The following is a 72,089-nucleotide window of genomic DNA, read 5'->3' as shown; positions in this document are numbered from 1 at the left end:
TGAATTTAGGTCCGTGGAAGAAATTCTCAATGTTTCACTCTTTTGAAACCTGTTTACGACCTATAAGAATTGATCACATAGATTCAATTTGGTGTAGTATTTCTGGTCTATATCTTACCTGAAAGTGAATATCTACTGTATAATCAGATTTACACGTGTTTCACAAGTTCAATTTGACCCTATGTATGTAATTAGTCAAATGTCATCATGACCTGCACCTACACCCGTAGGTGTTTGGAACAACCCAGTGTTGAGTAACTACGTTACAGTGCACGGCAAAGTGCACTACAAGGGTTGGGGTTGAGGTTGGGGTTGGGGTGGGGTAGGGTTAGGGTTGGGGTTTCACTACAAGGCTAAAAAGGTAAGACTGACTAGAAAGCCCAACCTATATTCACAGTGGTTATGTTTACTTTACAACACGTTATATGCGTAAAATAGTTCAATAAGGATTTAAAAAGGCTGTCTTTTACTTTGAAATTAGTTTTGTACCAGCTACAATGAGCCTGCAGAACTGTGAACAAAGAGCTTCTTGCTGGAGAAAGAGTATTCAGGCTGAAAGATATTCAACTCAGTAACAAGTCATTTGATTCTGTGGTTAAATCCCTAATGCCTCATACAGATAGCTAGTTGTGTTTCCCTGGTTTTGTGTGCAGGTGTGTGTGAGCTTGTGTGCATATTAGATGGAAAGCATCTGAGACAGAGACAGACAGACAGACAGACAGACAGACAGACAGACAGACAGACAGACAGACAGACAGACAGACAGACAGACAGACAGACAGACAGACAGACAGACAGACAGACAGACAGACAGACAGACAGACAGACACACACACACACACACACACACACACACACACACACACACACACACACACACACACACACACACACACACACACACACACACACACAAAGACAGTGCCTGTGTTCGAATACCCATACTAACATACTGTATACAACATACTTAAGGAGTATGTACTACATACTAAAAAAGTCCCTTTTTCAGGACCCTGTCTTTCAAAGACAATTAGTAAAAATCCAAATAACTTCACAGATCTTCATTGTAAAGGGTTTAACGTGTCCCATGCTTGTTCAATGAACCATAAACAATTAATGAACATTCCACTGTGGAACGGTCGTTAAGACACTGACAGCTTACAGACAGTAGGCAATTAAGGTCACAGTTATGAAAACTTAGGAGACCAAAGAGGCCTTTCTAATGACTCTGAAAACCACCAAAAGAAAGATGTCCAGTGTGAACGTGCCTTAGGCATGCTGCAAGGAGGCATGAGGACTGCAGATGTGGCCTGGGCAATAAATTGCAATGTCCGTACTGTGAGACGCCTAAAACGGAGCTACAGGGAGACAGAACGGACAGCTGATCGTCCTCGCAGTGGCAGACCATGTGTAACAACACCTGCACAGGATCGGTAAATCACACCTGCGGGACAGGTACAGGATGGCAACAACAACTGCCCGAGTTACACCAGGAATGCACAATCCCTCCATCAGTGCTCAGACTGTCTGCAATAGCCTGAGAGAGGCTGGACTGAGGGCTTGTAGGCCTGTTGTAAGGCAGGTCCTCATCAGACATCACCGGCAACAACGTCGCCTATGGGCACAAACCCACCGTCGCTGGACCAGACAGGACTGGCAAAAAGTGCTCTTCACTGACGAGTCCCGGTTTTGTCTCACCAGGGGTGATGGTCGGATTCACGTTTATCGCCGAAGGAATGAGCGTTACACCGAGGCCTGTACTCTGGAGCGGGATCGATTTGGAGGTGGAGGGTCCATCACGGTCTGGGGCGGTGTGTCACAGCATCATCGGACTGAGCTCGTTGTCATTGTAGGCAATCTCAACGCTGTGCATTACAGGGAAGACATCCTCCTCCCTCATGTGGTACCCTTCCTGCAGGCTCATCCTGACATGACCCTCCAGCATGACATGCCACCAGCCATACTGCTCGTTCTGTGCGTGATTTCCTGCAAGACAGGAATGTCAGTGCTCTGCCATGGCCAGCGAAGAGCCCAGATCTCAATCCCATTGAGCACGTCTGGGACCTGTTGGATCGGAGGGTGAGGGCTAGGGCCATTCCCCCCAGAAATGTCTGGGAACTTGCAGGTGCCTTGGCGGAAGAGTGGGGTAACATCTCACAGCAAGAACTGGCAAATCTGGTGCAGTCCATGAGGAGGAGATGCACTGCAGTACTTAATGCAGCTGGTGGCCACACCATATACTGACTGTGACTTTTGATTTGACCCCCCCTTTGTTCAGGCACACATTATTCAATTTCTGTTAGTCACATGTCCGTGGAACTTGTTCAGTTTATGTCTCAGTTGTTGAGTCTTGTTATGTTCATACAAATATTTACACATGTTAAGTTTGCTGACAATAAACGCAGTTGACAGTGAAAGGCTGTTTCTTTTTTACGATTTTGGGTGTGTTCGTAAATTCACTCTGCAGTGCCAGAGTGCACTCTGGGCATTTGTAAATCCAGAGCGTTGTCAGATTGTAAATTCAGAGTGCACTCTGGACGCTCTGGCCAAGGAGTAGGGTTGACCATTTTATTTGCCCTTAAAAAATGATGAAATGGCAGCAGTTTTACGGGCGCCCAACCAATTGAGCTATAATGTGTTTTTATTCGCGTTATTTGTAACTTATTTTGTACATAATGTTTCTGCAACCGCAAAAAAGAGCTTCTGGATATCAGGACAGCGATCATTCACCTCGGATTAGACAAAGATTTTTTCTTCAACTAGCAAGACGCACAGGACATTCTCCAAACACCCGACAGGGCCAACATCCCTGTTATTTGCAAGAGGAAGCGATGCAGGTACAGAGGACAAAGAGCCGGATGCCTAGTCAGGACCCGGAAAAGGCGAGTGGGAAAGCTGCCATTACCGTCAATACTACTTGCCAACGTGGAGTCATTGGACAATAAACTAGACGAGGTACGATCACGAACATCCTACCAACAGGACATCAAAAACTGTAATATCCTATGTTTCACGGAATCGTGGCGGAATGACGACATGGATATTCAGCTAGCGGGATATACGCTGCACCGGCAAGATAGAACAGCACACTCCGGTAAGACGAGGGGGGGTGGTCTGTGCATATTTGTAAACAACAGCTGGTGCACGAAATCTAAGGAAGTCTCTAGATTTTGCTTGCCTGAAGTAGAGGATATTGTGATAAATTGCAGGCCACACTACTTGCCTGAGAGTTTTCAGCTATACTTTTTGTGGCTGTTTATTTACCACCATAGACAGATGCTGGCATTAAGACCGCACTCAGTCAGCTGTATAAGGAAATAAGCAAACAGGAAACAACTCACCCAGAGGCGGCGCTCTTAGTGGCCGGAGACATTAACGCAGGGAAACTTAAATCAGTTCAACCAAATTTCCATCAATATGTTAAATGTGCAACCAGAGGGAAACAAATTCTAGATCACCTGTACTCCACACAGAGATGCGTACAAAGCTCTCCCTCGCCCTCCATTTGGACAAATCTGACCACAACTCTATCCTCCTGGTTCCTGCTTACAAGCAAAAACTAAAGCAGGAAGTATAAAAAAAGTGGTCAGATGAAGCAGATGCTAAACTACAGGACTGTTTTGCTATCACAGACTGGAACATGTTCCGGGATTCTTCCGATGGCATTGAGTACACCACATCAGTCACTGGCTTTATCAATAAGTGCATCGAGGACGTCGTCCCCACAGTGACAGTAGGTACATACCCCAACCAGAAGCCATGGATTACAGGCAACATCCGCACTGAGCTAAAGGGTAGAGCTGCCGCTTTCAAGGTGCGGGACTCTAACCCGGAGTCTTACAAGAAATCCTGCTGTTCCCTGCGACGAACCATCAAACAGGCAAAGTGTCAATACACGGCTAAGATTGAATCATACTACACCGGCTACGACGCTCGTCTTCAGTGGCAGGGCTTGCAAACTATTACAGACTACAAAGGGAAGCACAGCCGCGAGCTGCCCAGTGACACAAGCCTTCCAGACAAGCTAAATCACTTCTATGCTCACTTTGAGGAAAGCAGCACTGAGGCATGCATGAGAGCATCAGCTGTTCCGGATGACTGTGAGATCACGCTCTCTGTAATCGACGTGAGTAAGACCTTTAAACAGGTCAACATACACAAGGCTGCGGGGCCAGATGGATTACCAGAACGTGTGCTCCGGGCATGTGCTGACCTACTGGCAGGTGTCTTCACTGACATTTTCAACATGTCCCTGATTGAGTCTGTAATACCAACATGTTTCAATGGCTCACATCAACACCATTATCCTAGAAACACTAGACCCACTCCAATTTGCATACCGCCCAAACAGATCCACAGATGATGCAATCTCTATTGCACTCCACACTGCCCTTTCCCACCTGGACAAAAGGAACACACAGCGTTCAACACCATAGTTCCCTCAAAGCTCATCACTAAGCTAAGGATCCTGGGACTAAACACCTCCCTCTGCAACTGGATCCTGGACTTCCTGATGGGCCGCCCCCAGGTGGTGAGGGTAGGTAGCAACACTGGCACCACTCGGCCAGGTCTCTGACCTCCTCCCTATAGGCTGTCTCATCGTTGTCGGTGATCAGGCCTACCACTGTTGTCTTAACCGTCTTTTAGACACACGATGGAGTGCGTGTATTGCTGCGGTCCGACCAGTGGCAACTCACATCTTCAACGCTGATCCTGAACACTGGGATCAGGGGTGCGTGCTCAGTCCCCTCCTGTACTCCCTGTTCACCCACGACTGCATGGCCAGGCACGACTCCAACACCATCATTAAGTTTGCAGACGACACAACAGTGGTAGGCCTGATCACCGACAATGACGAGACAGCCTATAGAGAGGAGGTCAGAGACCTGGCCCGGTGGTGCCAGAATAACAACCTATCCCTCAACGTAACCAAGACTAAGGAGATGATTGTGGACTACAGGAAAAGGAGGACCGAGCACGCCCCCATTCTCATCGGCGGGGCTGTAGTGGAGCAGGTTGAGATTTTCAAGTTCATTGGTGTCCACATCAACAACAAACTAGAATGGTCCAAACACACCAAGACAGTCGTGAAGAGGGCACGACAAAACCTATTCCCCCTCAGGAAACTAAAAAGATTTGGCATGGGTCAAAAGGTTCTACAGCTGCAACATCGAGAGCAGGCCCTAAAAATTGTCAAAGACCCCAGCCACCCCAGTCATAGACTGTTTTCTCTACTACCGCATGGCAAGCAGTACCGGAGTGCCAAGACTAGAACACAATGGCTTCTCAACAGGTCACCAAATGGATACCCGGACTATTTGCATTGTGTGCCCCCGCCAACCCCTCTTTTTACGCTGCTGCTACTCTCTGTTTATCATATATGCATAGTCACTTTAACTACATTCATGTACATACTACCTCAATTGGGCCGACCAACCAGTGCTCCCGCACATTGGGTAACCGGGCTATCTGCATTGTGTCCCACCACCCGCCAACCCCTCTTTTACGCTACTGCTACTCTCTATTCATCATATATGCCTAGTCACTTTAACCATATCTACATGTACATACTACCTCAATCAGCCTGACTAACCGGTGTCTGTATGCGGCCTTGCTACTTTTATAGCCTTGCTACTGTATATAGCCTGTCTTTTTACTGTTGTTTTATTTCTTTACTTACCTCTTGTTCACCTAATACCTTTTTTGCACTTTTGGTTAGAGCCTGTAAGTAAGCATTTCACTGTAAGGTCTACATCTGTTGTATTCGGCGCACGTGACAAATACACTTTGATTTGATTTGAGTTAGTGTTGAAGGCCTGCCGAACTGAGTAGACTAGCTAGCCAATATAGCTAGCTTTATAGCTTGCTAGCTACAGGTAGCTGCCTACCGTGGACTCACTCATTATTAACATGATGATGATGAGCTACCACTACCAGCTATGGCTAGCTAATTAGCTATTATTTAGATATTATTATAACTGTATTCCCCAATTTTTGTGTGATATTTGTTAGCTAGCTAGACTAAAATTAAATCTTAACATGTTGTCTACCTATCCATACTGTAGATGCTACTACTACTACCACTGCTGTAGACAAAGATCCCAACGTGTGCCTACTACATGAAGTTGAAACAGCGGACCTTGGAGGTGAGGCAGTTGCTTTGTAGCAGCAGCAACATAACCATTTTTAAATTGTAAAGTTAGGCACATAATGACTTACACACACTTGAATACGTATTCTATTTAATATGTATACTTTTAAAACGTTGTTTTTTTCAGTAGTCGATTTTTAGTATGGTAACCTTTGTAGGAGCAAACATTAAACCGAAAATAAATTCCCTTTGTTTATTAACTTCCTAGTGCCTAGAGAGCCCCAGGTAGGCAGAATCTCAGCAAAAGGCTGTCAGACAGACTGATGCAGAGGAGAGCAGGGAGGAGGAAGAGGAGTTAAGGAGTAGCAGCAGTGCCAGTGAAGGAGTGACAGAAGAGATTGAACAAGCAAGTAATAAGGGAAAGGAAGAGTATGGACAGATTTGAAGTGAGGAAGATGAGCTTTTAGATGATCCAGCACTGTGGCCAGAGAAAGTACAAGACCATGAAGGAGAAGCTATTGTTCGCAGACTAGCCAACAGGTGTGGTGAGGAGACAGAACTGTATAAAATCATGCTCCCAGACCCAGAAGGCAAGCCATTCCCCAACTATTTACAGTTCAGTAAGTCAGCAGACGGAAGAGAAAAGGTGCAGAGAGACTGGCTTCTTTATAGTAAGAGTGTAAAGGCATTATATTCCATTCCATGTGCTTTTTTTCTCATGAGCAAAGTAAACCTTCACCCAGTTCTCTGAATAGTAAGGATGGCTATAAGATATCATCAGTGAAATGGTGGAGGATGGTGTGTCTCACAAGAACTGTTACTGGAAATGCATCTAGGAATCTGCCATTCTGGGGGAAATCACTCAATCTTGATGATGTGCATAATGTACATTACCTAGGCTTACTGGAACTGTTGTCAAATTATGACCCGCTATTACGTGAGCACTTACAGAAAGTCAGGGACAAACAGAAAAGAGCACGGCTGACTCATTTCCTCAGCCCTGAGAGCCAAAACGAGTTCTTAGGAATATGTGGTCAAAGGGTTTTGAAAACAATACTTTATGAAAGGTTTTGCAGATGCATTCTATTACTTGGTTATATGTGATTCAACTCCAGACATTTCCCATGCTGAGCAAAATGTATTTTTGGTGAGATATGTACACAAAGACAAAGTTCAGGGAACAGGTGAACGGGAAATAATTGAACGTTTTCTTGAATGTAAAGACTTTGCTAGAAAGACAGGCAGTGACATTTCTGAAATGATTTTGAGTGCATTGGAAGGGCATGGTATTGACATAGCAGATTGCCGTGGTCAAGGCTATGATAACGGTGCAAATATGTCAGGGAAAGTGAAGGGAGTTCAAGCACACATACTGCAAAAGAATCCACTGGCCACATACTCACCTTGTGGGTGTACATGCAGCTCAGTCGTGCCCAGAAGTATCAACCTTTTTTGGCTGTGTGAATCATCTTTACAATCTGTTTAGTTGACTGGCTGCTGTCTTAACCGCCTTTCAGACACGCGATGGAGTGCACGTATTGCTGTGGTTTGACCAGTGGCAACTCATTTACCGTCTATCATCAAGGCCCTAGACATGCTTCTTGCTACCTGCAGCCTGACAAACGAAGCCAAATCTGAGGCAAAAGCTCTGAAAAGCTACTTCATGTCTTTCAAGGCAATCTTCCTGCTCACTTTCTGGATAAAAGTTTTGCAGCGTATTGAGAATAGAAGCCTAATTCTTCAGACAGGAAATATTTCTCTGGACACTGAAGCAGCTCACATTAAGGCACTACAGGAATAAATACAGGCTCTGTGTAATCAATGGGACGCTCTTCTGGCAGAAGCCTCCATGGTGGCAAATGAAATGGGTGGTACTACTCAGTTTCACAGTGAACAGAGGAGCCGCCAGAAAAAAAGAAAACGTTTCCCTGATGAGACTGAAGATGACATAGCAGATGAACAGAAGTCAGACACTGGCTTTCGCAACACAGTGTTTTATGTGGCTCTGGATAGTGTAATCAGTCATTTGGACATGCGGTTCCACACGATTGCAGCTATATGCGAGGAGTTTTCACCAATACTTACATTTAGGAAATGACTGAAAACCAAATTTGTGTATCTTGCCACAAATTGAGAAACAAGTACCGTAATTTCTGGACTATTAAGCGCACCTGTATATAAGCCGCACCCACTGAATTAAAAAAATATATGTATTTTGTGCATAAATAAGCCGCACATGTCTATAAGCCGCAGGTGCCTACCGGTACATTGAAACAAATGAACTTTACACAGCCTTTAAACGAAACACGGCTTGTGTTTCGCCATCTTCTTTTCTTCCCTCTGAAAGCTTTTGTTGTCTTTTTGCACTGAGTCAGTTCCTCACGCTGCTGTTTCCAATATCTTATCATCGACTCATTAAGGCCAAGCTCCCGTGCAGCAGCTCTATTTCCTTTTCCAACAGCCAGATCGATCGCCTTCAACTTGAAAGCTGCATCATATGCATTTCTCCGTGTCTTTGCCATGATGAGGGTGACAAAATGACTACCGTAATCAGAATGATGGGAAGTTTGAGCGCGCTCGATTTACGTCACATTATGTGACGGTGCTCAGTTTTTTGGCGGCATAAATCTTGTGAAAGCGGGAAAAATCCATAAATTAGCCGCGTCATTGTATAAGCCGCGAGGTTCAAAGCGTGGGAAAAAGTAGCGGCTTATAGTCCGGAAATTACGGTACTCCAAAGAACTCACAGATGGATTTGAAAAGGAAGTGCGACATCTAAAGATGATAAATGGTGCCACTTTTTCAGATGGTCTTTCACCTGTAGAGCTCCTAAATGCCATCCACAAGATGCAGCCACAGAGCATTTTTGGATAGATGTGCATTGCACTGTGAATCTTCTGTACAATGCCTGTAACAGTTGCTGGAGGTGAACATGCCTTCAGTAAATGGAAACTTATAAAGAACTATCTAAGATCTACAATGTGCCAAGACAGTTTGAACAGCCTTGCCATCCTTTCAAATGAAAACCAGTTAGCTAGAAAATGTAACTTTAAAGACATTATAAACAAGAAGGCTCGAAGATGGGCTCTTGGTGCAGTGTAACCTCTGAGTATTGTTTACAGGGAACAAACACAAGGACACATGCCTTAACCTGTTCTACCAAAGCCTGCCCAGGGATGAGGAAAATACTGTTTCAGAGTATTTTCTGCTATAGTTTATCTCCTGTTGAACTTACTCAGGAATGCCCACATAATGTCTTGACACTACAGTACAGTTGCAGTTTCACAGATGCTTGTTCTCTGTAGGTATCACATTTATGCCTGCAGTCCACATAGTTCAGGATTTTTTTTGGGGGGGGGGGTATGTCATTTAGCCATATATTTAGGAATTCTGCATTGGGCAGAAGAGGGTTAGCCTTGTTTATAAGAATTGGTACTAAATTATTTAATCTGAAACATGTATCATTGGTCATTTCTTCATTAAAACTGACAACAATAGCATATATAAAAAATAATTCACCAATTGTGTAGTTATTTATAATAAAGAATCATAAAAATCTCATGACACAGACAGTTTTTGTTCGGAACCAAAAATGTTTGCAATAATGTTAACTTCTTTCAGCACGGATCCCTTTAGCGGGATCATTTTCGTAAACAACCGCTGAATTGCAGAGCGCCAAATTAAAAAAATATATAAAAATATTTATTTTCATGAAATCACAAGTGAAATATACCAAAACACAGCTTAGCTTGTTGTTAATCCACCTATCATGTCAGATTTGGAAAATATGCCTGTATACTCTCTGTGCCTGTCTGTGCCTGGTAAAAAATCTCTGGCACAGACATGCACAGAGAGTATACAGGCTGTGAGAAAGCAGGGATTAGGGACTACTTGTGTGGTAAAACCAAAGTATTTATTGTAACAGGGATTATCTTGTGCTTTTGGGACAATCCAGTTAATTTGACGACTTCTATGTTACCTTTGATAACATGCCAATGAATTACCAAAATTGTCAGTTGGTTGTGTATCTCCAAATGTAAAAATTCTCATGAATTCCCATCCACGTTGTGTTGCTATGGGCTGTGATTTGTACACGCTGCGATAGGAGATTGCAGCCCTCCTCTACCTGTCCGCCTGGATTTGAGAGGAAGAAAAAGGAAAAGAGGGGAAAATAGGATTGAAACTTTGAGCATGTTGAGCCCAGGGAGAGACGCTGAGGCTGAGGCTGAGGGGAGGTCACTCCATGCTGCGCGTAGTCTGGGGAACATCTGGTGCCCATCATGTGTTGGGCTCCATTTAGAGCCCAGAGTAGACTAAGAGCCCAAGGACCCTCGCCCACCACTCCCTGAATCCCCGCTCCCTGGCTTTTAGCAGGCCCTCTCCAAATGGTCCCTGCCACACAGACGTACAGAGAGTAGAAAGGGAAAAACAGAAAGGATGAACAGAGGGCAATGGGAGAGCAGAGAGAGAAGCTGACATGCACATATCAGCACTTAGCACATTAGGGTCATTTTTACTTTTCACATACAAACGCTGTGGCAGAGAGAGAGCAAGGGGGGGTGTGTGTGTGTGTGTGTGTGTGTGTGTGTGTGTGTGTGTGTGTGTGTGTGTGTGTGTGTGTGTGTGTGTGTGTGTGTGTGTGTGTGTGTGTGTGTGTGTGTGTGTGTGTGTGTGTGTGTGTGTGTGTGTGTGTGTGTGTGTGTGTGTGTGTGTGTGCGTGTGTGTGTGTGTGTGTGCGTGCGTGCGTGCGTGTGTTGGTTGCCTGTGTTTGCGTGTGTGTCTGTATGACCATGTGTGGGTGTTTATAGTGATCCACCAAAACAATACAGTAAGCCCCTGATTGTGCTTTTCAGCCCTCAGAATCCCAGGTTTTATTTTTAGCCGTAGTAACTATCATTATCTAATTAGAAACACACTGGCCAAGATACAATTCCTTCCCTAAAATAGATGTAAATGAGTGTCCTCTAGCTCTGAGGCAATATTTAGAGAGACACTTTAAATATTAGAGACGGTATTTAAAGACAATCCATAATATTGACAACAACAAAAGCCGTCAACAGCTGCTCTTTAGGATATTGTGAGGGTGGGAGTCACATATTGTCAGGGTTACCAGGACATTTACTCAGGGTCCCCATATTTCAGATTGACAATGTCTGGATTGTGAGATAAACCTTTTCCTGGAGGGATTAGGGGATGTTATTATTCATAAACGTTTCTCCTGTTTTAGCGGTATTTACTGAGGATACGGCGAGATAACAACAAGAGAAGGAGAGGGAGAACTCTTTCTGTTCTCCTCCTTCTGTTCCCTCTCTGTTGTACACTATACAGTCTTGACTGTGCATTTCAGTTAGGCTGTTAGTGGTGTGGACATGCAGCAATAAAGAACATGAACATCCTGGAGTAAACAAAGGCTAGAACTACTGCATTATTCATCTGCAGAAATACACAGGACCATATGCATAGAATATATTATATTGTCATCCTGACGTTACAGTTGCTTGTTTATTTGTTTGATTATTTCAGTTGTGCATACATTATGAGTTCATGTACTGTATGTCAGGGATGGGGGTGGAGGCCACAAAAAATCTGAACTCATCATGAGAAGCCACCGTTTTAGAGTTAATTTTGTGCAATTCTACACATTTTGCCATGGGGCAGAGAGGAACATGTGCAGTTTTACAGCTGAACCCTGCAATTCTACACATTTTGCCATGGGGCAGAGAGGAACATGTGCAGTTTTACAGCTGAACCCTGCAATTCTACACATTTTGCCATAGGATGAAGAGAAATGTTTACAGTTTTAAATATCATATCTGAGTGAGAGTGACTAACAAACTCACTGGGGGCACCCTGGATGGTAATTCGACCTTGATTACTTCAAGTGTAGATACAGTAGCTGGCTGCTAGACTAACTTAACATTCAGCAAAAAAATGTTAGCTGACATGGGCTAATTGAGTAACTATCAGTGACTGACATATCAAAACTGTTGATGCACAACCAAATTTCGATACTACACCTTGTGTATTCTACTATTCTACCTCGCAACAGTAAGCTGGACTGAGCCCCCCCCCCCCCCCCACCCCCCCACCCCGCTACCCCCACCACCCCCAAATAAAAAATAATAATAATTGGAAATTGTCCATCCCTGGTCATACTTTTAGCTTTTACTCAATATGAGCAGATGAGAAAACACATATAGTAAATTCACCTAGCTTCTCCATTGTTGCCACAGTCAATTATGTCAAGTGATTCATATAAAGACTGTATTCCTCAATAATTTGCTACCCACAGCAGTATCAAAGTGGTGAACACTGCTTTGAAATGATTCACTTCTATCCTAAGCATCCAAAGGTTTCAGTGACAAGAAGGAAAATATGGACATAGTCTCAATATATTATTCTGCTTTCCTTTTATCCAGATTCTTTCACTTCTTTTTTATTTTTAAAATTAAACCTCACTATTACTGTAACAAAACAAAAAAATACATATCACATTCCCAGAGGCGGCAAAATGAAAACTGAACCCATTTTTTAAATCCTATTCACACTATCTGATTCCATTTTAAAGTAATTATATTAGTGCCAGAGATATTATTTATGGGTCCTTGTCCATTAACATAGTCTATAATTAGAGGAAACGCAGCCTGGTCTCCCAGTGGTGGAGGGAGGCGGTCCCCACTGATCGAAGAAGGGAGCCATTAAAGCTGGGGCACGGAACACCTCTGGCCATCGATCGCAGCGTCCAAAATCGCAACCTATTTCCTACATAGTGCACTAGTTTTGACCAGAGCCCATTGTTGTGATCACGGCTCTGGTCAAAAGTAGTGCACTATATATGGAATAGGGTGCTAGGGTGCCACTTGGGACGTAGCCCTAGTCATGCAAATGCACTCTGTGCAAATGAGGCCCCAGCCAGACAGGAAACATCCCACAGTGTAAATCAATAGCCAGTGTTGGATAATGGTGGGCCTGTTCCCACAGCTGTGTCCTGTCTATCTGTACCATAGCCTGTACAGCCCATCCCTGCCTAGCCCTGCCCAGCCCAACCCAACCCAACCCAGCCCAGCCCAGCCCAGCATCTCAGCATCCCATACCTGCCAGAGCGTGGCCATCCGACACTGGTCAGTGGGCAGCTCCCCTTACAGCTCAATTCACACAATTATCATGGCACACAAGCATACGTGTGTGGGCAATCACACAATAACACACACATACGCATACAGGCACAGCCGCTGTGCCGGTGGTGCTAGGCGATGCCAAATGGATGGAGGCCCACGCTCTTCCATCCTAAACTCGCATATGCACGCACACACACACACACATAAACATGCATGAGCACACACACAGTTTCACAGTCCCTGATGTACCAACACTGCAACATTGTGAAATAAAATATAAACTACTTCCACGCATTTATCATAATTTTCTCTGTACACTTTTCCACAGTTTCAACTCTGTCATTTCACATGGAACATGGTACGAGTAGTAGTGTTATTTAACAATATGATCTTTTGTCCTTGTCATGGTTAGTTCTTGTGGATGGTGTGATCAGAGCGAGTTTCCTAGAACTCAGGGCTCGCATGATTGGAAAGGAAACAGGAATTACTTTTTACATTGGCTCACAAAGCACTGTGACAGCATCGGAAGATGTGGGCCTATAAAACCCTTATACTGTAAACACAGGTGCGTGCACACACACACACATACCCAGACACACTTCAAAAAAATATATAACAATATAGAATTAATTATTGGTAAAGTGTACAATTTATTCATCTACATTTATGACTTCAACCAAACAACACATAAACAATACAAGTCTCCTATCCCTGTTGCCAATGACGAGCAGATTAATATAGCAAAACATTTACAGACAGATTCATTCTCTCACCTGCCTAAGACTTAGAAAAAAATATTGTTTTCAAAGATTGCCTCGCTAAACTATTTTACTGTGGTGGAAAAAGTATTAAATTGTCATACTTTAGTAAATGACTCAAGAAAATGTCACCTAGTAAAATACTTCTTGAGTAAAAGTCTAAAAGTATCCTTTTTAAAATGTACTTAAGTACAGTGGTGGAAATAATACCGAATTGTCATTTTTTTGAGTAAAAGTAAAAAGTAGAAGTAAATGCTATACATTAAATTCCTTTTATTAAGCAAACTAGACGGCACAATTTTATTTGTATTTTTTTATGGAGAGACAATGGCACACTCCAACATAATTTACAAACGCATTATTTGTGTTTAGAGGGTAAACCCGATCAGCTCATCTGTGTGCATCATTATTCAATCTAAGCCCCTAATATCTGGAATATTTGCATATTTAAAACTGTCTGACAGTTTTTTTGCCAGGGGCTAATGGAAGTCTCACTGACAGGCAGGGAAAGGGGAATGTAAAAATTGTCTAAGATTATAATGTACCGCAGAATCCTTTTTAATACAGTTAAGATACAGTGGTGGAAATGTTATCCTCTTTGCTTGTACTGCATTTGTGTGTCAATAACCTACATTATAAACTGGGTAGTTCGAGCCCTGAATGCTGATTGGCTGAAAGATGTGGTATATCAGACCGTATATCACGGGTATGACGAAACAATAATTTTTACCCTTCTAATTATGTTGGTAACCAGTTTATAATAGCAATAAGGCACCTCGGGGGTTTGTGGTATATGGCAAATATACCATGGCTAAGGGCTGTATCCAGGCACTCCGCGTTGCGTCGTGTTTAGAACAGCCGTTAGTCGTGGTATATTGGCAATATACCACACCCCCTCGGGCCTTATTGCTTAAATAACCCCTTGGCTGATTTACAGTAATACATAATGCATGACAAGGCCATCACGCAAACTGTTATTATCAAAAGTGACTAATGTTTATTCACCATGGGTTGGGTTCTGTCACGACTTCCGCCGAAGTCGGCCTCTCCTTGTTCGAGCGGTGTTCGGCGGTCGACGTCACCGATCTTCTAGCCATCACTGATCCATTTTTCATTTTCCATTGGTTTTGTCTTGTCTTCCATCACACCTGGTTCCAATCCCATCAATTACATGTTGTGTAATTGTGTAATTGTCATGTTATGTAATTGTGTAATTGTCATGTCCTTGTCGGTGATTGTTCGTTGTATGTATTGGTACTTTGTATGTTCTGGTGCGACGGGTTTTGTACCCACTTTCTTTATTTTGTATATGTTGGTTTTCGGAGTTTGTGAGCATTTATTAAAATACTCCGTTTATACCAAGTTCGTTCTCCTGCGCCTGACTTCCCTGCCACCAGCAAGCACCCCATTACAGGTTCATGTTTTTTTTAAATTAAATACCATGCAAACTTCCATTCTGACAACAGGAAGCATTCATCTTTGAAGGGATTCTACTTTTAAGAAAGAAAGGAAAAATATGAGAATAACCATACTGTGGACATTTTTCAATAGGTCGTTATCAATCAAATGTGACAATACGGTGCAGAGCATTCGATTTGGCTGACCCCGAGCTCCGCTAAACCATTGACAACCACGTGCCTTTTTTACGAGATAGTTAAATAAATGCGAACTATTTAGTTGTTATATCATCACCTGTTGAAGAACATAGTCAGAACTACACATTTCAGATTATTCCACATGTAGCTCTATTATCAGAGTTATACAGCAAGTAACTGTATGCTTTCATGACCAGTAAACATCAACTGATCTTTTAATTTCAGAGCCTATCCATTTGGCTTGACGCTAGCTAGCTAGCTAATCAAACAATGTGTCATTGGCTTTTGGAAAGAGTTTGACATCGACATGTCTTCGTCCTGGTAAAGATGTCAGTCGGACTACGGTCATCACCACTATAGATGGCAAGCAAATATAGCCATCTAGTATATCCCCTGAAAGTTAGCTTGTTAACTTGCCATATTGACATGATCTGTTATTAGCTAGCTAGCCAATTTGACGTGGTCCGTCAATCAATGCAGCCTATCATGTCTGTCAGCAGCAATCGTGATTAAACACTCTTAAAAGTGGATATTAAATCATTTAGATAAGGTTGGCCTACATTGGTTGGAGAATACATTAGGTTTACTTATCACTATGTTTAGCCAGTTTCTACTGGTAGCTTGCAAAGTAAACATTATCAGCTAACAGTACAGAGGCAAATGTGCCCTTTTGCTGCTTGACAGGGGTAGCCTAAAGCACTCATACTTTTCAGGTATAGTTCACTTACATTTTATATCCATCAAATATCCAATTAATGGTGGCCAATATTGAGAGATAATGTGAAGCTACCCTCATGTATCTGCAAATACATGATCAGTTGATGTTTGCTGATCATGAAAAGCAGTAACTTGCTGTGTAACTCTGATGATAGAGCTAAATGTGCACAATTGTTTTGCATGAAATAATCTGACATTTCTAGTTTTGACTATGCTTTTCAAGAGCTGATGATATTACAACCAAATATTTAACATTTATTTATCAGCCCCTTGAAAACGGCAGGCAGTTGTCAATGGTTTTAGCAGAGCTGGGAGTCTCATACCCTCTGCACTTTACTGTGACTTTTTATTGACAACGACCAATAAGGTTTGATTGAATTGAGTTCGAAATCTTATAACAATATACTACACTGACAGCAACATACTTTCAAGTCAAGAAAATCCATAACAAAGTTGGTTGAATATATAACATAGATTTATAGACACGAGCTAGGACCCTGTACAGTGAAACTCTGCACTGGATGGCTTTGGTGTCTGGTGTGTTCTCTCAGGGGGGTGAGGACAGAGTCCCTGGGTAGGTATTAAATGTGCAGTGTCATCCACTGTGGGAAGGGGACACCTAGCTACTACGGTAAAGGACTATGACACTGTACACAATATGATCCTCTGAATGGGTTGATATCTTACCCTTGTCTCAACAGGCTAACCACGCATATCTAACTAAATATATTTTAGCAAAAGTACCCCAAATGACATATAAACTAATACCAGGCTGAACTAACATACAGTGGAATTGGAAATGTTCCACATTTTGTTACATTACAGACTTATTCTAAAAATAAAATAAAAATGTAATCCTTCAATCTACATACAATAACCCATAATGACAAAACAAAAACTTGTTTTTAGAAATGTTTGCGCAATAATAAAAATAATATTATTACATTTACATAAGTATTCAGACCCTTTACTCAGTAATTTGTTGAAGCACCTTTGGCAGTGATTACAGCCTAGAGTCTTCTTGGGTATGACGCTATTAGATTGGCACACCTGTATTTGGGGAGTTTCTCCCATTCTTCTCTGCAGATCCTCTCAAGGTTTGTCAGGTTGGATGGGGAGCGTCGCTGCACAGCTATTTTCAGATGTCTCCAGAGATGTTAGATCGGGTTCTGGCTGGGCCACTAAAGGACATTCAGAGACTTGTCCTGAAGCCACTCCTGCATTGTCTTGTCTGTGTGCCTAGGGTCATAGTCCTGTTGGAAGGTGAACCTTCGCCCAAGTCTGAGGTCCCGAACACTCTGGAACAGGTTTTCATCAAGGATCTCTGTTCTTTGCTCCGTTCATCTTTCCCTCGATCCTGACTAGTCTCCCAGTCCCTGCCGCTGAAAAACATCCCCACAGCATGACGCTGCCACCACCATGCTTCATCGTAGGGAAGGTGCCAGGTTTCCTCCAGACATGACACTGGGCATTCAGGCCAAAGAGTTCAATCTTGGGTTCATCAGACCAGAGAATCTTGTTTCTTATGGTCAGAGAGTCTTTAAGTGCCTTTTGGCAAACTTCAAGCAGGCTGTCATGTGCCTTTTACTGAGGAGTGGCTTCTGTCTGGCCACTCTACCATAAAGGCCTGATTGGTGGAGTGCTGCAGAGATGGTTGTCCTTCTGGAAGGTTCTCCCATCTCTACAGAGGAACTCTGGAGCTCTGTCAGAGTGACCATTGGGTTCTTGGTCACCTCCCTGACCAAGGCCCTTCTCCCCCGATTGCTTAGTTTGGCCAGGTGGCCAGCTCTAGGAAGAGTCTTGGTGGTTACAAACGTCTTCCATTTAAGAATGATGGAGGCCACTGTGTTCTTGGGGACCTTAAATGCTGCAGAAATGTTTTGGTACCCTTCCCCAGATCTGTGCCTCGACACAATCCTGTCTCGGAGCTCTACGGACAATTCCTTGGACATCATGGCTTGGTTTTTGCTCTGATATGCACTGTCAACTTCCGGGGGTATCATCGGACGGGGCCACAGTGTCTCCTGACCCCTCCTGTCTCAGCCTCCAGTATTTATGCTGCAGTAGTTTATGTGTCGGGGGGCTAGGGTCAGTTGGTTATACCTGGAGTACTTCTCCTATCTTATCCAGTGTCCTGTGTGAATTTAAGTATGCTCTCTCTAATTCTCTCGTTCTCTCTTTCTTTCTCTCTCTCGGAGAACCTGAGCCCTAGGACCATACGTCACGGCAAACCGGGCATGATGACTCCTTGCTGTCCCCAGTCCACCTGGCCTTGCTGCTGTTCCAGTTTCAACTGTTCTGTCTGCGGTTATGGAACCCCTACCTGTTCAACTCTTAATGATCGGCTATGAAAAGCCAACTGACTTTTATTCCTGATTATTATTTGACCATGCTTGTCATTTATGAACATTTTGAAAATCTTGGCTCTCTCTAATTCTCTCCTTCTCTCTTTCTTTCTCTCTCTCGGAGGACCGGAGCCCTAGGACCATACGTCAGGACTACCGGGCATGATGACTCCTTGCTGTCCCCAGTCCACCTGGCCTTGCTGCTATTCCAGTTTCAACTGTTCTGCCTGCGGTTATGGAACCCCTACCTGTCCCAGACCTGCTGTTTTCAATTCTTAATGATCGGCTATGAAAAGCCAACTGACATTTATTCCTGATTATTATTTGACCATGCTTGTCATTTATGAACATTTTGAAAATCTTGGCTCTCTAATTCTCTCCTTCTCTCTCTCTTTCTCTCTCTCGGAGGACCTGAGCCCTAGGACCATACGTCAGGACTACCGGGCATGATGACTCCTTGCTGTCCCCAGTCCACCTGGCCTTGCTGCTATTCCAGTTTCAACTGTTCTGCCTGCGGTTATGGAACCGCCACCTGTCCCAGACCTGCTATTTTCAACTCTTAATGATCGGCTATGAAAAGCCAACTGAAAATTATTCATGATTATTATTTGACCATGCTTGTCACTTATGAACATTTTGAACATCTTGGCATAGTTCTGTTATAATCTCCACCCAGCACAGCCAGAAGAGGACTGGCCACCCCTCATAGCCTGGTTCCTCTCTAGGTTTCTTCCTAGGTTTTGGCCTTTCTAGGGAGTTTTTCCTAGCCACCGTGCTTCTACACCTGCATTGCTTGCTGTTTAGGGTTTTAGGCTGGGTGTCTGTACAGCACTTCGAGATATTAGCTGATGTACGAAGGGCTATATAAAATAAACTTGATATAGACAGGTGTATGCCTTACCAAATCATGTCCAGTCAATTGAATTTACCACAAGTGGACTCCAATCAAGTTGTAGAAATATCTCAAGGATGATCAATGGAAACAGGATGCCCCTGATCTCTATTTCAAGTCCCATAGCAAAGGGTCTGAATACTTATTTAAATAAGGTATTTCTGTTTTTATTTTTAATAAACTAGCAAAAATGTTTTAAACCTTTTTTTGCTTTGTCATTATGGGTTATTGTGTGTAGATTAATGAGGAACATTTTTATTTAATCAATTTTAGAATAAGGCTGTAATGTACTCCCATGCAATGAACACTGTCCTATACATTATTCAGGACCAGGATTCCTATACAGTCAAATCCTGATGAGTCACATTGTGGTAAGTGCAAACTATTTCAGTACGGTGCAGTCCAAGTTCCAAGTCAAACATGTTATTTTTTTTACTAAAGTTCTGCATTCTCCCATTCTTGTGGGTCAGCTAAGGAGTATTTATTCTGAGTGGTCTTTGGCCTGGTTTGCTAACTACCTCTGTCAAAGAGTGCAGTGTGTAAAGTCAGAACATCTGCTGTCTAAGCCACTGCCTGTCACCAGGGGAGTACCCCAAGGCTCGATCCTAGGCCCCACACTCTTCTCAATTTACATCAACAACATAGCTCAGGCAGTAGAAAGCTCTCTCATCCATTTATAGGCAGATGATGCACTTATACTCAGCTGGCCCCTGCCCGGATTTTGTGCTAAACGCTCTACAACAAAGCTTTCTTAGTGTCCAACAAGCTTTCTCTGCCCTTAATCTTGTTCTGAACCTCTCCAAAGCAAAGATCACGTGGTTCGGTAAGAATAATGCCCCCCCCCCCCCCCACCAGTGTGATTACTACCTCTGAGGGTTTAGAGCTTGAAGTTGTCACCTCATACAAGAACTTGGGAGTGTGGCTAGACGGTACGCTGTCCTTCTCTAAGCACATATCCAATCTGCAAGCAAAGGTATTTAGAATTGGTTTCCTCTATCGTAATCGTTCCTCTTTCACCCCAGCTGCCAAACTAACCCTGATTAATTTTGGCCATCAGATTTGCCATCAATGCTCCTTATAGGACACATCACTGCACTCTATACTCCTCTGTTAACTGGCCATCTCTATATACCCAAAGCAAGACCCACTGGTTGACGCAAGACCCCTCTTAGGTCTCACTCCCCCCTATCTGAGATACCTACTGCAACCCTCATCCTCCACATACAACACCTGTTCTGCCAGTCACATTCTGTTAAAGGTCACCAAAACACACACATCCTTGGGTCGCTCCTCTTTTCAGTTCACTGTGTAACAGTATAGCTTCTGTCCCTCTCCTCGCCCCAACCTGGGCTCGAACCAGGGACCCTCTGCACACATCAACCACAGTCACTCACGAAGCATCGGACCACAAAAGCCGCAGCCCTTGCAGAGCAAGGGGAACAACTACTTCTAGGTCTCAGAGCGAGTGACGTCACCGATTGAAACACTATTAGCGCGCACCACTGCTAACTAGCTAGCCATTTCACATCGGCCACAACTGCAGCAAGCGACTGGAATGAGCTGCAAAAAACACTCAAACTGGACAGTTTTATCTCCATGTCTACATTCAAAGACTCAATCATGGACACTCTTACTGACAGTTGTGGCTGCTTCAGGTGAGGTATTGTTGTCTCTACCTTTCTGCCATTTGTGCTGTTGTCTGTGACCAACAATGTTTGTACCATGTTTGTGCTGCTACAATGTTGTCCTGCTTCAATGTTGTGTTGCCACCGTGTTGTTGTCATGTTGTGTTGCTGCTATGCTGTGTTGTTGTCTTAGGCCTCTCTTTATGTAGTGTTGTGATGTCTATTGTCGTGATGTGTGTTTTGTCATCCCTGCAGGAGGCCTTTGCCTCTTGGTATGGCAGGCCGTCATTGTAAATAAGAATGTGTTCTTAATTGTCTTGCCTATTTAAATAAAGGTGAAATAAAATGTAAATAAATCAGGAGTCAACTGTACTTCTTTAACAACTGAGGGGGATTTCAGTTCACTGTATTATATCAGTACAGTTGAACTCACAGTAGCACAATGGATCCCTACAAAGAACATGTGGCTAGTGTGACAAACATTTAAACGGAATCAGTCATGCAGTGATGGCATTCAGATGGCCTGTGGGAGTCATGTGAGTCATGTCATGGAGTGAAGGTCCTGTTACCTGAGAGGACAGTTCCTTTAATGGTTTATTCAGGGAGATGATCCATTTGTCTTGCAGGGATGGGGAGACACATGTCTTTTACATTAGTGTAGGTGTCAACCCCCCCCCCCGTGTGGGCCTCCCTGGTTCTCTCCTCCATCAATGATACATGGTCACCTCAAGATGGGAACTGATCCGGGGAGGATACCGTCTGTTCGCTTGTATAGGTATGTATGACATGGACATGCACACCATGCATTGACCTCATTCACACAGCGCTCCACCACGTATTATTATTATTATATCTTTTTTTACAAATAATAGAAGCCAAGAGCAGCAATAAATCCCCCAAAAATGTGTACTAATTAAATAGTTATATTCCTTACATTCATTGGCATTATACTGTTGTACTTTGACTCTCTATGTAATGAATGATAATGTCATCGGAAGTAAATGCAGCATATTCTCACCCCGATTTACATACATACATCAATCTATGATTCATAAAGTATATACACAATATGCAAAAAGAAGGTAAAAAAAGAGATGGACATGAAAAGGATGAGAGAGACGGGATGAGTGAGAACGGGAGGGAGAGCATGTTGTATCCCACTCAGACCACCTGCTCAGTACATCCACTGGCACCATGGGAGCTGTCATAGTCCTCCCAGTTGAAATATACACATCTCCCGGTGTGTTCGCAGAATTCCCATTCCTAGTCCCTCCCACATCAGATGCAGGGCATAGAGAGTCTAATTTCAAAACTGTTGGTGTTCATATGTGCTTAGTCCATAGCCAACACACCAGACAGTTATTATCAAACTGTTCTGTTACCTACCCAATGCTAAACAAGAAAAGCTTCCAATAAAACTTGATACAGAAATTCAGTGACCAACTGTCTGTTTATTCCTGTGAAATCTGAATTTCCTTGCAAAGCTAAAGCACCATTTACTTCTCTCTCAAGTCTTCTAAATTGAAAAGAAGCTCTTACCAATCAGGTGTTTTCAGTTAAGCTAAACGTCACAGAGAGGGTCCAACAACAGCGCAGTAACATTTTCATTAGGTCGAGCTTCCAAGGCCAACACAGTCCAACAAATGCAATCCCCTGCAACTCTAAGCTATCATTGACGTTTTGTGATATAAAAGCCGCTTCATTAAGACTACAACCACAGCAACATTGGATCTTTTATAAAACATGATATGTTTAACTATTTACTAAAGTTAACCATTTAAACATATGGAGGGAGGTGTCAGCAGTCACTGTTCAAATAGACTCTAGTAATCCTATTCGTGAGCAGTGCTAGCTAGCTACGGGCTAACATCCTGGCATAGATGGCACCCCTCCCACCACATGAAGGGATGACATTGAATGGACAGGTGCACTGATGCATTAGTCCCCCCCCCCCACACACACACACACACGTCCCCCACTACCCAACACAACCACAACCTCCCCCCTGGCAACCCATTGTTTGGGCAGAGTAGGCAAGCACACTCAGGTACCCTGGGTAATAGCATCTGGGTTTATTCAGAGCCTAAATGGCAACCGCTGTGGCTCTGCTCTGTCTGGGGCTCTGCAGACTGCTGTTGGAGCACTGGGGGAGTAACGTGCCAATGTCTCGGTCAACTACAAAGGCCAGGTGTGTGCGCGTGGCTAAATTGTCCCCCGGTTGTCTGGGTCTCTCCGAGTGGCAGGCCCTGTCCATTAGATGCAATTTAGTAGGATGATCAGAGTGCTTGAAAGGGCCACATCAAACAAGCCCGGAGAATCCCAGGTGTCCGACCCAAATGCGGACCCTGCAATAACCATACCACTTAGCCCTAATGTATTCTGTGAGAGAAATGAAGAAGTTCCTCCTCTCCAGCGCTCTTTTGTTCTGGCCAGACAAGGTTTTTTTTAAATCTAAGTTCACCATGGTGTTTTCAATGGGAGGGGAGAGAAATTAGCAAACTGTAAATGCATTGACATTGTACTAGTGGAAGTGTAATGTTGGTTTAATGGTGGACTAATAACATATCAAATACATGTGAAAGCACTGTTGAATGATGCAGATTTCAATGTACATCAACAAAGAAATATATGACAATCTCAATGTAACTCCATATCATTATGAGCCGAACTTCACCCTCTAAACCAGCTGAAAGGTGTCTTTGCTTGATGTCATTTCATCATCCTCCTGAAACTGGGCCAAGGCCCTGGACACCAGAGTAAAGGACCAAAGGACACCAAGTCCCATGTTTCCCTGTTGATTTATGACCAATCGGGTGCCCCCGCTGTGACCTTTATTTTTGTCTCCTAGACACGGACACACTCGGCCAAAAATGACAAAGCTTCTCTTCAGAAGTCATACCCTGCCCCGAGGCTACATCCTATGAATGTTGCCTCGACTCTGGACACACTTCCTTGCTAAAAATATATATTTTTCAAGTAAATTATTTAACTATTATCCCCTGTTTCATTCCCCTTGTTTCTTTTGTGTGCCAGTGGTCACTTCTCAGGCATGTGTAAGGCACCTATACAGACGTGAGATCTGACAAGGACCCCCTTCCTCGGTGACCTCTACAACCAATTTACAGGCAATAGAACAGTGACATAACAGGAACCTGCCTTTTGAAACGCACAATCTGTCACGAAGAAGAAGGGATGAACCATTGACTGATGCCATTGTTAGTCTGAAATCTGGTTTGCATCTTATCCTAACTCTATTGACAATTTCTAGGTAATCGGTGGACCCATACAGGCATGCTGTACAAATACATGCAAAATATCCAACAAAGAGTTATGGTTTATTATGAAGGTATGGCACTTTGGGTGTAGGGATAACGTTAGAGAGCATTTACATAATTCAAAAGAGATGGATTGGACAGGTGCTCATGCCAGTTATATGGCAAATGTGAAAGGCAGAGGATAAGATGAAATCAGAGATACAATATTAGAGCATTTAGTTACAGAAAAAATGTATACATATACTATACATCTTGAAGAAAACAATGAGACATATCCAGAGTAATCCAAAGAGAAGATCCCAAAGTTTTTAACCAGAATTCTCAGGTGCAAACACCCAGCAACACATCTGAGTACACCTCCTGACCAATGAACCCAATAAACACACATGCACACACACACCTGCACAGGTCCTCTAACACTGACTGGTGTGCAACACAGAACAGCCTGTTTCAAAAAGCTGCATCCATTTCCTTAGCAATTGGACGTCCGCTAGCTAGATTTAGCTGGGCAATTTCACCAGATGGCTCAGTAAATACCTTGTCATGTGTTCCTGAAGAGAAAGTGTAATGCATCACGACATTCGAGAGGCACGCACACACACACATACAGGCTTTCTCACACACACACACAAGTTTTCTCACACACACAAACACACACACACACATTCGCATAATAATTTACTCTCCCGTTTCCTCGCTCTATGTTAAGGGGTTTAAGTTGAAGGATGATTTTTTAATGCATAATGATTTTGTACTCATCTCTTTGAAGTGGGTTTTGTTTGTTGTTCCAGGGCCAGTGGTGAATGCTTCCTTTTGTAAGAGTTGGCCTCTGCCAAAGGTCCCATTACACTGCGTAGCCATGACTACCTTGTTCTATGTGATGAATATGAAAGCGTACATCCAAGGGCACTTCCGATGACATACCATTCCCTTCGTGACAACCTTGTGTCCTATAGAAGCATATTTGTCAATAGAAAGTGGTACAAAATGTTAGTTTCAGACCTCTACAAACCTCCAGAAAATTCAACCAGACGCCGAACGTATCTGCGCACTCTATTTGCCTTGTCTGAGGTTGTTATCTACAAACACAAACACAGCCGAGACCGGCACCACAGCCCCTCTCTCCCTGTTACCCTAGCATCGCGACCTTGCCGTGTCATGTTGACTGTCCTTGACACCACCTATCAGCCTGTTGCCCCATAAACAAGGAAGATGGTGCAACCCTCTATCTCTTCCCCTGCAACTGTTCCTATGCAACTGTCCCAGACCCAGACAAGGACCAGGGACCCTTGTCATTAACACCAGCACTCTGAGTGGCCACTGTAGTGGGGCTTCTAGCCACCCCGGCCAGGGGATGTGGTCCCTGTGGTACCCATGTACAGTTTGTCTCCATGTAGGGTCATTACACTGCATTACCCTTCCAGCAGTTTGAGATACTGTAGAATAAGTGAGTGTGTTACTCTATACAGATTGTACTATTCTGGATGGTTGTCTGTAGCTGCTTTGTGTATCATGTGAGGACCAGAGGCCCCATTATAACACAAATATACATGTACTCATGGCTGTTTCAGAGGTGGACGCTAATAGATGGTTGAAATACATGATTAGAACTCCTGAGATATTCATACCTTATCTGTATGCTACAGTAGAATATCTACTGTAGCATAAAAGGACATAACATTTTTAGCAACATCCTCATTAGTGTCGTATAGTAGATGTACATTAGCCGATTAGCTTTTCTGTATGGCTGGTGAGTTAAATCACCAGGCCTAACGGTTAGCTTGCTGTGTCTGCTGTCCGCCTGGAAGTGAGGTTAGCAGTTAGCTTGCTGTCTGCTGTCTGCCTGGAAGTGAGGTTAGCGGTTAGCTTGCTGTCTGTTGTCTGCCTGGATGTGAGGTTAGCGGTTAGCTTGCTGTCTGCTGCCTGTCTGCTGTTTGTGGCTGGTAACTGGAAGAACCAGGTTATCATACTGTCTGCTGCCTGCATGTTAATCCTCATGAGCCAAGCCGAGTCTCCCTGCCCACTTGGCCTGTTCCCTCTTCAGAGCCCATATGCCACTCTCTCTCCTGCGCTTACCCCATCCAGGCAGGCACACTGGAGCTTGATTAAGTCTGACTTGTCACCAAATTACATATACAAAGTGTACATGCATTCCACAGCACTCCAGCTGTTGCAGATTTGTAACAAAGAATAAATCGTGAAGCACTTGGCTGAGCAGCTCTGTCTCCATGCGAGCCCGGATGCCTTTGTGTGGGATAGAGACAGAGAGAAGCCAGGGAGGAGCAGGGATAGCCCACAGTTGTTTGGCTGTGGCCCAATTGGGCTTTGTAAGTATCCATGTCTCCATTAGTTCATTATCATTTATCTGAGGAGAATTAAAAGGTGAATAGAAAATGGTGGATACCTGGCTAGTCCTTTTCACATGTCAGTGGTAATGCAGGAAAGGTAAGGAAACAAGAAAAGGATATGAGGAAAGGAAGACTGTAAGGAGACAGTGCAGGACAAAATGGCAGACGCTGACATACTGTATCGACAGTGTTTGAAAAATGGCTTTCCCACCATTATCGATGCAAAGGCCACACTTGAAAAGGGCAAGTGTTGACACTCAGTGTCATGACATCAACCATGTAGCAAAGGCCATATCTTGAACATCTTGAACTGTTTCCACTGACATTCGTCGAAGCATCATTGAGAGATTTTCCCTCCATCTCCATTAGGACTTGTCTGGTAGATCATCTCAATGGGCATGGCAGTAAATGCTTTGTGGGCATCATTACACAAGAAGCATGAATAAGATGCAGTAATAAGAAAAAGCCATGTAGCTCACTATACAGTACCTAGATCAATAACGTTACCATTGAACAATGTGCACTTTGTCTGCATGGGATGTGTTCGAGCGAGCCCGGGTTCTCCAATGAAGATTTCTCATAGCACTAATGACTTTGAACTGGGCATGCATTACCACGACATATGAAAAACTGGTTATTAACATAATCAAATCTCTCTGTTTTGCTGAGAGATAATATGAAAAGACAAACTAGAGGTTCTTAATGTAATTAAGCGTAACACTATAATTACCTGCCCCCAGATCACATGACCCCTTTTAGAGCTGAATAAATAGTCCCATTCCACTGTTACTTCTGCATGGTATTTTGGTGCATTGCTGTTCTAAAATGTCATCTGATGTGTGTGAGTGTGTGCATTCCGTGCGTGTGTGTTTGTGTGACAATCAAGATGAATACGTAATTCACTGAAATACAGCTTCACAAGCGAATGTGTAACTTGCCCAGCCAGCAATCAAGTCCCCATGGCAATAGTTTACTATCAGACAATGGATAATTTGTTATCATACTAGTAGATTAAATCAAATCAAATCAAATTGTATTTGTCACATGCGCAGAATACAAGAGGTGTAGACCTTACCGTGAAATGCTTACTTACAAGCCCTTAACCAACAATGCAGTTTTAAGAAAATATAGTTAAGAAAATATTTACAAAATAAACTCAAGTAAAAAAAGGAACACAATAAAATAACCATAAAGAGGCTATATACAGTGGGTACCGGTACTGAGTCAATGTGTGGGGTACAGGTTAGTCGAGGTCATTTGTATATGTACTAGGTAGGGGTAAAGTGACTAAGCATAGATAATAAACAGCGAGTAGCAGCAGTGTAAAAACAAATGGAGTGGACCCGTCAGGAAGTCCAAGATCCAATTGCAGAGGGAGATGATTAGACCCAGGGTCCTTAGCTTAGTGATGAGTTTTGAGGGCACTATGGTGTTGAACGCTGAGCTGTGGTCAATGAATAGCATTCCCATATAGGTGTTCCTTTTGTCCAGGTGGGAAAGGGCAGTGTGGAGTGCAATAGAGATTGCATCATCTGTGGATCTGTTGGGGTGGAATGCGAATTGGAGTGGGTCTAGGGTTTCCGGAATGATGGTGTTGATCAGCCTTTCAAAGCACTTCATGGCTTTGGACGTGAGTGCTACGGGGTGATAGTCATTCAGGCAGGTTACCTTCGCTTTCTTGGGCACAGGGACTATGTTGGTCTGCGTAAAACATGTAGGTATTGCAGACTCGGTCAGGGAGAGGTTGAAAATGTCAGTGAAGACCCGCGCATGCTCTGAGTACATGTCCTGGTAATCCTGGCCCCGCGGCTTTTTGAATGTTGACTTGTTTAAAGGTCTTGCTCACATCGGCTACAGAGAGCGTGATCACACAGTCGTCCGAAACAGGTGGTGCTCTCATGCATGCTTCAGTGTTGCTTGCCTCGAAGCGAGCATAAATGGCATTTAGCCCGTCTGGTAGACTCACGTCACTGGGCAGCTCTCGCATGGGTTTCCCTTTGTAGTCCGTAATAGTTTGCAAGCCCTGCCACATCCGATGAGCATCAGAGCTTGTGTAGCAGGATTCAATCTTAGTCCTGTATTGACGCTTTGCCTGTTTAATGATTCGTTTGAGGGCATTTCTTATAAGCGTGCAGATTAGTGTCCCACTCCTTGAAAGCAGCAGCTCTAGCCTTTCTGGATGTGCATTTTCTTGTTTGCTTATGGCGTTATACAGTTTGTTGAGTGGTGTCTTAGTCCCAGCGTCAGTTTGTGGTGGTAAATAGACGGCTACGAAAAATATGGATGAAATCTCCCTTGGTAGACAGTGTGGTCTACAGCTTATCATGAGGTACTCTACCTCAGGCGAGCAATACCTCGAGACTACCTTAATATTAGACATTGCACACCAGCTGTTATTGACAAATAGACACACACCACCACCCCTCGTCTTACCCGGCGTAGCTGTTCTGTCCTGCCGATGCACGGAAAACCCGGCCAACTGTATATTATCCGTATCGTCGTTCAGCCACGACTCGGTGAAATAAAAAATATTACAGCTTTTAGTGTCCCGTTGATAGGATAGTCTCGAACGGAGCTCATCCAGTTTATTGTCCATTGCACATTGGCTAATAGAACGGATAGTAGAGGCGGGTTACCCACTCGCCAACAAATTCTCATTACAAGGTTGGTTTGGCACCCTTCTTGTTCATAGGCTAAACAGCAACATTTGAAGCAACCGCAAAATATCCAAAAGATCTGTTGTATGATTCATTTCAGTTAGAAAGATGAGCAATGTTGTGTTCTTTTCTACTGCATTGCCAAAACTGTCATAGAAGAACACACAAATCTGGCTTAATTTCTCTACGCAATTGAACAAGTCTAATTATGTGATAGGAAATTGGTTTGAAAACCTGTGAAATTCAATTGATTAGAGAATTTCCTCCAATCCAAACTTTCCTTGATTAAACAAGTTTATTTGGACATGTTCATTTCATAATCCTCCAAGTGAACATGATGTGTCAAATTCAACTTACAGTGGACTTGTCTATTACACACATCAGTTTTTCCAAACTCAACCAGGCAGGATTCAGACGATTATAGGGGAGAAATTATCAGAATCATTTTTCAAATCCATCTTAGCTACAAGGTCTTTCCACTCTCCATCTGCCCTGGAAATAAGTGAGGAGGAATAAGAAAAAGTGTGAGGCCCAGGAAATGATTCTCACTCACAATGCCTTGGATGCTAATGGATATTGTATTGATTGCTCCACCCTTTGAGATCAAGGTCCTATGAAAACGTCATCGAAAGGGGTGTGATTATAAGGGCACAAGGCCAGACCCAGATGCAGACACAGGAGGCAGATGGTTAGAGTCCAAGATGTTTATTAACAATCCAAAAGGGGTAGGCAAGAGAATGGTCGTGGACAGGCAAAAGGTCAAAACCAGTTCAGAGTTCCAGAGGTACCTAATACCTAATACCTTTTTTTGCACTATTGGTTAGAGCCTGTAAGTAAGCATTTCACCGTAAGGTCTACACCTGTTGTATTCGGCACACGTGACAAATAAACGTTGATTTGAATGGCAAACAGGCTCTAGGTCAGGGCAGGCAGAAAGGTCCAGAAAAACAGGCAAAGGTCAAAACCCGGGAGGACTAGTAAAAGAGAATAGAAAAGCAGGAGCACGAGAAAACCACGCTGGTTGACTTGAACATACAAGACGAACTGACACAGAGAGACAGGACACACAGGGATGAATACACCAGGGAAAATAAACGACACCTGGAGGGGGTGGAGACAATCACAAGGACAGGTGAAACAGATCAGATCAGACAGTGATAAATCCTGCTGAGTCATGAATGCAGGAGTATGCTTATCTAGGTCCTTTTAACAGTGTGGAAATTGCCAAAATTATGGATTTGGATCTGAGTAATCAGAAATCCAATGATATGATGCATTGAGGTACCTTTGAATTTGAGCCCTTTTCGGCTGTTTTTCTGAGAAAGTCCCGTCTGGCTTAGTTGGTAGAGCATGGCGTTTCAACGCCCACGGGGGACCAGTATGAAAAATTATGAACATGTATGCATTCACTACTATAAGTCGCTCTGGATAAGAGCGTCTGCTAAATATGTAAAGTACGATGATCTCATCATATTTATCCCAAACCCTATGAACAAACTGAATCTTACTCTTAACGTTAGTAGAAAAACATAATAGCTCAGACACATTTCCAATGCATTAGCAGTGCATGAATGGATACTCTCAACACTTTTATTTCCTGGGTGATGAAAACTAACACTTATGAATGGGATGTTCATGGAATAATCCCAGTTAATAGAATGATTGATGGGGTGGGATAATTGATCAGTGAATTAGTGATGTGCGGTTCAGCTGTTTGTTCACCCGCACACACCCGCAAGTGCTAATAACCCATCCAGAACCACCCGACTATATGTGATAAAGCGAGGCCCGCACCTGACCTTTACCCTCAAATATAGAAAATGCGCTGTACAGTTCCCTTTTTTCTCTTGAACATTTATTGAACATTGATGTCTTTCTTCCACATTTATTCATTTATTTATTGAATATTTAGGCCTGTTGAATGCCTAATGTTTGCTGAAAGAAAATATGTCTAACAATAGCCTAAATATACACCTTGCAGCATGCTTTTGTGAGAATGCACTGTACAATTAGGCTACTTTGCCCTTGTATTATTTATTGAACAATTCAGTTTTTCTTGAGCATTTGGGCCTTATCATTTGAAAAGTCTTATTAAACAGTGTCCTATCGTTTTGCTGAAGCAAAACAAAATGTGAAACAATAAAAGTACTGCCTGTGTGGGCTAATAGCCCTTAGCCTATTGGCATATGAATTAAATAAACAATCTAATGAAATAAAAAATAGGCTTAGAAAATAAATAGGCTATAACATCAACACAACGTTTATAAAACCAAAGTATCCACTGTCCAGTTATGAGGCCATAATTCAAGAGCGGACTGGCAATCTGGCATTTCGGGCAAATGCCAGATGGGCTGGCCCATTTTTAGCCCAGTGGGCCTGTCTGATCATCATCTGGCTAATAATGGTGGCCTCAAGAGAAAAAATATATACTGTTGTGGGAGCCTCGAGGATAAAAAATGGGCCGGTGTGGGGGACTCAAGGAAAAAAATTGTCCGGTGTGTTAGAAATGCCAGGGACAATTTCTGGTCCCAGTCCTGCCCTACTATAATTGCCAACTTTGTCTTCCTTTCTTTTGCAGCACTGTTGAGAAACAAAATAGCGTCACTGTGCCAGGTTTCAGTCGACACATGTACAGTTAGGCCCTAAAGCTAAGGCTTACACGCTAATGCCAGATAAAAATAATGAAAGAAACACCTCAATGTAACGGATAGATATAAATTGCACAAGAATTATACATTTATACATTTTTTAAAGCATTCTTTTCTCTTTATTCAAACCTGCCGCCACCCACCCGCCCTTCATCCACACAATATCAACCCTGCATCACCACAGCGGAACATTTCACTCTCTGTTTAATGAAACAAAGACTCCATAAATAACCATATTATAAAACGCACATATTCCGTCGCTCTGATTTCTGAAGTCATTTCCACCACTCAAATGTGACATTTTTGTCATCATTAGCTCAGCCAACCCCTTTCTAGCATTCATCCATTAGCTCTATCAGCTTATCATTTGCATAATTTCCATATGGACAGTTACTCAAGATTTATTGTTTTGTATTTTTTAGGAGGTAGATCAGCTTTAATATTGCAGATTGATTGTGGCATCTATCAATGTAATTGTTTGCATCATGTCCAATCCCCATATATATTTTTTGCAAATATATATATACATATAAAATATATTTTCTTCTAACCCTACCACCACTCCCCTAATTGGAATAAACTAATACTTAGACATCTACTTCCAGCTTATACATACTATATACATTTTACGGACACAGTATAGTTTACTACATTTATCTTTAGTTTGTTTTTAGTCCCATCCTTCAGGATCACTTCCATCTATCTCTGAACACCATCCAATTTTGATTTCTATTTATATATATTTTTCAACTGTGCTGTGATGTTTCACAAAAGTTCTGAACCTTTCTATTCTCATAGTTTCAACAGATTGTAAATTACAGATCAAAATTTTTGCTAAGAGTATTAATACATTATTGATCGATTGACTTCTCAAGAGTTTTCTGAGGTTCACAATTGAGCTAAATTATGTCAAATTATATTATATTTGTTTAAACTAGAGGCATAATCAACATGTTAACACAGCAATAATACTTTGGCTACAATTTGTAGTTACATTAACTGAAGACACAAGACTGTTATTGTATTAAATAATAAAATATAATTTTATTTGTCACATGACAGTGAAATGCTTACTTACAAGCCCTTAACCAACAGCGCAGTTTTAAGAAAAATAACTGTGATTACGAGACTGCTTAGTCTGTAAAGGCATGTGATGTCTTCTGCACTGCTAAGAATTTCACCCCCCCCACTCCCCCCACACCCCCACACCCCCTGCACCCTTGTCCTTGGTGAAAGTGGGAATCAGGCTCCATCGGTGCTCTGTAGAGCCTTGCTAAAAGATACCGTCCGCCCGTCCACATTTCATCAATGCCAGCTCAACTCCTCAACAAAACTCCCTCCTCATAGCTTAATCCCTATATCACACTTCACCACCACTAGTTCCCTAAGCTGCTTAAGAGGACACATTAGAAGTATGGCAATTACCCACTAATGGTTTTACATTTCTCTCAAGCATTTTGAACTATCTTTGTCACAACTATCTTATAATGAGATCTAATTGGGGAAGGAGATCCCAGGCAACAGCCAAGGACGTTGATATTTCACTGAGCCGAGCGGGGTACACACATAATGACCCAGAAAGGCACAGGGGGGGAAAGCAAACCTTGATCCCTCCCCTGCTCTGTTTTCTTAGCAGGCGACAGCTCTGGCAGCCACGTGGGGCCTCGGAACTCTGTGTCACTTTGATGCTGGCTGCTCTGTAGTTCCTCGGGTGCTCAGGGCCGCATCACCGCGGTGATTGATGACTAGCAGGTCCCATGGGCGTTTTACGACATTTTTTCACGCAATGTCCCCTGAAGAAAATGTGCCATAATTTATCATGTTATTACTGTACTGAGTCCAAATTGTAATTTTTTCTCCTCTTATGTTGTTGTGGTGCAAATTTCACCCTCTTCTCTGGTTTTCCGATGGCAGTGGGAGCATTGTATAATACAGCTAATTGGAATGATTGAGCGCCAGCTATTATCTACTTCCAATTTGCCTCTCAGCGATTGTACCGTAAAAACAGGAGTTAAAAGGCATGCTCCCATGTCAATAATAAGGGTTGATAATTAATTTGGTTCAGAGAGTTTATTTGCTCTTGGTCTCTAGTGATACATTCACGTTTTAAACACCTTCAGTATGAGTCCTGTGGTGTGGCCTTAAAGGTCCAATGCAGCCCTTTTTATCTCAATATCAAATATTTTCTGGGTAACAATTAAGTAACTTACTGTCATTGTTTCCAATTAAAAATGTCAAAAATAGCTTCTTAGTGACAATCTATGTCTCAAGCAAGAATGTTGCTAGGATTGTCTGGGAATGGCTTGAGTGGGGAGGGAAAAACTGAAAACTAGCTGTTATTGGTGAGGCTTGGAACTCTTTTTCTTATTGGTCTATTAACTAATTTACCGCCTGGTGATAACACCAGGCAGGCCAAATCTCCATCCCACCAAAACAGGCAGAAATTTTAGGCAGTCTTTTCAAACAGCTCTTACACTAAAAGTGTATTATAATAATTTTCACAATTTCACAGTATTATTCAAATCTCATAGTGTGGAAATATATATATATATAACACAGGAAATCAAGTTTTTGACTGCACTGGGCCTTTAAATACATGTACTGGCCAGGCTAAATGAACCATTTTGATTAGCTTTTTGGGGTTTTGAAGATAAATATCAGCTGAGATGTAAGTTCAACAGAACCGATGACTCACTGAGGTCCGTGACTGATTCCAAGCTTATAAATCACTGGCTCAACTCAGAACTCAAATGTAAGTGCAACTTTTAAGAAATTCTAAGAGATTTTTGGTCTAAATTTAACATGTGTTTCTTGCACACACTCATTTGTTAAATTACAAGGAGCTTTTCAAATTTCAAGCCTATTACTACTGGCCAGAAAATTGCTATATTCAGTACAATGGAAGGGAAATGAAAGCTACAGCAACATCACTTCACGGTACATTTTCATAAGTGAATGACGCAATAAACCAACACACACTTAGGATCCATGTTTTGGTAACAATGATCGAGCAATACTGACAACAAACTCACTCACTCACAGAAGCACCTACGCACGCACACACACACACACACACACACACACACACACACACACACACACACACACACACACACACACACACACACACACACACACACACACACACACACACACACACACACACACACACACACACACACACACGCACGCACACACACGCACACACAAACAGTAGCAATGTCTGCCACAATAATTCAATAAGTGCTAAGGTCTATTGCTTTTAATTGGATGTGACAGCTCTTGGTTTAATCTACACAGGGCACGTGCTAACGTGCTTACACTGCCTCCGAAAGGAACAATAGTGGGACAAAAGTCCGGTGAGAAGGCCCGCTCTGAGGTGACACAGACACAGGCTTATGTGACCTGGCTGGCTCGTGCCCGTGTCTTCTCGACTGAAGGCTGGGGCCCCCGTGTGGACCAATGCCCGGGGCTGCCTCCCCCTCTGTTCACCATGTCTGGCTGTCTCCAGCTCTGAGAGACCTGCGCTACAACTTCACCACCACTCCACGCAGGCAACAGCAAGGTCACCCCTGCCTGCTTGAAAGACCTCTACATGCCACATGGCTCTGTTGTCACCATGTCAGAAAGCTGAAAGCCAAGATAGGGGCTTACTTACACGCACCTCTGTGATATGGAAATCCACTGTTCCCCATTTCTCTTAACCTTTTACTGCAGTGGGCTAAATCAGGGTCACACAGAGTATTTATTGGTAGTCTTAAACAGATCTACATTGAAACAAAAGTATACACCTCACACACATGGTTATGGGCATTAAAAAAATAAGAAACTTGTACCATGTCAGATATAGTGTAGAAATGTATTAAATTTGAGTTTGCATCCCAATATTACACTATATCACAGAAGACTGAAATATAAACAAAACCTTTGACATAGAAACACTGGATTTTTGGCAGGTAAAAAATTAATTGTTAATTAATTATGAAATGATGAAATATATGAATAACATTCCAGACCATGAGGCCACTAGGTCATTGACTGCAGGAAAGGGCTACGGAACTTGACTTGTTTTTAACTACACTATTACTATGTGTTCTATGCAAAGGGCATATCATATGAACATATGATAGCCTAGGTTGTGTTATCTCAAACATACGGTCCATCATATTCAATAAAAAGAGACCCTCATAATGTCAGTAAAGGACAACACAATGTATACTCACACTCAACTCCAGGTACATTTGATCATAATAAACAGTGTATGACATATATGAAGTTATCTACGCTGAAGTCAGAGATGTAATGCATCCCTAATGCTCGAAATTGAATTCCCCACGCAGCTGAGGCGGGTTGGAGAGTGGATTTAACCCCTGAAGGTTACTGCTTGGCAATCCGTGCATAGTTTATTCAAATCCAGCCTTAGCATTCATTGTCTCCAGAATATTTCCCCTTACAGCGAGTAGAGCAACGCATGACCTTTACATTTGACGCATGACAGTTTCTTAGATTCAGCCGAACAGAACAGATGAATGCATATTTATGTGTTTATTTAATCCGTGATGCTCTTTTTATCTGGAGGAAATGGAAAACAAAAGACTAAAGCTCTTTATAGATAGGCCTACGTGATGCATCGTATTGGGGTTTGTTATGGGGCGATATATCCCTCTGGGGTTGAGACGCTGAGAGGGATGTTTCATATCATCAGCTGACTGTCATCTACTGTGTTAACTTCGGTGTTTAAGTCCCTGTGCTTTAATCCTTGCTGGAAAATGCTGACTGTCTCTCCACTTTCTAGAGGAACGTGTGTTGAAATCAGTGGAATTAGAGTATGATAGCTAAGGAGATGGAGAAAATGCTGGTGTTTGATTGCAAATATGCAGAGGGAGTCAAAAAGAGAACACACAGAAAGCTATTGTATAAAACACATGTCTCCGGATTACATCTTCAAACAAAAGGGCAACCATGGTGGCATCCGTGACAGAGACAGAGAAGCGTCCATCCATGTATATGGGTAAGATAGTCTAGCTAACTTCATTTTCAGATATTGCACGTTTCTAATATTGTCAGAACTAACCTAACTGACGGAGTGAAAAGAAGGAAGCCTATACAGAACAAAAAATATTCCCAAACATGCCTCCTGTCTGCAACAAGGCACTAAAGTAATACTAAAGCAAAACAAAATGTGGCAAAGTAAGAAAACAATTGTCCTGTATACAAATTGTTATGTTTGGGACTAATCCAATACAACACATTACTGAGTACCACTTTCTATGTTTTCAAGCATAGTGGTGGCTGCATCATGTTATAGATATGCATGTAATCGTTGAGGACGGGGGAGTTTTTCAGGATAAAAAAAAAGAAACAGAATGGAGCTAAGCACAGGGAAAAACCTACATAAAAAACCTGTTTCAGTCTGACACTGGGAGATTCATTCACCTTTCAGCAGAAGAATAACCCAAAACACAAGTCAAAATCTTCAAGAAGACTTTTCCTGAGTGGCCGAGTTACAGTTTTGACTTAAATCTACTTGAAAATCTATTGCAAGACCTGAAAATGGATGTCTAGCTGTGGTTGTCTAATTGCAGCCAAAGGTGCTTCTAAAAAGTTTTGACATTTGATACATAGATACATTTGCAAAAATAACACATTTAAACAGAGAAAGAGAGAGAGAGAGGCAGACAGAGAGAGCGAGAGAGAGGCAGACAGAGAGAGCGAGAGAGAGGCAGACAGAGAGAGCGAGAGAGAGGCAGACAGAGAGAGCGAGAGAGAGGCAGACAGAGAGAGCGAGAGAGAGGCAGACAGAGAGAGCGAGAGAGAGGCAGACAGAGAGAGCGAGAGAGAGGCAGACAGAGAGAGCGAGCGAGAGAGAGGCAGACAGAGAGAGCGAGAGAGAGAGAGGCAGACAGAGAGAGCGAGAGAGAGGCAGACAGAGAGAGCGAGAGAGGCAGACAGAGAGAGCGAGAGAGAGGCAGACAGAGAGAGCGAGAGAGAGGCAGACAGAGAGAGCGAGAGAGAGAGGCAGACAGAGAGAGCGAGAGAGGCAGACAGAGAGAGCGAGAGAGAGGCAGACAGAGAGAGCGAGAGAGAGGCAGACAGAGAGAGCGAGAGAGAGGCCGACAGAGAGAGCGAGAGAGAGGCAGACAGAGAGAGCGAGAGAGAGGCAGACAGAGAAAGAGAGAGAGAGGCAGACAGAGAGAGCGAGAGAGAGGCAGACAGAGAAAGAGAGAGAGAGGCAGACAGAGAGAGCGAGAGAGAGGCAGACAGAGAGAGCGAGAGAGAGGCAGACAGAGAGAGCAAGAGAGAGGCAGACAGAGAGCGAGAGAGAGGCAGACAGAAAGAGAGAGAGAGGCAGACAGAGAGAGCGAGAGAGAGCGCATCACTCTTCCTTCTTTCAATAAATGCTGCTCCTTCAATATGGTGTCCACAGTATTAAATAGTCCATATTTGGCAGCAGGTGCACATTAGAACAGATTCCTACCAAAGACAAAAAAAGATAGTATTCAATACGTAAATTATGTAGGTAATGATGCAAGGAAACGGTGTCTCAATAGTGTCTTTTCTCTTTTCCCAACTAATCTAAATGTTTCCAACATGAAAAACAAGTGATCCTACAAAGTTCTATTTCCTCACGTCAGTGGCCACTGTGTTGCCTGGCATTCCATTGTGTGTGTGTGTGTGTGTGTGTGTGTGTGTGTGTGTGTGTGTGTGTGTGTGTGTGTGTGTGTGTGTGTGTGTGTGTGTGTGTGTGTGTGTGTGTGTGTGTGTGTGTGTGTGTGTGTGTGTGTGTGTGTGTGTGTGTGTGTGTGTGTGTGTGTGTGTGTGTGTGTGTGTGTGTGTGTGTGTGTGTGTGTGTGTGTGTGTGTGTGTGTGTGTGTGTGTGCATATATGTTCTGTTTGTCACACACTCACACACCACAACCAGTCAAGGTTATCAGAACCAAAGCAACAAGGCTCTGTCATCTAAACACATGCATTATCCACACTCCTCTCCAAGGCCTCAGATCAGAGGCAGAGGAGACTTAGGACTGAGATATACCTTTGTTGCTCTGATGATACGCACCAGGGAGGAGATCCATAGCAGGTCAGAGGTCATAGTGAACTGTGCGTTGAGTCACGCTCAGGCAGTGCAGAGAAAGCAATGATGAAAAATACAGTATAGTATTGATAGGTGAATAATGACTGTGTTTAATCTAGCTCAACCATCAACCATGAACGGAGACTTAGGCCTATTCCTAACCTAGCCACGTAAGACCTGCACTGTTTACAATTACAGACTAAAACAGTATAAACTCCAAATAGTCTAAATTCGATTAATTTCAAACACTAACCTCACAGTGTTCTAAATGAACACTCAAAAAGGGACATTTACCACGCCCCCTAAGTCCTATGGACGGAGTAACCACTGCACGTGAGCGCCATAGCTCGAAGTCTTCGGCAAAGCACAGCACAGCCTTGCTAAAACAGTACAGTAAGCAGCCACATGTGTAGGAGCGGAGCACCAGCACACCATTAGAAGGTCCTGACTCAGCTTGTTTTAAGTGCAAGGTCTACCTCCTTTAACAGAAGGCCAAGGCAGCAGCTGGCATGTACATAGATCTGCAGGGACTGTCGTTAATATCAGAGAATGAAGCTTTGCTCTTGCTCCCTCTAAGCCACTGTGAAGTTAGTATTGTAGTGCTCACAGTACAATGGAGGAAAATAGAGGGGGGTAGGCAGGGGGGGTAGTACTTATTGTCACTAAATACAGAAAGTACCTTCAGAAATTATTAATAACCCTTGACTTATTCCACATTTTGTTGTGTTACAGCCTGAATTCAAAATAGATTTTTTTTAAATCTGAAAACAACAAGTGTAAATCTATTGAAAATTAAATACAGAAATATCTAATTTACATAAGTATTCACACCCCTTTTGCTATGACACTCCAAATTGAGCTCAGGTGCATCCAATTTGACTTGATCATCCTTGAGATGTCACTACAACTTGATTCGTGTCCATCACGGGCCAGTTCAATTGTTGGGACATGATTTAGAATGAAACACACTTGTCTATATAAGGTCCTACAGTTGAGAGAGCATGTTAGAGCAGAAGCTGTACCATGAAGTCCAAGGAACTGTTCTTAGATCTCCGAGATAGAATTGTGATGAGGCATATATCTGAGGAAGGGTATAAAACAACTTCTAGAATGTTGAAAGTTTCCAAGAGCACAGTGGTCTCCATCATTGGGAAAGTAAAACATATGGAACTACCCAGACTGATTAGAGCTGGCCATCTGACCAAACAGGGCCTCCGGGCAAGAAGGACCTTGTTCATGGAGGTGACCAAGAACCCAATGACCACTCTGACAGTACTACAGAGTTCCTTGGCTGAGATGGGAGAACCTGCCAGAAGGACAACAGTCTCTACAACACTTCACCAATCTGGGCTTTATGGGAGTGTGGCCAGTGCGGAAGCCACTCCTGAGAAAAAGGCACCTGACAGCACGCCTGGAGTTTGCAAAAAGAAATGTGAAAGACTCTGAGACCATAAGGCAAATATTTTGTCGTCTGATGAGAGAAAAACTTTACACTTTGTCCTGAATGCAAAGCGCTATGTCTGGAGAAAACCAGGTACAGCTCAACACTCGCCTAACACCATCCCTACCGTGAAGCATGTTGGTGGCAGCATCATGAAATGGGAATGCTTTTCAGGAGCAGGGCCTGGGAGACTGGTAAGGATAGCGGGAACAATGAATGGAGGCAATATAGGCATATCCTTGATGAGAACCTGATTCAGAGTGTAAACGACCTTAGACAGGGGTGATGATTTACGTTCCAACAGGACAATGACTCCAAGCATACAGCCAACGCAACGCTGGAATGGCTTCAGAACAAGAATGTGAAAGTCCTTGAGTGGCCAAGCCAAAGCATAGATTTGAATCCCATTGAAAGACTGTGGAAAGACTTGAAGATTGCTGTTCAACGCTGCTCCCCATCTAACTTAACAGAGCTTGAGAAAATGGGAGAAAGCACCCAATTTCAGATCGGCAAAGCTGATACAGACATACCCAAGATGACTCAAAGCTGTAATCGCAGCCAAACGTGCTTCTACAAAGTATTCACTCAGGGGTGTGAATACTTATGTAAGTTAGATATTTCTGTATTTAATTTTCAATAATTTACAAAAATGTCTAAAACATGTTTCCATTTTCTCATTATGGGGTGTTGTGTGTAGATGGGTAAGATTTTTATTTATTTAATCCATTTTGAATTCAGGCTGTAACAACAATGTTGAATAAGTCAAGGAGCATGAATACTTACTGAGGGCACTGTACTTCAAATACACCACACATAGGCTAGTTTACACTAAGGGCTACTTACAGCACTACGTTGGTGCTACTATGGCTATTATAAGCTATAAAGACGACCTATTGACCCAATATAAGCAGTGCTATGGGATGACAACACTCTCACACCACTATCAGAAGCAGAACAGGTTTTGACCTCTGTGCCTCCATGAAGGCCCATAGCTGTAGTTTACTTTTTTGGTGGTGAGTTAAATTTCTCCAGAATTTCAAATGTTGTAAAGGTGTTTAAATGTAAGACACAAAGAGAAAAACAATGTAATTATTCATGTGTGACTGTGCTGCTAATTATGTAGTGACTCATTAATTGTATGGACGGATTCCTCTGTGTTGCCTTGCCAACCCCCATTGCGTCTCACATCAGAGAAGCAAAGGTTCAGTTGTCTTTACATCCTGTAGGTCTGATATCTGATTGGAGGTTAACTTTACAGTAATGCTATTGGTTAAAACTCAGATTTTGAATCCAAACAACTCAGATGTTATAAAGGGGTCTTACATTCACTGTCTCTGTCTCTTTTGTTCCTGACCTGTGCTTGTGAGATACACACTATCTTTATTTATTTCTCCACCCCAGGCACTCTGGGGCATGGTCTTTTAGGCTGACTTCGCTCTCTTGCTCTCTCTGATCATGCGTAGAATAATGCCTTGTCACGCTTGTTAATGCTTTTTAACTTAAGTTTATGCATTATTTGTGATTTCATTCATTTTACAATGTTATTAAATATCTGCTTTTAGTATTCCACTCTCAAACCAATTCTTGCTAGTCAACGTCAACTCATTGCCTCATGCTTGCTTGCATATTTTAATTATCTTCATGGAGTCAGAGAAACATTTTAATAGGCTAATCGCATAGTCTTATTATGGTTGCAGGTGAGGTGTACTGTATATATACAGTACACCTGTCTTTATTTTCACTATTTTCTACATTGTAGAATTATATTGAAGACATCAAAACTATGAAATAACACACATGGAATCAAGTAATAACCAAAAAAGTGTTAAACAAATTCAAATGTATTTTATATTCGAGATTCTTCAAAGTAGCCACCCTTTGCCTTGATGACAGCTTTGCACACTCTTGGTATTCTCTCCAGCTTCATGAGGTAGTCACCTGGAATGCATTTCAATTAACAGGTGTGCCTTGTTAAAAGTCAATTTGTGGAATTTCTTTCCTTAATTCGTTTGAGCCAATCAGTTGTGTTGCGACAAGGTAGGGGTGGTATACAAAAGATAGCCCTATTTGGTAAAATACCAAGTCCATATTATGGCAAGAACAGCTCAAATAAGCAAAGAGAAATGACAGTTCATCATTACTTTAAAAGATGAAGGTCAGTCAATGTGGAAATTGGCAAGAACTTTTAAAGTTTCTTGAAGTGCATTTGCAAAATCCATCAAGCGCTGTGATGAAACTGGCTCTCATGAGGACCGCCACAGGAAAGGAAGACCCATAGTTACCTCTGCTGCAGAGGTTAAGTTCATTAGAGTTGCCAGCCTCAGAAATTGCAGCCCAAATAAATGCTTCACAGAGTTCAAGTAACAGACACATCTCAACATCAACTGTTTAGTGGAGACTGCGTGAATCAGGCCTTCATGGTCGAATTGCTGAAAAGGAACCTCTACTAAAGGAGACCAATAATAAGAAGAGACTTGCTTGGGCCAAGAAACACAAGCAATGGACATTAGACTGGTGGAAATATGTCCATTGGTCTGATGAGTCCAAATGTGAGATTTTTGGTTCCAACCGCCGTGTCTTTGTGAGACGCAGAGTAGGTGAACGGATGATCTCTGCATGTGTGGTTCCCACCACGAAGCACAGAGGCGGAGGTGTGATGGTGTGGGGGTGCTTTGCTGGTGACACTGTCAGTGATTTATTTAGAATTCAAGGCACACTTAACCAGCATAGCTACCACAGCATTCTGCAGTGATATGCCATCCCATCAGGTTTGCGCTTAGTGGGACTATCATTTGTTTTTCAACAGGGCAATGACCCAACACACCTCCAGGCTGTGTAGTGGCTATTTGACGAAGATGGAGAGTGATGGAGTGCTGCATCAGATGACTGGGCCTCCACAATCACCCAACCTCAACCCAATTGATATGGTTTGGGATGAGTTGGACCGCAGAACGAAGGGAAAGCAGCCAACAAGTGCTCAGCATATGTGGGAAGTCTTTCAAGACTGTTGGAAAAGCATTCCAGGTGAAACTGGTTAAGAGAATGCCAAGAGTGTGAAATCTGTCATCAAGGCAAAGGGTGGCTACTTTGAAGAATCTCAAATAAAAAATATATTTTGATTTGTTTAACACTTTTTTGGTTACTACATGATTCCATGTGTGTTATTTCATAGTTTTGATGTCTGCACTATTATTCTACAATGTAGAAAATAGTAAAAAATTAAGAAGAACCCTTGAATGAGTAGGTATGTCCAAATTTTTGACTGGTACTGTATATATATAATATATGATCAATATTACCCCACTACACAAAGCTAATAATAGATTAGAGGTAGGAAGAGAAAGACAGCCCACCTGTAGAAGCTTTAATGTAACTATATTTTCTATTTTTTCTAAGCAAGGCACACCTGAAATACCTCAGGCTTGTACAGGAAAATGGCTTAACCAGAGTGTATTTTAAGAAAGTTGCAGTAAATATTTTGATGATTTAGCTGGTGGGTTGGTATAAAACAATTTCCTACCCCTCCCAGTTTCCTGGACTCCAGGCTCAGCTCGGCAGACCAACTCAGAATCTGCAGGTGTTCTATAAGCACACACTGTGGGCCCCCGTCTTTTACCCACAATGCGCCTCCCTCGGGCCCAGCTGACCACATACACGTCAGGAGTGGCAGGCTGTCTAGCTGAACGCAAACACAGAGTGCACACTGTCCCCTTTCTCTGCATGCAACACATAGCCAAACACCCCTGTACAGCGAATACTCAGAGGACTAGCTGGCTGACTTCTACACTCACTCTCTCCTCCTCAACTAAAAGCCAAACCTCTTGGATCTTTGAGGGAATGATATCAGCTTAATTAAAGGATGCCTGCCTTACTTATTTTGAATTCACAGTTAACATTATATTCAAATTAACATACTACAACATACTATACAGATTAACATACTACCCCATACTCTACAGATTAACATACTATAACATACTATACAGATTAACATACTATAACATACTATACAGATTAACATACTACCCCATACTCTACAGATTAACATACTATAACATACTATATATATTAACATACTATAACATACTATACAGATTAACATACTACCCCATACTCTACAGATTAACATACTATAACATACTATACAGATTAACATACTTTAACATACTATACAGATTAACATACTACCCCATACTCTACAAATTGACATACTATAACATACTCTACAGATTAACAAACTACAACATACTATACAGATTAACATACTATAACATACTATATAGACTAAGATACTATACACATTCATGTATTATAACATACTAGAAAAATGTATATACTTTATTAACATACTAGACAAATGAACATGCTATAATATAGTGGCAGGTAGCCTAGTGGTTAGAGCATTGGGCCAGTAACTGAAAGGTTACTAGATCAAATCCCTGAGCTGACAAAGTAAAAATATGTTGTTCTGCCCCTGAACAAGGCAATTAACCCACTGTTCCCTGGTAGGCCGTCATTGTAAATAAGAATTTGTTCTTAACTGACTTGCCTAAAAATATATATATATATATATATATATATACTAGACAAATGAACATACTATACAGATTAATATAATGTACTATACAGAGTATCTTTGGCTTCAAAAGTACAGAACGGTCCGTGTGAAATCTTGCTGATATGCTTTAGCTAGAAGTGCTGAGTTTCTGACCAGCCGGCCTTGTAAAAGTCTCGGTCGCAGGGGCTATAGGACAACGCCATTTGTCATGATATCAGAGAACTCAATAATTAATGGACCACATCGTATCGTAGCTCTCCGTCCGTACACCCACAGTTCCCCGGCCCTAGCGTTCAGCAGCATATTGTACTCTCGGGTGGTCCAACGTTGCCTTTTCATTCCTCATCATTAAGAGACGTTCGGTCGCACCCAGACATTTATTTGCTTACGATGACAAACTATCAGCCCTGCGGTTCACGCTCCCCTTCCCACGTTCAAGGGCCCATTTTGAGATCCTCTATACCACAGGGAAGGAGACCTTTTATAAACGATGGGAAATATAATCAGCTGAAAACAAGCAAAGACAGGAAGAGTAAGTGTTATATACAAATTTTTCCGCAGTGAGAAAAATTAAGATAAAAGCACAAGATCTTAAGTCTTTTGTTCTCCTAATCAAACACAAACTCAGTCCTCATCATTACCTCACAACAAGTCTTCATTAAAACTGAACCTTGTAGGAGATCTGTTCACGGTTCCCACGGTAAGTTCCCCATATGTGTCAAAAGCCTCAATGAAAAAGAGGAACCAAAGTCCCAAACAGATAGGGAGCCTACCATTTGAACAGCTGTGAAATGCCGGTTATTTACCAGAGAGAGGGAACAATGACAGTGTCCGAAGGCATGGAGGCAGACAGGCCTGTCCCAACACAGCTGGCACCAGGAGCAGCAGAGGTGAGCTGGGAAACAGGGCGTCCATTTTGATTAATGTGGGAGTGGAGTGAGCGTGGGAGACTGGGAGGATGGCCATGCCACGCACTCCACTGCAGCAGTAGGACACACAGGTCAATGGAGTTCGGGTCTCAAACACCACATTCAGAACAGTGAGTGACAAACTATATACTGTGGTGAATAGAAAATGTGGGAATGTGTCAAATTGTTGGCTTCTGTGAAAAATCATGTCAATTGAAGCAGAAACAAACTGTTCTGTATTGTGTCTGCTAAAATGCATAGGCTTTCTAAATCTCAAAATAAGCATGTCATATAAATAGCATAAAACAGGAATGTGTTTGGCTTAAACGGCATATAATATACCGTACTGTTTAAAACCTTGCAAAATCTTGTGTCAACCTCCACTCCTTCATTTCCTTTGTTGCTGTTGACATTTACAGAAGCGAGAATAGAAGAAAATACCTCGCATCACAACCGTCCCGAGATGACGTGAAATGTCGCTCCGCGGATTTGTTTTACGGAGATTGAAAATACAATACCAGTCCAAATGTTGGAAACACCTACTCATTCAAGGGTTTTTCTTTATTTTCACTATTTTCTACATTGTAGAATAACAGTGAAGACATCAAAACTATGAAATAACACATATGGAATCATGTAGTAGACAAAGGAGAGTGATGGAGTGCTGCATCATATGACCTGGCCTCCACAATCACCCGACCTCAACCCAATTGAGATGGTTTGGGATGAGTTGGACCGCAGAGTGAAGGAAAAGCAGCCAACAAGTGCTCACCATATGTGAGAACTCCTTCAAGGCTGTTGGAAAAGCATTCCTCATGATGCTGGTTGAGAGTGTGCATAGCTGGCTACTTTGAGGAATCTAAAATATGTTTTGATTTGTTTAACACTTTTTTGGTTACTACAGTACATGATTCCATATGTGTTATTTCATAGTTTGATGTCTTCACTATTATTCTACCATGTAGAACATATAAAGAAAAACCCTTTAATGAGTAGGCGTGTCCAAACTTTTGACTGGTACTGTATATCAAACATTGTTTGTTAGCTAATATTTTTAGCATTGTGTAGCACTATGTTTTTTCAATGCTTCACTGCTTTGATTTTTGTTTTTGAGACCACTGAGTGCCACGTATGTGTAACGTCTTTCGTCGGTAGAAGGAGAGGAGGACCAAAGCGCAGTGTGGTGCGTATCCATCATTTATTAGAATACTTCTCAATATGAACAAAAACAATAAACAGACGAAAGACCAACGAAGCTACAGTCCCGAACTAGTGAACACAGAAAAACCAGGAACACACGAACAGGAACAATCACCCACAAACCAACAGTGAAAACAGGCTACCTTAATATGGTTCCCAATCAGAGACAATGCAAAACACCTGCCTCTGATTGAGAACCATATCAGGCCAATTGACAAACCTCAACATAGAAACACATAACATAGACTGCCCACCCCTACTCACGCCCTGACCATACTAACTAAAGACAAAAACAAAGGAAAATAAAGGTCAGAACGTGACAGTATGTCATGAGTTTTAAACATTTCATATAAATGACATGAAATTCAGTGTATCACATCTTTATTGTTCTAATGCACACAGTTCATATAGTCAAAGCTAATGGTTTTCTAAGGTGCTGCTTAATGAATCTTATAGCTATAACAGGTATCCTCACCGTCATGGCTGAAGTCTGACTACACTCTCAGCTCACCTCAAAACTCCACTGAATGCTTCTTCCAAGAGACCATAGTCTTTCACCCTCCTCCACCCATCCCTCCTTCCCAGGTGGTTGTGGGGGCCGAGCTGTCTGAAATGTGATAGGCTTAATCCCATTTAGTTTAATTGCTTCTGCGGCCCTGTGTCCCATCACGTACCCGCCCTCCGAACACTACACACACAATGTATGCGCGCGCACACACACACACACACACACACACACACACACACACACACACACACACACACACACACACACACACACACACACACACACACACACACACACACACACACACACCTATCCCCAGTCGAGCTCAGTCGAGATTCAGAGCACCCAGACAATATTATTACTGAGCAGACAAGGAATAAGACAGCCATGTAGAGAGAAGGGTAGTAGAATAGTAGTGGAGTAGAGAGAAGGGTGGTAGACTAGTAGTGGAGTAGAGATAATGGTGGTAGACTAGTAGTGGAGTAGAGAGAAGGGTGGGAGACTAGTAGTGGAGTAGAGAGAAGGGTGGTAGACTAGTAGTGGAGTAGAGAGAAGGGTGGGAGACTAGCAGTGGAGTAGAGAGAAGGGTGGTAGACTAGTAGTGGAGTAGAGAGAAGGGTGGGAGACTAGTAGTGGAGTAGAGAGAAGGGTGGGAGACTAGTAGGGATGTAGAGAGAAGGGTGGTAGACTAGTAGTGGAGTAGAGAGAAGGGTGGTAGACTAGTAGTGGAGTAGAGAGAAGGGTGGGAGACTAGTAGTGGAGTAGAGAGAAGGGTGGGAGACTAGTAGTGGAGTAGAGAGAAGGGTGGGAGACTAGTAGTGGAGTAGAGAGAAGGGTGGTAGACTAGTAGTGGAGTAGAGATAATGGTGGTAGACTAGTAGTGGAGTAGAGAGAAGGGTGGGAGACTAGCAATGGAGTAGAGAGAAGGGTGGGAGACTAGTAGTAGAGTAGAGAGAAGGGTGGGAGACTAGCAGTGGAGTAGAGAGAAGGGTGGGAGACTAGCAGTGGAGTAGAGATAATGGTGGTAGACTAGTAGTGGAGTAGAGAGAAGGGTGGGAGACTAGCAATGGAGTAGAGAGAAGGGTGGGAGACTAGTAGTAGAGTAGAGAGAAGGGTGGGAGACTAGCAGTGGAGTAGAGAGAAGGGTGGGAGACTAGCAGTGGAGAAGAGAGAAGGGTGGTAGACTAGTAGTGGAGTAGAGATAATGGTGGTAGACTAGTAGTGGAGTAGAGAGAATGGTGGGAGACTAGTAGTGGAGTAGAGAGAAGGGTGGTAGACTAGTAGTGGAGTAGAGAGAAGGGTGGGAGACTAGTAGTGGAGTAGAGAGAAGGGTGGGAGACTAGTAGTGGAGTAGAGAGAAGGGTGGGCGACTAGTAGTGGAGTAGAGAGAAGGGTGGGAGACTAGTAGTGATAGTTGCAAAGGTGGTAGACTAGTAGTGGAGTAGAGAGAAGGGTGGTAGACTAGTAGTGGAGTAGAGAGAAGGGTGGGAGACTAGTAGTGGAGTAGAGAGAAGGGTGGGAGACTAGTAGTGGAGTAGAGAGAAGGGTGGGAGACTAGTAGTGATAGTTGCAAAGGTGGTAGACTAGTAGTGGAGTAGAGAGAAGGGTGGTAGACTAGTAGTGGAGTAGAGAGAAGTGTGGGAGACTAGTAGTGGAGTAGAGATAAGGGTGGTAGACTAGTAGTGGAGTAGAGAGAAGGGTGGTAGACAAGTAGTGATGTAGAGAGAAGGGTGGTAGACTAGTAGTGGAGTAGAGAGAAGGGTGGGAGACTAGTAGGGATGTAGAGAGAAGGGTGGTAGACTAGTAGTGGAGTAGAGAGAAGGGTGGTAGACTAGTAGTGGAGTAGAGAGAAGGGTGATAGACTCAGTGGTGGAAAAGGTACCCAATTGTCATAAAAGTAAAAGTAGAAGAAAAGATACCTTAATAGAAAATGACTCAAGTAAAAGTGAAAGTGAAACTAGTAAAATATTACTTGAATAAAAGTCTGAAAGTGTTTGGGTTAAAATGATGGTGCTTAAGTATCAAAAGTAAAAGCATAAATCATTTAAAATACTTTACATTAAGCAAACCAGACGGCACAATCTTCTTGATTTTCTTTGTCTAAGGAAAGCCAGGCGCACACTCTAACACTCAGATATAATTTACAAACAAAGCATTTGTGTTTAGTGAGTCATCAGCCAAACATGTGATCATATTACTCCAGTGCTGGCTTCCTGTTAAGGCAAGGGCTGATTTCAAGGTTTTACTGCTAACCTACAATGCATTACATGGGCTTGCTCCTACCTATCTTTCCGATTTGGTCCTGCCGTACATACCTACACGTACGCTACGGTCACAAGACGCAGGCCTCCTAATTGTCCCTAGAATTTCTAAGCAAACAGCTGGAGGCAGGGCTTTCTCCTACAGAGCTCCATTTTTATGGAATGGTCTGCCTACCCATGTGAGAGACGCAGACTCGGTCTCAACCTTTAAGTCTTTATTGAAGACTCATCTCTTCAGTAGGTCCTATGATTGAGTGTAGTCTGGCCCAGGAGTGTGAAGGTGAACGGAAAGGCTCTGGAGCAACGAACCGCCCTTGCTGTCTCTGCCTGTCCAGTTCCCCTCTCTCCACTGGGATTCTCTGCCTCTAACCCTATTACAGGGGCTGAGTCACTGGCTTACTGCTCCTCCATGCCGTCCCTAGGAGGGGTGCGTCACTTGAGTGGGTTGAGTCACTGACGTGATCTTCCTGTCTGGGTTGACGCCCCCCCTTGGGTTGTGCCGTGGCAGAGATCTTTGTGGGCTATACTCGGCCTTGTCTCAGGATGGTAAGTTGGTGGTTGAAGCTTTCCCTCAAGTGGTGTGGGGGCTGTGCTTTGGCAAAGTGGGTGGGGTTATACCCTGCCTGTTTGACCCTGTCCGGAGGTATCATCAGATGGGGCCACAGTGTCTCTTGACCCCTCCTGTCTCAGCCTCCAGTATTTATGCTGCAGTAGTTTATGTGTCGGGGGGCTAGGGTCAGTCTGTTATATCTGGAGTACTTCTCCTGTCTTATCCGGTGTCCTGTGTGAATTTAAGTATGCTCTCTCTAATTCTCTCTTTCTCTCTTTCTTTCTCTCTCTTGGAGGACCTGAGCCCTCGGACATGCCTCAGGACTACCTGGCATGATGACTCCTTGCTGTCCCCAGTCCACCTGGCCGTGCTGCTGCTCCAGTTTCAACTGTTCTGCCTGTGGCTATGGAACCCTGAACTGTTCACAGGACGTGCTACCTGTCCCAGACCTGCTGTTTTCAACTCTCTTGAGACAACAGGAGCGGTAGAGATACTCTCAATGATCGGCTATGAAAAGCCAACTGACATTTACTCCTGAGGTGCTGACTTGTTGCACCCTCGACAACTACTGTGATTATTATTATTTGACCATGCTCGTCATTTATGAACATTTGAACATCTTGGCCATGTTCTGTTATAATCTCCACCCGGCACAGCCAGAAGAGGAGTGGCCACCCCTCGTAGCCTGGTTCCTCTCTAGGTTTCTTCCTAGGTTCTGGCTTTTCTAGGGAGTTTTTCCTAGCCACCGTGCTTCTCCACCTGCATTGCTTGCTGTTTGGGGTTTTAGACTGGCTTTCTGTACAGCACTTTGAGATATCAGCTGATGTAAGAAGGGCTTTATAAATACATGTGATTTGATTTGATTTGATGACCAAGGTTCTCTTGATGTGTGTGAATTGGACCATTTTCCTGCATTCAAAATGTTACAAGAAAGGTGTCAAAAAATAACATTATTTTTTTTAGGAATGTAAAAGACTAGTAGCGGTTTAGAAGGGTGATAGACTAGTAGTGATGTAGAGAGGAGGGTGGTAGACTAGTTGTGGTTTAGAAGGGTGGTAAAATGTAAACCACTAGCAGTGGTTTAGAAGGGTGGTAAACTAGCAGTGTTTTAGAAGAGTGGTAGACTAGTAGTGGTTTAGAAGGGTGGTAGACTAGTAGTGGTTTAGAAGGGTGGTAGACTAGTAGTGATGTAGCATGGTGGTAGACTAGTAGTGATGTAGAGAGAAGGGTGGTAGACTAGTAGTGGTTTAGAAGGGTGGTAGACTAGTAGTGGTTTAGAAGGGTGGTAGACTAGTAGTGGTTTAGAAGGGTGGTAGACGAGTAGTGGTTTAGAAGGGTGGTAGACTAGTAGTGATGTAGCATGGTGGTAGACTAGTAGTGATGTAGAGAGAAGGGTGGTAGACTAGTAGTGGTTTAGAAGGGTGGTAGACTAGTAGTGGTTTAGAAGAGTGGTAGACTAGTAGTGGTTTAGAAGGGTGGTAGACTAGTAGTGGTTTAGAAGAGTGGTAGACTAGTAGTGGTTTAGAAGGGTGGTAGACTAGTAGTGGTTTAGAAGGGTGGTAGACGAGTAGTGGTTTAGAAGGGTGGTAGACTAGTAGTGGTTTAGAAGGGTGGTAGACTAGTAGTGGTTTAGAAGGGTAGGGAACTAGTAGCAGTTTAGAAAGGTGGTAGACTAGTAGTGCTGTAGAGAGAAGGGTGGTAGACTAGTAGTGGTTTAGAAGGGTGGTAGACTAGTAGTGGTTTAGAAGAGTGGTAGACTAGTAGTGGTTTAGAAGGGTGGTAGACTAGTAGTGGCTTAGAAGGGTGGTAGACTAGTAGTGGCCCAGAAGGGTGGTAGACTAGTAGTGGTTTAGAAGGGTGGTAGACTAGTAGTGGTTTAGAAGAGTGGTAGACTAGTAGTGGTTTAGAAGGGTGGTAGACTAGTAGTGGTTTAGAAGGGTGGTAGACGAGTAGTGGTTTAGAAGGGTGGTAGACTAGTAGTGGTTTAGAAGGGTGGTAGACTAGTAGTGGTTTAGAAGAGTGGTAGACTAGTAGTGGTTGGAAGGGTGGTAGACTAGTAGTGGTTGGGAGGGTGGTAGACTAGTAGTGGTTTAGAAGAGTGGTAGACTAGTAGTGAAGGGTTGTAGATGAGTTGTATTGTAGAAGGATGGTAGACGAGTAGTGGTTTAGAAGGGTGGTACACTAGTAGGGGTTTAGAGAGAAGGGTGGTACACTAGTAGTGGTAGAGGTAAGTGTTGTAGGGTAGTGGTGGTTTAGAGAGAAGGGTGGTAGACTAGTAGTGATGTAGAGAGAAGGGTGGTACACTAGTAGGGGTTTAGAGAGAAGGGTGGTACACTAGTAGTGGTAGAGGTAAGTGTTGTAGGGTAGTGGTGGTTTAGACTGGTAGTGATTTAGAGATAAGTGTGGTGGACTAGTAGTGTTTTAGAGAGAGGGATGGTAGACTAGTAGTGATGTAGAAGGGTGGTAGACTAGTTGTGATTTAGAAAGATGGTAGACTAGTAGTGGCCCAGAAGGGTGGTAGACTAGTAGTGGAGTAGAGATAAGGGTGGTTGACTAGTAGTGTTAGAGGTTAGGGTGTTAGGTTAGTAGTGGTTTAGAAGGGTAGTAGACTAGTAGTGGAGTAGAAAGAAGGGTGGTAGACTACTAGAGGAGTAGAGAGAAGGGTGGTAGATTAGCAGTGGAGCAGAAAGAAGGGTGGTAGATTACTAGAGGAGTAGAGAGAAGGGTGGTAGATTAGCAGTGGAGCAGAAAGAAGGGTGGTAGACTACTAGAGGAGTAGAGAGAAGGGTGGTAGATTAGCAGTGGAGCAGAAAGAAGGGTGGTAGATTACTAGAGGAGTAGAGAGAAGGGTGGTAGATTAGCAGTGGAGTAGAAAGAAGGGTGGTAGACTACTAGAGGAGTAGAGAGAAGGGTGGTAGATTAGCAGTGGAGTAGAAAGAAGGGTGGGAGACTAGTAGTGGAGTAGAGAGAAGGGTGGTAGATTAGCAGTGGAGTAGAAAGAAGGGTGGGAGACTAGTGTGGAGTAGAGAGAAGGGTGGTAGACTAGTAGTCGAGTAGAGAGAAGGATGGTAGGTCATAGTGGAGTAGAGAGAAGGGTGGTTGTGGATATTCTAATAGGGAAAAGGATCCCTCCCTCAGAAGGTGCTAATAATGAGACCAAGTTCTATTCCAGGCCACTTCTCACTTATTATCCCTGCTAGGATGGAGAGGACAGGGGCATTAACCACTACGGAGGAGTCACAGTCACATTGTAGCTAGGATGGAGAGGACAGGGGCATTAACCACTACGGAGGAGTCACAGTCACATTGTAGCTAGGATGGAGAGGACAGGGGCATTAACCACTACGGAGGAGTCACAGTCACATTGTAGCTAGGATGGAGAGGACAGGGGCATTAACCACTACGGAGGAGTCACAGTCACAGTGTAGTTAGGATGGAGAGGACAGGGGCATTAACCACTACGGAGGAGTCACAGTCACAGTGTAGTTAGGATGGAGAGGACAGGGGCATTAACCACTACGGAGGAGTCACAGTCACATTGTAGCTAGGATGGAGAGGACAGGGGCATTAACCACTACGGAGGAGTCACAGTCACATTGTAGCTTGGATGGAGAGGACAGGGGCATTAACCACTACGGAGGAGTCACAGTCACATTGTAGCTTGGATGGAGAGGACAGGGGCATTAACCACTACGGAGGAGTCACAGTCACATTGTAGCTAGGATGGAGAGGACAGGGGCATTAACCACTACGGAGGAGTCACAGTCACATTGTAGCTTGGATGGAGAGGACAGGGGCATTAACCACTACGGAGGAGTCACAGTCACATTGGGATGGTCATGTGGGAGGGTGAGGGGAAGAACAACCCCCCGTTTAATCATCTGTGAGAGTGAGCAGTAGCAGGCCATGGATCAATGACTGTTACAAAGGAAATCAATAGGCTACATATGAATTAGGCTGAAAGACCAAGATAGGCTGAAGTACCATTACCATAGTCTACAGCTCCATTCTTGTGGAGGAATTTTTACAAATGTAGCATCATATTTGTAAATTCTGTAATTTTACTTCTGTTTGACCGAATTAAACTATGAGCAAATAATAAAGATGTATTATGGAATATAAAGTGTGAACATCATCAAATATTCCATGTTGTCATTAAAACTCATGGTAGAATGCTCATTCACCTGTTAGGAAAGTGTACATGAATGTATAAAACTGCAACGCTGACTTTCAGTTGAGACAACTTGACTACAGCACTCAGAGCCACTAACCACTAATCTACATCTCCAGCTGTTGCTTTTCGCCTTCTCAGCTAGTCATTAAAACGTTCTCATCTTTTCAAACATTCTTTGCGATGAAGTTGTTGAACCACACTGTGATAAAACTATTCACATGAATAAGCAAAGAAAAGAAATAGAATCTAGTTTCAACCTGAATGATTGTGATACAATAAAAGGCCGTATAAAACCTAATACAGAGTTAGATGGGAAAAGTCACAGATGCAATTAAAGCTTGAGAACAATATCCAACAAAGTAATCACTTGAATGTTATGTGTTTTTGATGGTAACCTGCGTGAGTAGTGAAGGCTTGATTTCTCTGTGTGTGATTAGTACGTTTCCTCTAGGTCATTGTGTAGAGATGTGAGTGTGGGTGCTAATACGATTATACACAAGTTAAAGCAATTTCCTGCATAATCCAATTCTTGTTCTCGGTGCAGGTGAGCTCCCCGCAGACGTCTCTTCTGTCTTTGAGGGGGGGGGGAAACTTTTTCTAAACGGCCGCCTTAATAAAGGAAAAGAAGAGGCAAATGCAATTAATATGCAAATTCCCAGAGACTTAATGGGGTGCCCTAATAAACATTTGTGTGAAGAGATAACGCTTGTTTTCAGGATGTTTCACTTTAACCTCCGTCTGTCCCAAAGTCAAAGCCTCCAGGAAGTCAAACTCTTTAAAAGCACCACCCATGATGCACATAATGGATTAAGGCTCTGCAGAAGGAGAGCAGCCTGGAATGACGTTGTAAACTGCGTCCTAAATGTTGTCCTATTTCTTATTTCGTGCACTACTTTTGACCAGAGCCCAATAGGCCCTGGTCAAAAGTAGTGTACTCCATAGGGAGAAGGGTGCTATTTGGGACAAGCCATTGGAGTGCAGACGTCAGGTCAACAGGGACTAATGCAAAATGGCGGGCAGCTGATTGAACCATTTCTCCTTTTTTCTCTCAGGAGGAACATTTCACTGTGAATAACATCAGTCTGTCTAGAGGGATGGAAGGGAGGATGGAGAAGAGATGGAGGAGAGGAGAGGTGGAATGAGTTGCCCCAGGCTGGGGATGAAGGGCAGCGGGGACAGAAGAGGGTCAGAGTCGGCATTCAGATTGGAAATTCATTTACGTCTCTCATGCCCAAAGCATACACATGAGACTAGGAGAGGCATGGAGGAGAGAGAGATGAGGGACATGTCAGATAACCAGAGAGAGGGGGGGATAAAGAGGAAGGAGAAAGAGAAGGGGACCAAGGGATAGTGGATAGTTAGATAGAGAGAGAGGGAGAGTGATAGAAAGAAAGAATGAAAGAGAGAAGAGAGAGAGAGAGAGAAATAAAGAAAAAGAGGGAGGATATGAAGAGTGATGGAGGGATGAATGGAATAGAAGGCCAGGGGGTCAATAAAGCAGGTGAAGGCAGACCTACGCTGCATGGTGGATATTGGTCTCCAGAGACTCCCTCCTTCCTCCAGGCCCCCCCTTCCCCTGCCCTCCTCCACCAAATGATTCACACTCCCTCCCCAGCCTGAATTATCGGCTAGTTCCATGGGCCAGCTCCATCCTCCATCTCTCTCCCTCCATCTTCAGTTATCATCAAACAGGTATATGAGCTGAGATCGAAGCCTGATTCTCAGCAGTTTTTATTAGACTTGTATTAATCCCTCACACCAGACTCATACTCTGCTTGCTTTCATTGCGCTTGCAGAAAGTTTCCTTTGAAAATGCTTGAGTGTTTACGCAAAGTCAATTTACTGTAGGACAACGTAATTCTACAGGCAGGACACCATACATGTTGATTAGATGGAAGCTGAGTTAGTGAATATAAAATGATGTAGACCCTATCAGTATTCTCAGCAGACAACTGCAGTACTACCTGACTTGTACAACCGAGAAGGTAAGCCACTGAGCACAATAACAATTGGTTAAGGCTTCTCTGCAATAGGTTTCTTGAATTACTTTAATTTGTCCCACAGTGGGGGACAAAGACAGACAGAGAGGACAGATAAACAAATCAGATGTTTGTATTCTTATAATATTTGGTTACATATTAGAAGAACATTGTAATGGTCGGTCACAATCAGTCTCTAACCTATTTGTGTCTGAAGACCATATATAGTCTTTACACTCAGTCCCCGGATCTTGATTTAGAATCCGGTCTGTCTTGATTGATGGCATCTGTGTCACACATACACGCCACACACACACCCACACACACACACTGGGGGAATTAAAAGGACCAGGGTGGTGCTGATCATGATTAAAGTTTCCTGCGCTCACCTGCCCAAGTCCAATCAAGGCGTGGGCTGATTTCAGCAGGCTGGGCTGTCGTAAAGTGACAGAGTGGCGGGTGGTGGTTTCGGGCGACAGAGGGGCAGCTGGAGCCCAGGGAGGAGGATCTCCCTGGCTGGCCAGTCAGAGGTGAATCAATCATCTCCAAAGATGTCAGCATCTGCCCAAGCAATTTGGGATTGGAATACATGGCAGATGTTGTTCTGCTGTTTAATCAGCTCCAACAAATGGGGTTTTATCTTGTATAAAATGAAACCATCTGTACCCATGTAGGTGTAGTGTTCAAGTGTGATGGGAGGAATGAAACCATCTGTACCCATGTAGGTGTAGGGTTCAAGTGTGATGGGAGGAATGAAACCATCTGTACCCATGTAGGTGTAGGGTTCAAGTGTGATGGGAGGAATGAAACCATCTGTACCCATGTAGGTGTAGGGTTCAAGTGTGATGGGAGGAATGAAACCATCTGTACCCATGTAGGTGTAGGGTTCAAGAGTGATGGGAGGAATGAAACCATCTGTACCCATGTAGTTGTAGGGTTCAAGTGCAATGGGAGGAGAAGAAAAGAGAGAGGAAAAGGGAAGATAGAGAGGGAGAGAGAGCGAGAGAGCGAGAGAGCGAGAGAGCGAGAGAGAGAGAGAGAGAGAGAGAGAGAGAGAGAGAGAGAGAGAGAGAGAGAGAGAGAGAGAGAGAGAGAGAGAGAGAGAGAGAGAGAGAGAGAGAGAGAGAGAGAGAGAGAGGGAGAGGACAAAGACAAAGAGAGAAAAAGACAGAGCAAGGAAGAGAGAGAGAGAGAGAGAGAGAGAGAGAGAGAGAGAGAGAGAGAGAGAGAGAGAGAGAGAGAGAGAGAGAGAGAGAGAGAGAGAGAGAGAGAGAGAGAGAGAGAGAGAGAGAGAGAGAGAGAGAGAGAGAGAGAGGACAAAGAGAGAAAAAGACAGAGCGAGGAAGAGAGAGATGGGTGTCCAAACACCGAACCAGAGAAGAGTGGGAGTAAAACCATTTTTTATCCATGAAAAAGAGGGGAAATGTAATCGCTCCGAGAGCTCACACCTCCAGAATAATCTCTTTTCTTTCTCCCTCACAGGAACATTACCCAGGGGCCATAACCATTATATCTAGACCCATTTATTTTCTCCACCTCCAGCAAGGCACTGGGGGTGTAATTTGGTCTCCCTAGGCCCAACGGTGGCAGGCAGCTAGCAACAGACAGCCCTGATGAATCCCCTTGTTAAGTGTTGATGATAGCTCCCAGTGTGTGAGGATTCAGCAGGCGTTAGCTATAAAGGGCCTGTATATAGGGCTGTACATGGGAGACCTCGGTTCAAATACTGTTTCAAATCTTGAAAACGATTTGTGCGTTTGATTTAGCCTGTCTGGAGAGCCAACGAGTGAGGTTGTTCAGTATTGTGACTATTCTATTGGTTCCACTGTGCAAGGCAAGCTCAATCAAGCCCAGGTGACGTATTTGAAATTATTTCAAATAATATTTGAAACCATGTCTGGTTTATAGGGATGCACTAGATGGAACCAGGGAACTCAGAAGACCGGCAGACCAGTCTAAGTGTATCGAGGTAGAGATAGGTTCCTCATCTCTGACCTGTTATTAATGTAGACCTGTCACTGTGAGTCACTAGAGACCAGCAGGCAGGAACATTCAACACACCTCAACACCAAACATCTTCCATCACTCCATATATACCCACAGAGAGGAGACAGATGAGCTATTGGACTGAGAGAAACCAATAACCAACATATTTATAGTTTTGTAATTGGGTCATTCAACCTGAACTTTAATACAACTAAATATAATTTTGAGGATGGATCTCTCCAATATAAAGAGCCATATATGAAGACAAATATGTCTTTAGATGTTCCAAATTTGGGGGTGGCATGGAGATACTGCAAACTAATTGAGTCTAAAACATGACATTTGTTCACAATGCAAATACATGAAGGTAGATGGAGAAGACAATCACTATGCTCCAGACAAACCACAAATAATTATGACTAAGTTTCTGTTTGAACAAGATGTTTTTCAGACAGAATCCTCAGGTACAACAGATGAACTCGTAGAACAAATAAAGGTTTAATTTGAACAGAAAACCTTGTTCCTCATTTCTCCTCAACAAATATAATTATTATTCCTTACGAATGCACACTTTAAAACAGTTCCTAGTCACATTCACAAATCAAGGTTGACTTTTACTGGCCACAAAGAAAAATATAGATATTTCCCAGCTTAAAATTGTATAATAAGGCATATTGTTTATAGATAAGCAAGTATTTGTTTCACAGTTTTTTGTTCCTATATTCAAATCAAAATGTTATCTTAATTTAAAAAATGGCTTTATCATTGAAAAGTTTTGAAGGTTACTAAGGAATTCATAACTCTTATGAGAACACGCTCAGACCGAATCTGTGTATAAATGAATGAAAATGTCAGTGTTTGAACCCTTTTTCTCAACCTACAACCTTCGCAATAATACAGTATGGAGGTAGGATTTTCAAAAGAAGTATTGATTTTATCAATGAATTTCTGTCCAGCTCACAGCATCTCCATTGATTCATTCTCTAAGCCTGTTGTCCTCTCTGTGGGCACAGACATCCTATTTATTTGGAGCATAAAAACAACACTTGTAAGGTCATACAAAAGTAACAGATGTGGCCTAATGCCAAACAAATCCGCCCAAAAGATTACGTTTATTCAAAACCACTTATTGAAATATGGACCTGTCGTTGTTCTCGTATTTCTTTCTGTAAATCATGCTGTCTTCAAAAGCGAAATATAACGAATGTTGAATACAGTAAACTTTGGATATTAACCTTTGACAATGGCAATGTCACTGGCGGAAATTTCTGATTCATTTTTATTTGATGCCTAGAGGTCAATTTGCAGAAATGCTCTTTCATTGCCTCCTGCTGTGTTCATGTGATCGGAGATATCAGAGAAAGATGCAGTATTTCCTTCTGCTTAAAACAGATATACCATACAGTACCACATTCCCAGCACAAATACAGCATTTTCAATAAATGACAGGGTACAGTACAGTACGTACATCCCGCCATAGCAGAGGACATAATTAAATGTCCTGCTTGGTTTCAGAAAGGGATCCGCTGACCTGCCTCCAGTGGACTCCCTCCTCCTCCCCTAGTGGCTGGGCTGCATCGCGTACAGCCCTAAAGTGACTGATACATTTTGACATGAGTTAGACTCTGAATTTGTTCCACAAAATGACTTAGCGCCATGCGTGGCGCTAAATCGAAACGATAAGGGGGCCGGGATGAGAGGAAGCCTGCTATCTCTGACGGATGAGAGAAAGCCTGCTATCTCTGACGGATGAGAGAAAGCCTGCTATCTCTGGCGGATGAGAGGAAGCCTGCTATCTCTGGCGGATGAGAGGAAGCCTGCTATCTCTGACAGATGAGAGGAAGCCTGCTATCTCTGGCGGATGAGAGGAAGCCTGCTATCTCTGGCGGATGAGAGGAAGCCTGCTATCTCTGGCGGATGAGAGGAAGCCTGCTATCTCTGGCGGATGAGAGGAAGCCTGCTATCTCTGGCGGATGAGAGGAAGCATGCTATCTCTGGCAGATGAGAGGAAGCCTGCTATCTCTGGCAGATGAGAGGAAGCCTGCTATCTCTGGTGGATGAGAGGAAGCCTGCTATCTCTGGCTGGCAGGGCTCCACATCCACTCCATTTTATCGTCCTCGCGTATGAATATTTCATATTTCATATAGTCCGTGCCCAAAATAGCTCTAAATATTAGGTGGTCTGATGAGAAGCACCAAGTAAAGAGGTTCCATCATTTACATAGGGGGAGTTTTAATACCGAGCCAAAGATAAATTAAATAGGAAAGCATCGCTGTACTCTAGTTGAGTGACACCATTGCTGTTGAAGCCAGACGTCTTATGCTTTGCCTTTAACAAATGAGTGGCAAGATACACAAGGCACTGCCCACTGGGCACAGACGTCAATTCAACGTCTATTCCACGTTGGTTCAACATAATGTCATTGAAATGTCTTGGAAACAACGTTGATTCAGCCAGTGTGTGCCCAGTTGGCGATGTCTCGACCTCTGCTGCAAGGCGCTGCAGGAGCGTCTCACGATGCAGCGAAAATGTCCTCTTTCCGTAAAGAAGTTTAATAGTATTTCCGAATATTTTGGAGATCATTTCTTAATTAAACTGTCTAGACGGCATTCAGCCATGCTTAATATAGGTGGCAATTAGTGACTGAGGAACATGAGCATGCATGATCATTAAGGTGATGCCAGACACGTCACATGGGTTTAGTCTCAGCCATTACTCCCCTATTTACTTGAGAGAGAAAGAGAGAGAGACACAGACAGACAGAGAGAGAAAGAGAGAGCGAGAGGGAGAGGGAGAGGGAGAGAGAGAGAGGCAGGCAGGTAGGCAGATACGCTACAGTATACACAGTCTTCTTCTCATTTTTCTTGCTCTACCCTTTCTCATTTCCAGATTACTGACAGGGCTGGATATTGGGTGACAGAACTATAGCTAGGTGACAGAACCATAGCTCGGTGACAGAACCATAGCTAGGTGACAGAACTATAGCTAGGTGACAGAACTATAGCTAGGTGACAGAACTATAGCTCGGTGACAGAACCATAGCTAGGTGACAGAACCATAGCTAGGTGACAGAACTATAGCTAGGTGACAGAACCATATCTAGGTGACAGAACTATATCTAAGTGACAGAACCATAGCTAGGTGACAGAACCATATCTAGGTGACAGAACCATAGCTAGGTGACAGAACCATAGCTAGGTGACAGAACCATAGCTAGGTGACATAACTATATCTAGGTGACAGAACTATATCTAAGTGACAGAACCATAGCTAGGTGACAGAACCATATCTAGGTGACAGAACCATATCTAGGTGACAGAACCATAGCTAGGTGACAGAACCATAGCTAGGTGACATAACTATATCTAGGTGACAGAACCATAGCTAGGTGACAGAACCATATCTAGGTGACAGAACCATATCTAGGTGACAGAACCATAGCTAGGTGACAGAACCATATCTAGGTGACAGAACCATAGCTAGGTGACATAACTATATCTAGGTGACAGAACCATATCTAGGTGACAGAACCATAGCTAGGTGACAGAACCATATCTAGGTGACAGAACCATATCTAGGTGACAGAACCATAGCTAGGTGACATAACTATATCTAGGTGACAGAACCATAGCTAGGTGACAGAACCATATCTAGGTGACAGAACCATATCTAGGTGACAGAACCATAGCTAGGTGACAGAACCATAGCTAGGTGACAGAACCATATCTAGGTGACAGAACCATAGCTAGGTGACAGAACCATATCTAGGTGACAGAACCATATCTAGGTGACAGAACTATAGCTAGGTGACAGGACCATAGCTAGGTGACAGAACCATATCTAGGTGACAGAACCATAGCTAGGTGACAGAACCATATCTAGGTGACAGAACCATAGCTAGGTGACAGAACCATAGCTAGGTGACAGAACCATATCTAGGTGACAGAACCATAGCTAGGTGACAGAACCATAGCTAGGTGACAGAACCATATCTAGGTGACAGAACCATAGCTAGGTGACAGAACCATAGCTAGGTGACAGAACCATATCTAGGTGACAGGACCATAGCTAGGTGACAGGCCAATGCGGCAGTGGAGAGGGGAATAGACAGGCACTATCCAGACAGACAGCACCTATTGGCTCCAGCTCCAGCCTACCTCCTGGCCTAGAGGACCCCCCCCCCCGGAAATGGCTCCCCGTATGAAGGGGGCTTGGAATGTTCAAGCGTGGAATGTGTGTTATCACCCTCTTAATACTGTGTCCAAGGTGTTTCTGTCTAGTCCTTCCTTCCCGACGTCTTTGTGGACAGAGAATCAATTAGGTCTCCAGCAGGGTCTGAACACCATACATGTGGATCAGGTCGACAGGCTATGCATTAATAGCCTCCCATTGGAATTTAAAACACCAGCGTAGGGCAGAGAGGAGCTCTACTGGGAAATCATGATATCAGCCGCAGATTCAGGTCAGGTGGAAGACTCAGTTACAGCTCCATGTTCCGTTGTACAGCCCAGTGGCTCCTGTTTGGAGCTGACTTATGCTCGCATTCGGTTTTGAGTGTAGCGCAACGAGTTCATTTTGAGGAATACAATTGGTTTCTGTTCAGGCTGGCTGACACATTGCAGCATGCAGCAGGAGTTTGGTTTGGTTAGAAGTTGATTTGCTTGGAGATTTGCTTTTGATATTTGATATTTGCTGTGAGGTTTGCCTTTTTGTTGCGTTTGAGAAGAACCTCAAAGAAAAGAGGTGACTGAGGAAAAATGTGGTGTGTCTATGTTATAATTTCACTGCACACCGTACATACCAGCACACTGCAGATTCATTCATTCTCATCCGTCACCAGGACAATACAGTGCCTGATTCTTCAACGGGCCGCCGTGGCCCCTCAGGCACCCTCAGGCTATGGGCATGTGTGTGTGTGACCCCTGTGGCAAGCAACCTTGAGGAGCACTTAAAATGTGCGTCTCATCTGGAGGAGCAGAGCTCTGATGTGATTAGGGGCTTCAGACAGAGCCCCCCCCCCCCCCCCCCCCACCTCATGAGTGAAGACCACAACAATCAGGCTAGCCTGCACCCTAACCCCAATCTACTCCCTCACCCCTACCCGTCCTCATTATCAACCCTTTCCAGAAACTTAACCAATTTCCTCTATCCAGCATGCAAAGACCATCACCCTATTACAACTACCCTTTACCCAGTCAACTGTGCATTGCATCTTGATCCCTTTACATTGATGTATTCTACATAATACACAAGGCTTTTGTCCAGCAGTGGAAATCATTTTCAGGAGGTTCCAGTCTGTTACGGTAAACCTTGAGTACAAACAGTGATCTTCTTCTGTTCTGATAGTGGCCTTGGCCTTAGCAGCGTGAAATCAGTGTCCTTTCACCACCTTGTCATTCCACATATCTGTTTATTATCTATGCATAGTCACTTTACCCCTACCTCGTTATTGTTATTTTATTGTGGTACTTTTTTATTTAGTAAATATTTCCTTAACTTATTTTCTTACAACTGCATTGTTGGTTAAGGGCTTGTAAGTAAGCATTTCACGTTAAGGTCTACACCTGTTGTATTTGGTGCATGTGACAAACACAACTTGATTTGGTTTGATATCTCATCTCCATAACATGGTTCAGTGGACCATCACACACTCTCAGCCGTGGGTTCTACAGTATATCTCAGATACTCAAGAGTTTTCAGAATGTCTTAACCATCCTATCTGAAGAGAGAGTAACTGTACGTCTTAATATATGTCAAATTGGTCAAGGATAGCCTGATATCATTGATATAATGACGGATAAATTAGAATTCTATGACAGCCACCCACAATGTCTTAATTGAAAACTGCATCATTCAACATACTTGGTCAATTCTGCATTTGTATTGTACATTACTATGACCTGTAGCTGCTAAGCAAGTCATGGGTCACTAAACTAGTCATGGGTCACTAAACTAGTCATGTGTCACTAAACTAGTCATGTGTCACTAAACTAGTCATGTGTCACTAAACTAGTCATGTGTCACTAAACTAGTCATGTGTCACTAAACTAGTCATGTGTCACTAAACTATAATAATGGGTCACTAAACTAGTCATGTGTCACTAAACTAGTCATGGGTCACTAAACTAGTCATGGGTCACTAAACTAGTCATGTGTCACTAAACTAGTCATGTGTCACTAAACTAGTCATGTGTCACTAAACTAGTCATGTGTCACTAAACTAGTCATGTGTCACTAAACTAGTCATGGGTCACTAAACTAGTCATGTGTCACTAAACTAGTCATGTGTCACTAAACTAGTCATGTGTCACTAAACTAGTCATGTGTCACTAAACTAGTCATGTGTCACTAAACTAGTCATGTGTCACTAAACTAGTCATGGGTCACTAAACTAGTCATGTGTCACTAAACTAGTCATGGGTCACTAAACTAGTCATGTGTCACTAAACTAGTCATGTGTCACTAAACTAGTCATGTGTCACTAAACTAGTCATGTGTCACTAAACTAGTCATGTGTCACTAAACTAGTCATGTGTCACTAAACTAGTCATGTGTCACTAAACTAGTCATGTGTCACTAAACTAGTCATGGGTCACTAAACTAGTCATGTGTCACTAAACTAGTCATGTGTCACTAAACTAGTCATGTGTCACTAAACTAGTCATGTGTCACTAAACTAGTCATGTGTCACTAAACTAGTCATGTGTCACTAAACTAGTCATGTGTCACTAAACTAGTCATGGGTCACTAAACTAGTAATGTGTCACTAAACTAGTCATGTGTCACTAAACTAGTCATGTGTCACTAAACTAGTCATGTGTCACTAAACTAGTCATGTGTCACTAAACTAGTCATGTGTCACTAAACTAGTCATGTGTCACTAAACTAGTCATGTGTCACTAAACTAGTCATGTGTCATTAAACTAGTCATGTGTCACTAAACTAGTCATGTGTCACTAAACTAGTCATGTGTCACTAAACTAGTCATGTGTCACTAAACTAGTCATGTGTCACTAAACTAGTCATGTGTCACTAAACTAGTCATGGGTCACTAAACTAGTAATGTGTCACTAAACTAGTCATGTGTCACTAAACTAGTCATGGGTCACTAAACTAGTCATGTGTCACTAAACTAGTAATGTGTCACTAAACTAGTCATGTGTCACTAAACTAGTCATGGGTCACTAAACTAGTCATGTGTCACTAAACTAGTCATGTGTCACTAAACTAGTCATGTGTCACTAAACTAGTAATGTGTCACTAAACTAGTCATGTGTCACTAAACTAGTCATGGGTCACTAAACTAGTCATGTGTCACTAAACTAGTCATGGGTCACTAAACTAGTAATGGGTCACTAAACTAGTCATGTGTCACTAAACGAGTAATGGGTCACTAAACGAGTAATGAGTCAATAAACTAGTAATGGGTCACTAAACTAGTCATGGGTCACTAAACTAGTCATGTGTCACTAAACTAGTCATGTGTCACTAAACTAGTCATGTGTCACTAAACTAGTCATGTGTCACTAAACTAGTCATGGGTCACTAAACTAGTCATGTGTCACTAAACTAGTCATGTGTCACTAAACTAGTCATGGGTCACTAAACTAGTCATGGGTCACTAAACTAGTCATGTGTCACTAAACTAGTCATGGGTCACTAAACTAGTCATGTGTCACTAAACTAGTCATGGGTCACTAAACTATAATAATGGGTCACTAAACTAGTCATGGGTCACTAAACGAGTAATGAGTCAATAAACTAGTCATGGGTCACTAAACTAGTCATGGGTCATTAAATGGGTCACTAAACTAGTCATGGGTCATTAAATGGGTCACTAAACTAGTCATGTGTCACTAAACGAGTAATGGGTCACTAAACTAGTCATGTGTCACTAAACTAGTCATGGGTCACTAAACTAGTCATGTGTCACTAAACTAGTCATGTGTCACTAAACTAGTCATGTGTCACTAAACTAGTCATGGGTCACTAAACTAGTCATGTGTCACTAAACTAGTCATGTGTCACTAAACTAGTCATGGGTCACTAAACTAGTCATGTGTCACTAAACTAGTCATGGGTCACTAAACTATAATAATGGGTCACTAAACTAGTCATGGGTCACTAAACGAGTAATGGGTCATTAAATGGGTCACTAAACTAGTCATGGGTCACTAAACGAGTCATGTGTCACTAAACTAGTCATGTGTCACTAAACTAGTCATGTGTCACTAAACTAGTCATGGGTCACTAAACTAGTCATGTGTCACTAAACTAGTCATGTGTCACTAAACTAGTCATGGGTCACTAAACTAGTCATGTGTCACTAAACTAGTCATGGGTCACTAAACTATAATAATGGGTCACTAAACTAGTCATGGGTCACTAAACTAGTCATGGGTCATTAAATGGGTCACTAAACTAGTCATGGGTCACTAAACGAGTAATGGGTCACTAAACTAGTCATGTGTCACTAAACTAGTCATGGGTCACTAAACTAGTCATGTGTCACTAAACTAGTCATGTGTCACTAAACTATAATAATGGGTCACTAAACTAGTCATGGGTCACTAAACGAGTAATGAGTCAATAAACTAGTCATGGGTCACTAAACTAGTCATGGGTCATTAAATGGGTCACTAAACTAGTCATGGGTCACTAAACGAGTAATGGGTCACTAAACTAGTCATGTGTCACTAAACTAGTCATGGGTCACTAAACTAGGCATGGGTCATTAAACTAGTCATGGGTCATTAAACTAGTCATTGGTTACTAAACTATAGTGATGTGTCACTAAACTAGTCATGGGTCACTAAACTGTAATAACGGGTCACTAAACCAATCATTGGTCATTAAACTAAACTAGTCATGGGTCACTAAACTAGTCATGGGTCACTAAACTAGTCATGGGTCACTAAACTATAGTAATCGGTCACTAAACTAGTCATGGATCACTAAACTAGTAATGGGTCACTAAACTAGTAATGGGTCATTAACCTAGTAATGTGTCACAAAACTAGTAATGGGTCACCAAACTAGTCATGGATCACTAAACTAGTAATGAGTCACTAAACTAGTCATGGGTCATTAACCTAGTAATGGGTCACTAAACTAGTCATGGGTCACCAAACTAGCTGTGGGTCACTAAACTGTGTGTGTGTGTGTGTGTGTGTGTGTGTGTGTGTGTGTGTGTGTGTGTGTGTGTGTGTGTGTGTGTGTGTGTGTGTGTGTGTGTGTGTGTGTGTGTGTGTGTGTGTGTGTGTGTGTGTGTGTGTGTGTGTGTGCTAGTATGAGCGAGTATGCGCATGCATGAAAGCGTCCGTTTGTGTGTGCATGTGGAACTCGTGATGAGAACACATTTCTTTCACATAAACAGATATGTGTTCCCTCCAGAGAAGAGATGCCTTTCACCATGGCCACTAGAGAATGTGTACAGTGGACTGTGGCCTTGCTGTGGCGCCATCCTCTCCCACTCACAGTTCCTGTCAGTACGAGCTATCTCTGCTTAGTTCAAGAGATGGGGCCTGTTGTGACCTGCCGTACATCTCTGGAATTATATACTGATTATCACATTGTAATATGCAGCCATATTTGCTATCTGAGTGGAGACCACAGGAGATTGGTGTACCTTAATTGGGGAGAACAGGCTCGGAGGTAATGACTGGAGCGGAATCAGTGAAATGGTATCAAATACCTCAAACACATGGTTTCCAGGTGTTCAATGCCATTCCATTTGCTCTGTTCCAGACATTATTATGACCCGTTCTCCCCTCAGCAGCCTCCTGTGCTGGAGACATTAGGAGTTCTGAGGCGAATATCACCAAGGCAGACCAACGGAAGGATACTAAATGAGATACCAGATTGACAAGTCTAAACCCTGTCTATATCTATGACAGTATGGTGTGTGCCTGTACTTCAGTTTAGTGACTCCCTACCCCACTCACCCTCTTCCCAGGCTCACCACTTGATAGACTCCATCCACAGTCACCTCTACTTTTTCTCTCTGACTCGCTCCCTCTCCAAGTCACTCACCCTCCATCTCTATCATCCATAATTCACCTCAGCGCTGCCACACTCCGTCCTTATTGTTATCTGCAGACAGAGTGGAGAGAGAGAGAGACATAGAGGGAGAGAGACAACTACAGAGAATGAGAGACAGAGAGAGAGAGAGAGAGAGAGAGAGAGAGAGAGAGAGAGAGAGAGAGAGAGAGAGAGAGAGAGAGAGAGAGAGAGAGAGAGAGAGAGAGAGAGAGAGAGAGAGAGAGAGAGAGAGAGAGAGAGAGAGTGGGGGGAATTGTGGCACGGTAGTGGCTTGACGCAAGCGGCAGCCTCTGGAAACAAAGGAGTTTTGATTTATAACCCCATAGTGAGCTCATAAATCACACCTGCAGCACCGCGCCTTTAAACGCCCCGCATCCTGACAGCATTTACCTTTTATAAATGATTGGGGTTCACCTCCCATGGAGCAGGGGCTGGAGCTGTAGCTTTCTCCTTCGCTCTTCATCCTCCTCCCCCTCTTCCTCTGCTCTCCTCTCCCAGTATCTCCCCAGTCACGTTTTAACGTTCACTCTCCCAGTGCATGATGGGACGCATCCAGTGGCACCCAGCTCTCTCCTCTCTCCTCTCTCCTCTCTCCTCTCTCCTCTCTCCTCTCTCCTCTCTCCTCTCTCCTCTCTCCCCCGGTGTTGCCGTCCGTGGGTATACAACTAAAGTGTCTTAAATGGTGGCGCCGCCGCATCTGCAGCCGTTAAGGAAATGAATGTGTCAGTCTCGAGCCTATATCTGGGTTTTCCATAACTACTTATGTGTGTGTGGTAAATGTGTAAAGGGGGGTTATGGAGCCACACACACACACAAACACGGAAACGCACACACACCACACACACATTATGACACAGCTGTATATCACACAGAGAGAGTAAGGGGGAGAATACACAGACCCAGCTGCAGGAGTGTGTCCAAAGATAAAGGTGATGTCTTGAAGCTATTAGTTATCCAGCACAGCAGCAAAGGTTTGCAGATATTATACCTGCTGTCTCCACATAATAGCCCTGGGTAGGGTGCCACACACACACACACACACACACACACACACACACACACACACACACACACACACACACACACACACACACACACACACACACACACACACACACACACACACACACACAGTTCGAGCGAGCAGCGCACACCTCGCCTCACTGAGTTAAAACAGATGAAAGACCTGGTAAATGAAATCCGACTCAACATTTTAAAATGCAGCACTGCAGTACTGTCTGCAGCACTAGAAGAAAAGGACAAAATGCTTCAAAAGTAAATGGAACATTCCTTTCATGGACATACTTCATCCTTTCAAATACATGGAGTGTGCAGGTGCCTATCAATCTGAGGCCTTCACTCTTCTCTCCCTACAGTTACCATGGCAGAACCACATCCAGGTCTGTTTGAACCAGTAATACCTGCATTTATTGGTTACATGATCCTGTCCATATTTCACTACAATGCAACAGATTGGATAGAATAGGAAGTGTTTTGCACGTAAAAACAAGTCAATTTTCACATTCTGGACACACACACATATGGACACGCACACGGACACACACACACACACGGAGACACACACAAACACACCTGTCCAAGAACACTGAAAGCAATAAGCTAGATGTCTGCGGCAGCTCCTCTCTGTTATTTCTGAGTCCATCTCTGACAAGCGTGTCTGACAGAATGAGATACTGACATGACTTATGATACTGACAGCCATTACTCAACGGATGAAGGGGCTTCTACGGTACTGCCAGAAGAAAACATTCATCAACAGAAAGAAAATAAATAAGTACTGTATAAAAATATGATATTACACTGCATGTTGATAGTAAATATTTTAGAGTAACCTATGAGATACTGCCAAAACCAAAGGATGATTTTGGCTCCCAAAGCTAAATCTCTTGTAGATTATCATTTCAAATGGTCATTTCCCAGAGATATCATTTGACAACCAAGTACAGACCAGACAAGGAGGATTTTTATTGCACATACAGTATCGTTATACTCTTCTCTACTGAGAATTAGTGTTACAAAAATCCTACCTGGATTAAAAGCAAACCAATTCAATAGCACGCTCCCCAAAAGTACTGTATTCAACCATTTCCAGCTCGTAGTGCCTTATTAGTGTCCATGCATTGGCTGACTCATTTAGTCAGAATTCCATCCATTAAATAGTTACTCACTTGATATTAATAAAACATCTTCCAGTCATTTCAGCTCCCATTTCAACATGACAGGTGTCCTTTGCATTTGCCATTTCAGTGCCGGGATGCTGGTCTGACTAGCCTAGTCTTGAAACACTCAGAAACAGGCTTTGTTGGGAGACAGATTTTAACAATTACAAAGAAGTTTACTGGGGCCCGTTTTTTTACATTTTATTTAACTAGGCAAGTCAGTTAAGAACAAATTCTTATTTACTATGACGGCCTACCCCATCCAAACCCAAACGACGCTGGGCCAATTGTGCGAGGCTCTATGGGTCTCCCAAACACGGCCGGATGTGACGCAGCCTGGATTCAAACCAGGGACTGCAGTGACGCCTCTTGCACTGAGAAGCAGTGCCTTAGACTGCAATGCCACTCAGGAGCCCTGTTAAAATGTATTTAACCAGGAAAGTCCCCTAAAAGGATACAGACAAAGCTTTGTGGTTTATTTACGAATTAGAACGTACACGTTTCTAATGGAAGAATTAGAACGTACACGTTTCTAATGACAGAATTAGAATGTACACGTTTCTAATGACAGAATTAGAATGTACACGTTTCTAATGGCAGAATTAGAACGTACACGTTTCTAATGACAGAATTAGAACGTACACGTTTCTAATGGCAGAATTAGAACGTACACGTTTCTAATGACAGAATTAGAACGTACACGTTTCTAATGGCAGAATTAGAACGTACACGTTTCTAATGGCAGAATTAGAACGTACACGTTTCTAATGGCAGAATTAGAATGTACACGTTTCTAATGACAGAATTAGAACGTACACGTTTCTAATGGAAGAATTAGAACGTACACGTTTCTAATGGAAGAATTAGAATGTACAAGTTTCTAATGGAAGAATTAGAACGTACACGTTTCTAATGGTAGAATTAGAACGTACACGTTTCTAATGGCAGAATTAGAACGTACACGTTTCTAATGGAAGAATTAGAATGTACACGTTTCTAATGGCAGAATTAGAACGTACACGTTTCTAATGGCAGAATTAGAACGTACAAGTTTCTAATGGAAGAATTAGAATGTACACGTTTCTAATGGAAGAATTAGAATGTACACGTTTCTAATGGCAGAATTAGAATGTACACGTTTCTAATGGCAGAATTAGA

This window comes from Salvelinus alpinus, chromosome 25 (assembly GCF_045679555.1).
Source record: "Salvelinus alpinus chromosome 25, SLU_Salpinus.1, whole genome shotgun sequence".
Taxonomy (NCBI): Eukaryota; Metazoa; Chordata; class Actinopteri; order Salmoniformes; family Salmonidae; genus Salvelinus; species Salvelinus alpinus.
The sequence above is the reverse complement of the archived record's forward strand: the minus strand, read 5'-3'. Positions refer to the sequence as shown.